At 45.0% G+C, this 70,911-nt stretch overlaps 5 protein-coding genes across 6 annotated transcripts in view; 1 reads left to right on the forward strand and 4 right to left on the reverse strand.

Annotated features, from left to right (window-relative positions):
* The first annotated feature begins 1,050 nt into the window (after window positions 1–1,050).
* Window positions 1,051–19,687, forward strand: pkma (pyruvate kinase M1/2a). Of its 2 annotated transcripts, none has more exons than XM_030764742.1 (11): window positions 1,051–1,115; window positions 9,492–9,679; window positions 10,144–10,235; window positions 11,721–11,852; window positions 12,153–12,339; window positions 12,537–12,807; window positions 12,961–13,111; window positions 13,288–13,440; window positions 15,996–16,162; window positions 17,748–17,929; window positions 18,304–19,687. In XM_030764742.1, the coding sequence occupies exons 1-11, from the start codon at window positions 1,072–1,074 to the stop codon at window positions 18,408–18,410; spliced, it is 1,674 nt and encodes a 557-aa protein (XP_030620602.1). In that variant the 5' UTR covers window positions 1,051–1,071; the 3' UTR covers window positions 18,411–19,687. The 2 variants fall into 2 exon arrangements, with proteins under 2 accessions (XP_030620602.1, XP_030620603.1); XM_030764743.1 differs by having other exon boundaries at window positions 1,072–1,115; window positions 9,507–9,679.
* A 700-nt stretch (window positions 19,688–20,387) lies between these two features.
* Window positions 20,388–25,755, reverse strand: LOC115804490 (trans-1,2-dihydrobenzene-1,2-diol dehydrogenase-like). The gene is made up of 7 exons (XM_030764962.1): window positions 25,666–25,755; window positions 24,555–24,666; window positions 24,126–24,289; window positions 23,461–23,713; window positions 21,423–21,547; window positions 21,175–21,325; window positions 20,388–20,523 (listed from the first exon to the last, which is right to left on the reverse strand). Exons 1-7 carry the CDS (start codon window positions 25,753–25,755, stop codon window positions 20,414–20,416), a joined length of 1,005 nt encoding a protein of 334 aa, XP_030620822.1. The 3' UTR covers window positions 20,388–20,413.
* Window positions 25,756–26,752: 997 nt separating this feature from the next.
* On the reverse strand, window positions 26,753–34,677 carry LOC115804489 (trans-1,2-dihydrobenzene-1,2-diol dehydrogenase). Its single transcript, XM_030764960.1, has 7 exons — window positions 34,546–34,677; window positions 33,433–33,544; window positions 33,138–33,301; window positions 32,478–32,730; window positions 28,071–28,195; window positions 27,823–27,973; window positions 26,753–26,945 (listed from the first exon to the last, which is right to left on the reverse strand). The coding sequence occupies exons 1-7, from the start codon at window positions 34,633–34,635 to the stop codon at window positions 26,836–26,838; spliced, it is 1,005 nt and encodes a 334-aa protein (XP_030620820.1). The 5' UTR covers window positions 34,636–34,677; the 3' UTR covers window positions 26,753–26,835.
* Window positions 34,678–35,281: 604 nt separating this feature from the next.
* LOC115805914 (trans-1,2-dihydrobenzene-1,2-diol dehydrogenase-like) lies at window positions 35,282–38,139 on the reverse strand. The gene is made up of 7 exons (XM_030766619.1): window positions 38,050–38,139; window positions 37,796–37,907; window positions 37,502–37,683; window positions 36,561–36,813; window positions 36,045–36,169; window positions 35,578–35,728; window positions 35,282–35,391 (listed from the first exon to the last, which is right to left on the reverse strand). The coding sequence occupies exons 1-7, from the start codon at window positions 38,137–38,139 to the stop codon at window positions 35,282–35,284; spliced, it is 1,023 nt and encodes a 340-aa protein (XP_030622479.1).
* Window positions 38,140–60,954: 22,815 nt separating this feature from the next.
* The window catches only part of hcn4 (hyperpolarization activated cyclic nucleotide-gated potassium channel 4), a 53,399-nt gene continuing 43,442 nt past the window's right edge, over window positions 60,955–70,911 (reverse strand). Inside the window, exons 7-8 of the mRNA XM_030764910.1 lie at window positions 65,737–65,901; window positions 60,955–62,615 (exon numbers count right to left, since the gene is read on the reverse strand). Of these exons, the coding sequence (XP_030620770.1) occupies window positions 60,955–62,615; window positions 65,737–65,901 (1,826 nt within the window). The remainder of the gene's footprint in view (window positions 62,616–65,736; window positions 65,902–70,911) is intronic.

Genomic DNA, 70,911 nt, shown 5'->3' on the forward strand with positions numbered 1-70,911 from the left:
TTGTATTGAAAAAAGGGTAAAATTATGATGTATGCTCTAATATCTGATCAGTTGCTCATATCTAATATCTAATGATAAAGTTTAAGTCCTAGGTATAAAACAGAAGGCTTATAATACATATTTACAGAAATGACCAGCAGGGATAGTTGTTTATGAATTGGATTTATGAAAAAACGGAATGCATCATTGTAACGTTAACCAGACATATGCTGACACATTACTGATGTTGTCAGTAATTGTCTGGGCATATTCCCTATTGTGTGTCTTTACTTTTTACTATTCATTATTCATTTTTTATATATATATTTTTTATATTTCTACGATACTGTACATTTCTGTTTATTGCACATGTACATATGTATTCCCTTATATATCTCCCTATGTTACCCCTATATTACCTTTTATTGTTCTTTCATTATTATTATTTAACTGCTACACTTTTGCAAGTTGAGCTGGCCCCGAGCCCAAGAATTTCATTGCTGATAATGATGTCCACATTGTTATAAATGACAATAAAACTTGAAACTGAAACTTTAATTACCTAATCAAGGTCTGTTATAAAACACACACATGAAAGAATGCATACTTCTATTCTATTCCTGGCTAAGTGTTGCTCATGTGAGAGCAAAAAAGGGAATTCTGGCAGACGAAACTTCCCCAGTGCTCTGAAGGTTGAAAGTGTGGTTTATCTCTGTCCGACAACACAGTACCATAAACACAGCTTCCCCCCTGTGAATTTTATCAACAGGACGCTATGGTTTGAGTATGAGCATGAAGACACAGGCTAGACACAGTCACTCCAGTGCTCTGTGTTTTCCAGTCAGTCTGGTTAGTGTATATCTGTGAGACCTCTGTTTCCCTTTCTCTCCCTTACAGAGGGATTTCTCTGAGTGAGGTGAGGGAGGGGCGGGGCTAACGCCCAGTGATGGACAGGGGCTTGGGCCACATACAGAGCGAAAGGACTGCATGTCTTGACACTCTGTTGGATCAGCGTCGGCTGGCCAGGGGAGAGAGGGCACACGGTGGCCAGGGTTCCAAAGCCGGCCAGGTGCTGCCAGCGCAGGGGAGAAGATGGGCAGTGGAAGTAGCAGCAGCACGACTGTTGTTGAGAGCAGGTAAGTCTGACGAAAGACAGGCGTGCAGAAAGAACAGAGGACGCAATCGTGATCGAAACGTGTCTCTGAGCAGAACAGGACCAGAGCTAGTTGTCTGTGGATCACACAGGGCATGTTTTCCATGAAGCTGAGACTAATTAAACCGTGTGAGAGACATAAAGAAGTTAAATTTACAAATAGAGTTTCTGACGGTTGCCCTGTGGTTCACCCCTGTGGCACGGGGCAAGGTGCCAGGGCTGGGTCCTTGGTGTGTGTGGGTTTTTTTGTTGGGCATTCAGAAAAAGGGGCTATTGTCAAATGCCAAAGTCTATGTGCAACAAAGCGTGTTAAGAGAAAAAAAAAAGCTTGGCACAATCACAGGAATAACACATTTTCCTGTTTGCCTGTGTGGAGGACAATGGAAGGTTTTTGTGTGTGTGTGTGTGTGTGTGTGTGTGTGTGTCGTTGCGTGTGCTGATTAGATTCTAAAGATGATCCTCTTGTCCAGAGCTGATCACTGTGCCCTGCATATCACATGAGATATGAGTGACAATCATAACAGCATTTTGAAGATGGTTATAATGGTAATCATACCATTTTGGAAGTGGTTACAATGGTTTCATTGTCTCTTTGTCTACTGACCAGTGTTTACCCACCACTGCAAAGAGGCAAAGGTTCACTAAATATTTGTATTAGCCTTATTGAACCATACAGGGATCCATCAGCGGTTAACTCATTACATGGGTTTTTATCACTTCTTAGACTGTTTTACACGATTTTGTGACAAAATGGTAAATGTACTCTTTGACATATTTATGCGGACCTCATGAACTTTGTGGTATAATGTAGAGTGGCACACATCAGTAAAAACTGCGGGGCGAAAAAAACCCCAAAAACCAAAAACAATAAGACTTCCTGAAACTTTTTTTTTTTTTTTTGCTGTATAACACTGTGGAGGTTCTGAGGGAAAAAAATCCATCCTTCCAGAAGATGGCAGTGAAGTACTGACATAGTCCTTACATAACAGGGTGTGCTTTGAATGAACGAAAGTTCAGCACCGCAAGATCTTAGGGTAAATCACACTTAAATTTTCCCCACTGTAATTAAGTAGTAATGTTTGAATGGTCGAGTAGGAGTGCGGCATCCTTCATATTTGTTTTATCTCCTTGTCTTCAAGACTCATACGTCAAGAAATCACGCCATTACACTGAAAGAATACGTGTTTCTTATGAATAATATAGCCCGTCGTGACAATATTTGTAGCGTAGCTTGTGAATTCATGTAGTGTCTAAGATGTTTGCATTAGTTGACTTCGGACTAGTGCACTCGACAAACAGCTTCAAAAGGCAGGCAATGAGCCATTTTTTTTTTCCATCAAAGCACTTGAGTGCCATAACTAAATATGAACACTAGATGGCGCACAAGACTTAATTTTTTTAAATTATGGGTCGGAAGACCAATAATTATACGGGTATTACGAAATAACCCTGGAAAGGCCTACAATCAAATACATGTGGACGAAGCATTCTTGACACACAATCTCTAGCCACAATCTCTGGCCGCACTTTGCATATACTGACCAAGTTACCAAACAGTATCTACAAATGCTGTTCCGTCACAATTGTTAACATCCCATCGGCTGCATCATATTTCAAAGTGCATGTCTGATGATGAAAGGCATGTGATAATTCGAGTGCTCCCATAAATACCCTGTGTAAATTTGTTTTTGATGGGTGTTACGGGGTAATCTTAGTAAGTCTTCATTGTCCGGTCGAGAAAGACCTATTGAGAGAATGATATGTGATACAGAGTGAGAAGACGACAGTTAAATGCAGATATGTCTATCAGTAATATTCCGTGAATACGATGCGTGATTCACTCGCTGTTTGGACGGGGGTTTTTGGGAACTAACAGACTCCGTGCGTACGTGCTTGCACGGGCGTATTTTCAATTAACGCTTTGTACACTTATGAAGACAGACGTAGACCATATTTGTATCAGAAGCATACATACACAATTTCAGTAACGTCAATAGAATCCCGATGCTGACTAAGGAAATATATAGGATTTCTTTTAAAATGACATTAGTCTGCCTCCTTCTCAATGTCCTAGTGTTCAATAGATTGCTCCGATGAGAGCAACAGCATGCCAGCATCCTGTACAGTCACATGTTTCAGTCATGCTTTGGTAACAGTCGTTTCCTGATTGGCTGTCCGGACCGTGTTACTCTGAAATTTGGGGAAGTAACCTTCCACCGTAAAATGCAATCATCTTCAAATATATCTCTGTTTCAAAAAGGTTTGTTCCCAGTTTATACCACTTTGATATTTTTAAACTCATTGTTTTTCTCAAAATGTGTAATGTATTCCAGAATTTAGGAAATCTCTAAATCGTGTCGCTGTTCTTCACAGTCCTTTTTTTTAATTCCATCCGCGCACGAACATTGCGTGCTCTATTTAGAAGTAGTCCCGGTAAAGTTAGGGGATCACCTTGAGGTTGTGTGAGAAGCGCATCACTTTCACAGTGACCATTCACAGAGGAAAGGTAAGACTGAAAAGGCGGGGGGCAGGGTCGGCTTTATAATGTACTAGACTTAATGACTACTATGTTGGATACAGACAAAGTAACACCTTTCATTATGTTATTTTATCTCAGACTTTGTTCATTGTGTCACGTTGCCACTCTTAACTCTGTCGAAATGGGTGTGTTTCCACAAATGCATAACTAGGACATGCTCTTGTTATGGGTGATAGTATGATTATATTCATCAAAGAGGGGATCTGTCGGTTTAGGAGGAACCAGACTGGGGAGCTGCGTTTGGGGGATTTTCATCATAGCCAGGAAGCTAGCTGTTTCTTGCTAGCGTGCTAACCACTTCCTCAGAGAGACGTATTTAACAGTGTCGAACAGTTTAGTATTGCCGTGTGTTCTTGCATCTGTTTCACCAAGGTTCCCGAAAATTACGTTAGACATTCGTTCTCAGCGGTATCTATCTGTTATCTTTGCTAGGTGTGGTTTGTATCGTAAAATGCACTCTCCCGGCTGGACACTAAATCAGTCTCCAGTCTGGGAAAACATGACGCAGAGCAGTAAACGTGACCTATAGCGCATCAGCCGCATTGCCCAGTTACATTCAGAGGAGAGAAGCCGAGATACATCGTTCAGTTACTCCACTTCCCTCTGTGTGAGTCATCAAACGTGGCTGGTATGAAAAATGAAATGGATGATGTTTTACTGCGCCGTTCCCCTTCCTTTGGAACCGTTTTTAGACAACTTGTAGCTCTTTAAGCCCTGCGCCAATGGAGCGTTTTTGGGTGACATGTAGAGAAAGGTCGGTGTTATGGTATACACACTACAGCGGTGTATGTTGTGGTTTTACCCTCTGACTGCATTGAAATCACCCTCAAATGGTCAGAGCTTTTCAGAGAACAGTAACTTATCCATGTGGCCGACTTGATGTCTGGCTGTTGAAGCAATTTTTTTTTAAATTATTATTCATTCAGCTAATCAACCTGCATCTTTGATTTAGCGCTCACCTGTAGATTTTTATTTTATTCTACCACACCTCCTTGCTTGGTTCAATTCATTTTAATTCAGAAGTCTGATACTACCAAGAGGGCCCTGGCTGTTTCATCCAGCAGTCCCCCCCCTCCCCCAGTAGGTCTAATGTGTTCAGATGTGTAGTGGTGCTGGGTATGGTTGTGCTGTCTCATGCTAGTGTGAGGGTGGAAAAGAAGCAGGCCAGTGAGAGTTGGACACTAGTATTCTGAGCCAGGCTTCACTGGGGTGGAGTCTGGGGTTTTTCCAAGAGGAGGAGCTGAGGACTGGCAGAAGTTGGCTCATGTTTCTTGCATTCTGTGGGTGGACGTTGGTTTTTGAAGGGGCGCAAAGATGTTTGCCAGATTTTCGGTGGTTCAGATTTGAGATGCACGACTTGCAGAAGAGGAAGTCAAGCAACTCCTACACCGACTTCACTTAGTGGCTTGCCCTTCGCAGTCGTGTGTGTGGTCGCCGTTTTTTTTTTTTGTTTGTTTGTTTTTTTAGCTCTTCTCAGGCAACACCACAATGTGGTAATTATAGTCTGAACAAATACAGGAGGAGTGAATGAAAGGTAAAAGACCAGAGGAAGAGTTGGCTTTATCACACACTAAACCTGTGTTCTCTCAATGACTCAGACTTTTTTACAAGAAAAGCTTAAGTGGAAAAAACGCACCTCACAGATGTTACTCATTTTCTCTGAACTAGGAAGAGCAAGAACTGACTGAGAGAGAATGAAAAAGGAAGCTGACCAATCTCTTCCAACCGTTCATTCATTCATTCATTCACTGACTGATTCCGTCCTCTCTCAGTGAGTGAAATGAATAGCTGAAGAGAGGTGGAGTCTTTGGGTGGGGTCAGGTGGAGCTCTGCAGCAGTGATGCAGCAGTGAACCTGGTGGTGTTTGTATCTGTGCCAGTCCTGGCGGTGACTGAGCTGTGGTATTGACTGCTTAAAGGACGTCACAGAGACTCACTGAAGGCATCCTGAACATTAACCTCCTGCTGACCAGAGTCTTATTTGAATGCTATTCTTATTATAGGTCCCGGGTGGGTAATATGAGATTATTATAATGGATTGGCGTGTGTGTGTGTCGTCCAGTCATTAACCAGTGACCATATCTGTTGCCTCCTGTTTGTCCTCTGTGTCTGGGAAGGCCCACTCACTGAAGATAGGATGTGTAGACGTGCATGCGTGCGTGCGTGTGTGTGTGTGTGTGTGTGTGTGTGTGTGTGTGTGTGAGTGTGTGGGGCTTGTGAAGTTTATCCTCTCTCACATGAGAATAGGATTTAGCTCTGAGTCCTACGGCAAGCACACCCTTGGACAGGTTCACTCTGCCTGCAGTCCCTGTGGGATTAGTGCGGACCTCGGTCAGGTAGAGACAGAGAGAGACGGGCATCCACGCTGGGGTTTTTGTGGAGGCCTGTCTTTTTTAGGGTCGTCCATGCCCCCTGGAGGACCAGAAAGATCCTCAGGTAGGTCTGGTTGTCGTCCTAGGTCAGCGAATCGATCTGGGGTTTTTTTTTTTCCGTGATTGAAAAATTGACAGCTGTCAGTGCACACAGATTTTCACTGCAGTACAGTATTTGTGCGTTGAAGGCATGTGCACTGTTGGATGCATGAATGTGTCGTGTCTTGTAGGATGTTTAAAGGTAATTGTGGTGTGCTCGTTGCAGGAAGGAACTGAACAGGATTAATACACATGCCCTGGGGTTAGCCATGGAGGTTAAGTGTGTCAGTGTTCAGGTGGATGGTGCAGTGTTAGTGACTCATTGGTTAGGGCTCGTGAGGATAAAATGTTTAAGTGGCAGAGCAGAACTGTTGGGAAGTAGTCTTTGAGAGATGACAGGGTGTGGAACCTCTCCTCTTGCACAATATATAACTCAGGAAGTTCCTGTGTGACCTTCATTGCTGCAATCTAATGAAGTCATGTCAATGTCAGACACAAAGGGTCTCGGGTGTCAGTCTCACCAGGCAACACTCAGGTCAACAACCTGTTTGATGCCAAACCGTTTCTCGTCATACTTTTATTTGATATATAAACACGATCATTTGATTACAGAATCCTCTTACCCTTTTTCTTGAAGCTCATCATAACACTCAGAAAATTAAAACCAGATGTCCTTGGGGTAGATGTCCTATCTGAGTGGAGTAAGTACATATAATGTGTTTTTTTTTTTTTCCCCCAACTTTTGAATTTGTTCATCTCCTCAGTAGTCTTTCAAAATATCCTAAGGAATCAAAATATCCTAAGGAATCATCAGTGGCTACTGCAGGAGCTGATGATAAATGTACCACGCTCTGCTGGAGGTCGTCCAGGGGTGGTTTTTTTTTTTTTTTTTTTGGTTTTGTTTTTTTCTTTTCTTCTTTCTTCTGGTTTCCACAGTATTAGATCTGTAGTCAACCAGGCCTTCCTGCAGGGGCTCGCCCAGTTACTACCACAGTCACACAACACCACTTCCTGTCTGATTAGACAGTAAAGTCCTTTCCTTTCACTGTTCCTTCATTCTGTAGTCTGCACTAGTTTGACACACGCGGGGAGATTCTGTAACGGTCTGCATCACATGAACGTGTGAAGAACACGCTGCTCCACGGATGCCCGTAGCCCGTTGGTTGCCATGGTGCTCTGGTTGTCTTAGCGAGGCCCCCTCACAGCGGGACGTGAGTGCTCTCACGTACGACGGCAGCCGACCGGCTCTCGGAGCCCGTGACATCATCGCTGAGTGTGAGTCTTGGCAGGAGATGCACGTGGTCTCTGAGGGGCCGCTCTTCATTTAAACGAACCAGGAGCAGTCCTCTGAGAGCTGCCATGCCCTCTCTGCTACAGCATCCTCACTGTGATTAAATAATACAGTAAACCCTGCCGTCTGAGCGGTGCAACATTTCATTGTTCTTTGTCCTTGCGTTTTTTTTCACAGTGGTTGATACCCAGTAGGGAATGTGCACCGCTCAAACACTTTTGATTTGTGTGGATTCCTGTGAGGTCACAGCAGGAAGAGATGTGATTGGTCGGTTTTGTGCGCGTGCCTCGCATGCTCGGGGCTTTGTTCGGGGGAGCTGGACGTGCTTTGCGGATGCACGCCGGGCATTATCTTCTCTATTTTAAACAGCGTCTTTGCGAAAGGAGTTTAAGTGTAGTAGTCTAGGTCACTCGCACGCAGGGCTCAGACACAGACAGCTGTGCCTTCAGCCTGCACAGCCCATCACAGGCGGTCAGGCATCCGACACCCACAGCCACTGAAATATTCAGAGGAACTCTCTGTTGTTGCAGGGAGCAACAACAATGGAAAGTTCCTGTGCAGTTTTCATAGGCGCAGAGAAGGTTTAAACCTATGTGCCGCGAGTCGGATCTTGTCCTGTTAATCTCTTGGCAGCGGTGGAACCTCTCTCCTCTTGACTGGTTCTGTCATATGGAGCTCCTTTCTCTCCACTCACATTCCAGAGTTATGTAAGGGAAATGTCACCGTGAAGATCGGCTATAGTTTTCCTGCACAGGGTTATGCAGGGCTGTACATAATGTAAAGTGGTTCTGTGTGTATGGAGTTACATCAGACATGCCCTAATGTGTTGGGGTGTTTTTTTGTTGTTTTTTTTTTGGTTTCTTTAAATGATGTGTGTCTTGGTTATCTTTTGTTGAGAGGGATAGTGGAATCACGCAGTAATGCGTTTACACAGGTTTTACTGCGAACGCTGCCATAAAGCTGACTGCAGTTTAGGGCGGGGTCCCACGCACAGTGTTCCCTCAGGTCTGTGAATAAACGTGTGTTGGGTTTTCTGCTGAAAATTTCAAAGAACACTGTCAAACCACCGGTCGTCATAGCAGCTACAGCCAAGCGGATCTGCACTCCTGGTCCACAGACTGACCTGTTGGCTGGTGAGGGGTGAGGGCAGAAGCTGGGCTGGGCAGATGGCTGTGTGGTGTCGTTGCCCTGGTAACCCTTTTGAGTGATATGTAGGGGGGGGGGAGAGAACAGAATGTGCAATCACATGCAAGCAAGAACCCCCCCCCCCCCCCCCCCTCCCGCTCTCTCTGGAGTCCTTTTGATTACATTCTTTAGCTGTTGACTCTTCTGGTACACGGTCAGATTTCGGTTTGCTTAGACCCTCTCTGAAAAGAGAAGTTTAGTTTAGAGAAATCATGGATTTTTTTTTTTGTTATTTCCCCATACTTCCTGTTATTCAGCAGAGAAAGTGCCGTATGCGCTAAGTTATGAATCTTTTCTGCCAGTTCGGTTGAAATTGTTTAGAAGACACAAGTACTGGCTACATTAAATCATATAATTTTTTTCCTTTTTTCTGTTCATTAAACCACGTGGACTTCTCACGAAGGGAGGGGGGCAGTTGTAATACTGAGTGGGTTTTTTCTGGATGAGTTCTGGTACTTCCCCCCCCGACTGTGTGTGTGTGTTTTATTTTAATACTACACTGCAGTCTGAGTTCAGATCTTAGTCTTATAACCTCCTGTGTGGTTAGGGTGCTCTCCCTGCTGTCTCTCGTCTCAGCGGTTCCCTCCATCAGTGGGACGTATGCTCAGTTACAGGGGAACCCAGGGGAACAATGTGGGCCTCCACAAGTGCCACGTTACCACGGAGACCCTAAAGAGGTGGTGTCTTATTTTGCATGTGTGAGATGGCGCCCACCTGGATTGGCCCGGAGGTTACGTCTCTGGCGCATGGGGGCTTCAGATGGCACAGGAACTTCGAAATACCGAAAAGAGAAAACAGGATGTAAAATCTTCATAGCGCAGTATTTCACTGTTTAGGGAAAGGTTAAAAAGTGAAAGATTGGGGCAGGTTTGTGGTGACTAAAGCGTGGACCTTCGTGACGTGTAACTGTCTGTCTTCTCCCCCCCCCCCACAGACCTTTACCTGACAGCACTGCTCCCGGCATCATGCCCCACTCAAAGAGTCAAGACATGGGCTCCGCCTTCATCCAGACGCAGCAGCTCAACGCCGCCATGGCCGACACCTTCCTGGAGCACATGTGCCTGCTGGACATCGACTCTGAGCCCACCATCGCACGCAACACTGGCATCATCTGCACCATCGGTACGACCTGACCTTCAGCTCACCCACCAATACTGATAAACCTCCTGTCAGTTTACCTGGAGATGTGCCCCCCCCTTCTAATCAAACATGCATTTAACTGGTACCAGTGCATTCAACATGCATTTAACTCATACCAGTGCATTCAAACATGCATTTAACCCAGACCAGTGCATTCTGTCAGTCTACAGAAAACACTGATAAACCTCCTGTCAGTTTACCTGGAGATGTGCCCCCCCCTTCTAATCAAACATACATTTAACTCGGACCAGTGCATTCAGACATACATTTAACTGGTACCAGTGCATTCAGACATACATTTAACTGGTACCAGTGCATTCTTTCAGTCTACAGAAAAAACTCTTGCTGCTCTCCTGAGTCTTCCTGTTTGTGTGTTTGTGTTTGTTTGTTTTGTGTGTGTATTGTGTGTGTGTGTGTGTGTGTGTGTGTGTGTGGTCAAACTGCAGGGCCTGCCTCTCGCTCTGTGGACATGCTGAAGGAGATGATCAAGTCCGGCATGAATATCGCCCGCCTCAACTTCTCTCATGGCTCTCACGAGGTGCGTAACACTTCAGTAAACACAAACACAAACCCACACACGCGCACGCTGTCCTGGCTCCCACGGTGCAGGTGAGAGTCTGTCAGGGATTTGTAAGTGTGAGGCTTACAGGCTTTTTGTGTAACTCAGGTTGACCCAGCGTGTGCCAGATCTGGGTAATATATTATAAAGTGGGAATAAGGGCAGAACAGTGGGTGTGGTGGAACATGGACTGTTTTCATGTCTGGATCAAAGGTTGGTTTAATGAACTGTATCACGCACACTCTGAGCCTTACTGCTCCGACACTCTCTCTCTTTTACCCTGTCGAGCAAAGATTCATTCACTCTGAATATACTACTCTTATGCAAAACACAACCAAACAAACTTATGAAGGTATTCCAGTGTTTCAGCATGTGAGACCCATGAGAGAGTATGAAACATGAGGCTGACTTAGCTCTCCTCTTTCATTTCTAAGCCTAAACCACACTGATCTACTCAACACCCCAGGCAACAGGTTCTTAGCCCTTCAAGCTGATTGTTTTCTGAATAAACACGCAATGAGGATCTTTTCGCACATTTTTGGGTAACTGTGTAAACAGAGTTGCTGTAGAGTTAGCCTGAAGGGAATTGAACCCTTTTGGTAAATGGTGTTATCTCAATGAGTGTTTATAAAGGTCACGCGGTCCTTGAACAGGAACGTAATCTGCGGTAAAGCTTTTGGCAAGAAAAAAAACGGCGTGAATCCGTCACCTTGACTCCACTGCAATGACGCTGCACGAAATTCACAGTGTGTGTCTGTCAGAGCCCACCTCAGGTTAAGACCACGCACTGAATTAATGTATTACTGGCTGATTCGTAGTCTGTCCCTTAAACCTCCAACCATGGAAAGCCATTTGAATTGTCCTGGTCCTGATCTAGCTGTGGTCTCACAGTACTCCCATGAATGTCCATGAAAGTTGCGGTATCTCTGCAATGGTAGCGTACCCTGATGGTTTTACTATGTGGTCAGTCAAAGCGTTTAAACTCACTGACTCTGATACGACCTCGTAATATGACACACTTGTTTTATTCTAGACTGTAGCCTTGACGCATGCTTTCACTCTCGCGTTTATGACCGACGCCTATGATTGAGGCGTGTGTGTGTAGGCAGGTGTTGGATAAGGCTTATCAGGACGTTACCTGACACAGTGGTGCGTTGTTAGCTGATTAAAACTCCTGCGTGACCGTGTGCACTTACTCTCACACAGTCTTGAGTTTTCCGCTAGAATCCAAACCTGCTCTTTAGCCGCTCAAACGAGTTATCCTTCAGGCCTCGACCTCAGACACACGCCGCGTTCCGTTTCATATTGTCCTCCCAAAACATAGCAAAGACCCACTCAATATACAGCTTTTAAATGAGTAATGCAGGTTTCCAAGGAGAAGACCGACTGTTCTGTAGGTGAGGGCATTGTTAGTACCTGTAATGTTGATGCGTTTCCTGTCTCCTTCCTGTGTCCGTCCTGCAGTACCATTCCGAGACCATTAAGAACATCCGTGAGGCCTGTGAGAGCTTTGAGCCTGGAAGCATCCACTACAGGCCAGTGGGCATCGCCCTGGACACAAAGGGCCCGGAAATCAGGACCGGACTCATCAAGGGCGTAAGTCGACTCACCTTTCGCAACACCTCGTGTCGCATCACCTCATGCTAATCGGGATAGGGTTAGGGTTAGGAAACGTCTGGTTTCAGACTGGAAGGTCTTCTGGTTTTCCGCCCAGAGCAATTAGAGAGAGAATTTCTGTTTCATTGTCAAGTTTCACTGTTTGTATGAAATGAAATGATATCTGCTTTTTCGCTTTGTTTCTACATGAGACGCTTGTTCCTGTACCCGATCTATAACGTTTAATGTAATTTTATACACGGTTCTTTATCGCTCAACTGTCTTGCCTGTCCCTGACAGAGCGGCACCGCCGAGGTGGAGCTGAAGAAGGGCAACATGATCAAGGTGACGCTGGATGACTCCTACATGGAGAAATGCGATGAGGACATCCTGTGGCTGGACTACAAGAACATCACCAAGGTGGTGGAGGTGGGCAGCAAGGTGTACATCGACGACGGACTCATCTCCCTCCAGGTTAAGGAGATCGGTGAGTCGAGACGTCCCGTAAGGCCCGCGTGCTTTCAAACGCGCGTTGTGTTGGCTCAAGACAGCCCCTCCTCAGCAGCGTTGACCAATCAACCACTGACGTGTGTTTGCCTCAGGCAGCGTTAACCAATCAACCACTGACGTGTGTTTGCCTCAGGCAGAGTTAACCAATCAACCACTGACGTGTGTTTGCCTCAGGCTCTGACCACCTCCTGTGTGAGATTGAGAACGGGGGCACGCTGGGCAGTAAGAAGGGCGTGAACCTGCCGGGGGCCGCCGTGGACCTGCCCGCCGTGTCGGACAAAGACGTCAAGGACCTCCAGTTCGGCGTGGACCACGGCGTGGACATGGTCTTCGCCTCCTTCATCCGCAAGGCCTCGGACGTGCACGAGGTCAGGAAGGTTCTGGGAGAGAAAGGCAAGAACATCAAGATCATCAGCAAACTGGAGAACCACGAGGGCGTGCGCAGGTATGCGTGTCGGTGGATTTCGGGTTCTTCTCTGCGTTCGGGAAACCGATCCTCTTTTTGTGGAATGGAGTTGTTTTAAAATCAGTGTTCACATGTGCGTTTGTTTATTGAAATTCATGTGCTCTCTCTCTTTCTCTCTGTCTGCTTGTTTAGGTTTGATGAGATCATGGAGGCCAGTGATGGTATTATGGTGGCTCGTGGAGACCTGGGCATCGAGATCCCCACGGAGAAAGTCTTCCTCGCCCAGAAGATGATGATTGGCCGCTGCAACAGGGCGGGCAAGCCCATCACCTGTGCCACTCAGGTAAACCAGATTCTGTCGGCAGCTCGTCTGCAGACACAGAGCTGAGATCAGACACACCTGGTGTTACCTCAGCAGTGAGGAGGAGAAGAAGAGTGCTTTCAGTCCTTCTGTGAAACGTGTGTTGGTTCTGGTCGCGTTCGGTCCTTCTGTAAGCCGTGTGTTGGTTCTGGTCGCAGATGCTGGAGAGCATGATCAAGAAGCCCAGGCCGACCCGTGCCGAGGGCAGTGACGTGGCCAACGCTGTGCTGGATGGAGCCGACTGCATCATGCTCAGCGGGGAGACGGCGAAGGGAGACTACCCCCTGGAGGCAGTGCGCACACAGCACATGGTAAGAGCGCCCCCTGCTGGTCCACACTGGAGACAAGTTCATTTCTGTAGTGAGGGGTCTTTATTTGTTTCCTGAAGAGTCTTTGCCTTAGAAACCCTGCTGCAGAGTGCAGTGATGGAGGGGGGGGGCAGTGGATTTTTTGTTGTGAGATATTTAGGCTTAAAGTAGGATTGGGAAAAGTTATATTTTTCTTCTGTAGCCACAGTTTGTTTATTTATGTGTTCCAAAATAAAAAAAGAAAGGATGAGGATAAGTATGGCTAAACGGCATAAGGAAGGTCTTCTAAATTCTGTATCTAAGAGCTGTGTAGAACCACACTCATTTGAATTTATAGCACTTTAAGTATTATCTTCAGTTTGCATGGTAAGTATTTTACAGGAATGTTCCGGCATAGTTGACTAAACATCTCTTAAACAGGGAAGGGCAGTGTACAGACAGTATATGACTCAAACGCACAGCAGGTTTTCTCAGGCAGAACCTCTAGGCTAGCACTGAGAAAGTTACACTCGGATTAATCCTTTATAATGGAGTAGTATTTACTAGTTTTATATGTATTTTTTTTCTGTTGAATATTAATTATTGTTTCTCATTTTATCTGGAACATCACTGTTTTATTCACATCTGTACCGTGATATAAGGCCAGATTTGCCTTCTTCAGACAGATCATTTCTTCCTCATCCATGTGGTGATTTTCTGTTCTGTGTTGTATTAGGGTCAGACTCAGGGAGCATGCTGCATTTAAAGCTCTTTGCCTGTTAAGACCCGCAGAATGGACTGCTTTGTGAGAGCGAATTCTCTGTCTTTGGCTGAGTTTTTAAGAGCAATCTTTGGCCAGACCTTGCATAGCTAACCCCCCCCCCCCCTCCTCTCTGGCGACAGGCTCTCCCTCTGTCCTCTGTCCTGGCGGAGTGGTACTGTGTGTCTCAGGAGTCTTACCCTGTGCATGCTGAAAACTCTTAGCTGTGTCCAGACCGGTGCAGTCTGTCCTCAGAGCCTGTCTGTGGGGAAAAAACAAACAAACTAACTAACTTCCCTTTCAAAGCATTCTGCTAAAGCACTGACTCCTCCCCCAGCCAGCACTGACTCCTCCCCCAGCCAGCACTGTGCTCCCGCCTACGTGTCTCCCCCGGGAAAACCGTTAGATTTTTCTTTCTTTCTTTTCTTTTTTCTTTTTAAATGTTTGCTTTCTTTTCCTCTAACAATGTCTTCCTTTCTTTTTTCAGTCTGTTTCTTTTTTTCGGTCTAACACTAACCCTCTTCATTCTTCACTGTCCTTTTGCAAAACATGCTCTTTAGCGGTCGACTCTGCCATATTAACCTAGAAAATCTCTAACGTGTAGGGAAAAACACTGAGCCCTCTTTACGTGGTGTAGGATGCTTCAGTGAGAACTCAAACAGCCAGCGGTTTGAGTGGAAGTGTATTGCTGTGTGTGTGTGTTTTTTTTTGCTGTGTGGTGATAGATGTAGAAACAGACAGTGTTGTTCATGTGTAGTCCGTGTCCATTCTGATGTCCACCTTTAACATGATCGCCTTGTTTTTGTTTGTTTTCTTTTGTTTTGTCACACTGACTGCTCCCTTTAAACCAACCTGCACTAATTTCCTTCTTTCCTTCCTTCCTTCCTTCCTTCCTTCCTTCCTTCCTTCCTTCCAAACCACCTCTTCTCTTTCTATATCTCTCTTTCTCCATCTCTCTCTCTCTGCCTGTCTCTTCTTTGTCTTCACACGCTGCCCTCTCTCTCTCTGTCTCTCTGTCTCTCTCGCTCTCTGTCTCTCTGTCTCTCTCACTCTGTCTCTCTCTCTCTCTCTGTCTCTCTCTCTCTCTCTCTCTCTCTCTCTCTCTCTCTCTCTCTCTCTGCCTCTCTCTCTCTCTCATTTCGGCTCTCTTTCTCTTTCTTCTCGTCCGTTCACTCTTTCCCCCTCTCTGCCTTCTGCCTCGTGCTGCCGTCTGTGACCCGTAGATCGCCCGTGAGGCGGAGGCAGCGATATTCCACCGACAGGTTTTCGAGGACCTGCGTCGCTGCACGCCATACTCCACCGACCCGGCTGAGGCCATCGCCATCGGTGCGGTCGAGGCGTCCTTTAAGAGCTTGGCCTCGGCTCTGATTGTCCTCACAGGGTCTGGCAGGTAGGACGGCCCGAGCGGCCCCAGGGTCCGGTCCGCGTGTCTCCGCGGGGCCCGCGAGAGTAGGGACAGACCAGAGACAGGGAGAGAGACAGAGAGAGAGTCAGCAACGTGGCAAATGCTTCACCACAGTCTGCCCACAGTCATCGCCATGGGGATATTCAAATTTAAACAAACCAACCAATCAAAAAAAAGAAAAAAAACTGACCTGATTATTAAGGGGTGTGGGGCGTTTATCGGTTCTGTCAGAGCTTCGGACAGAAACGTCTGCTAAACGAATAACTGTGGAAGGGGGCGGGGCTTGGCTAACCGTTTGCCGCGGCTTTGCTGGTTCTCTGCTGTCGCGTGTTCTGGTGGCGTGACTGAATGTAACCCCTGCTCCCCATCCCTCCTTCCCGTGGCTCCTTCTCCTCCCCCCGGCGCTCCCCTCAGATCGCCAGGGAGGCGGAAGCGGCCGTGTTCCACAGGCAGCTGTTTGAGGAGCTGCGTCGCTCCTCCCAGTTCACACGCGATCCCTCCGAAGCAGTGGCCGTAGGTGCCGTGGAGGCCTCCTTCAAGTGCTGCGCTAGCGCCATTGTTATTCTCACCAAGTCCGGCAGGTAAGGGCGGCCGCGGCACTCAGGTGGGAGAGAAGGACCTGGAGCAGGAGAGACACCCACAACCCCCCACCTCAACCAACCTCCCCCCCCCCCCTTCCCGCCCTGTGTACCCTCTACTACAGCAACCCATCCTGTGTGCCCCAACAGCCATGACTGCCCCCCCCCCCCCATATCCATTAAAACCGCTACCTCTGTGTCCCCTCCCCACCTACCTTATGACCTGTCTTTCTCCCCCCACCACCTCTATTTCCCCTCCCACTCCTAAAACCAACCAAACACACACACACACATATACACACACACACACACCCCTGCCCTTTGTACCCCCTCAGACCTTTCCCTGAATGTGTGGGTGAAAACTGGAATGATGAACTCCATATCATTATGCTGTGTGTGCTTCATCCAAAATCATTTACTGAATGTTTGCCTGATTTCTGTACTTTAATATAGAGTTAAACTATTCACAGGGGATGTACATGTAAAAAATGATTTGATCAGTGTTGTCCTCAGTAGAGAGATGAAGTGATCGTGTGTTTTCTGTACTGCAGTGTCCATACTCTGTGATATAACTGTAGGGTTTTGAGTGATGACTCCTGGCCATTGGTTTAGGAGGGTAAAGCTCTGTCCAATCCCTTTCTGTGCAAGGATGTTATAACAAGACTACATTTCCCATGAATACCTGCTGCCATATTACATCAAACTGTTCATTTACATCTAGTCTACTACACCAGCCTAGGCAATTCTCAGTGTACCATAATCTGAGGTATCTGGAAAGAGAGTTGATAGTGCTAACTGTGTGTGTCATGAGGAAAGCATAAGCCTGTTCTGTTGCCATAGACACAGTCCTGCTCAGCCAGCAACCAGGTCATCATCTTACAAAGTCTTCATGTAATGACTTAACGTGTCTGTTTTTTTTTTTCGACTGATCTTAAACCACCCCTGATAATGTAATGACATTAACTACCTCTGATGAGTGCGCTGGTCCATCTTTGATGTAGAACAAAAGGAAAGAGAACAGAAAAAGAAAAAACAGGGGGATATTATAGTATGGTTTTGACCAGCCATTTGGCATTTTGAGGCAGGAAAGTGTAACGCCTGGTGTATTTAATTCTGACATGCAATCATATGTGTGTCCCAGTCTACTGTGGATTCACACTTCTCACCTCACTCCAGTAATCAAGACCTGAGAAAATCAGCAGATGAGTTTAATTTACTCTAACAATCAAGACCTGAGAAATGGGCACACTCAGGTGTGTTAGATCAGGCACTGAGCAGAGAACTGGACCTACAGAAGCAGGAAACATTGGGACAGAGTGATGTCACAACTAGATAGACTCTGTTCTTAAACCGTTTTTAGTCTGGAGTGTACAGACACATGCAGAACCTAAACACAGCAGAATGATTTTCATGGAGATCAATCCTGATAGTTCTGTACTGGCTCAGGGTTGGTGCCCTGAGTTGAGATATTTCATGGTGTTGATGTTTAAAAGACTCAAATGAAATACTGGTGGCCTTGTGTTTTAGGGTATCAGACGGTGACGTGCTCTCTGTGTGTGTGCGTGCGTGTGTGTGTGTGCGTGCTTAGGTCTGCACACCTGATCTCCAGGTACAGGCCCCGTGCCCCCATCCTGGCCGTCACCCGTAACGGTCAGACGGCCCGTCAGGCACACCTGTACCGCGGCATCTTCCCCATCCTCTACAACAAACCTCCCCACGATGTCTGGGCAGAGGACGTGGACCTCAGGGTCAACTTTGCCATGGAAGTGGGTAAGGATGCATTTCAGAATTTTCCGGGAACACCGTCCTCATCTGGGGGGAGGGGGTTACTGAAAAATAAGTCTTCGTAGACGCCGCCTGGTGTATCACAGTTATCTTCTCCACAAGCCTGAGTGGAGCTGCCAGGGCTTCAGCTTACTGAAAACATCTTCTCTTTTTTGTTCAATAAAGCACATCTGTATGTGTATCTACCATTTTATGCCCAATGTTAATCCTTATATGAGCATTGTTTACCTGCCTGATGAACAAACAGTAACCACACAGGGCAATAAGGCATAAGAAATGTCTCCATAGCAACTATGTTTTGTTTTTCCCTGCCTGTCTCACGCAGCGAGTTCTGAGCGTTGTGTTTTTTGATGTTTCAGGCAAGGCCAGGAGGTTCTTCAAGACGGGCGATGTTGTCATTGTCCTGACCGGCTGGCGCCCCGGCTCTGGTTACACCAACACCATGCGTGTTGTTCTTGTCCCCTAAACCTCCCCTCTCCCCCCCTCCCCCAAGTCAGGCGAGAGTCTACCCCCCTCCCCTGTCCTGTACCCCTCCACCCCAACCCTCCGTGTCTAAAGCACTTCTTTTACTGGCATTCCCTACATCAGTACACCTGTACAGACAGCAGGGTTCACTCAGAGACCGGCTGTCACCCGCAGAAGGCTTGTGATGCCCGTCTGCCTGGCGTCTGGCATAGGAATTCCTCTGTAGACCACGAGCGTGTTCCTTCTCGGTTTGGTTCTCCTTTACTCTGCCAGTCTTTGTAGTTCCCCCATAGCTCTATTTATTCACCGTGTGTGTTACCCTCTCCGCATCACATGCCGTGTGCTGTCTGTCTGCATGCCTGCCTCACTCGGGTCCAGAGAGGGTGGAAGAGACAGAGAGAGAGAGTGTGTTTGAATTGTACCATGTGTCGGCAAAGGGAACAAATATCTTGCTTCCCAAAACAAAATGGCTCCTCTAAAACCGTTTGGCTTCTGTTCAGTTTTCCTCTGTAATCCACCGTAAAAGGGACCCAACCTGCGACTATACTTCTGTCTCTGCCTGTCGTGTGTCGCGTGTGCGTGTGTGTGTGTGTGTGTCTGCTTCCTCTGCACTGTACTGAAACGTTGCACTTCTTGTCCCTTCCTAGATGATGTTACATTCTGTGCTATACTTGACTTTAGGAAGTCATAAATATTTTGGAATCCAAGTCTACATATATATATTTTTTTTCCTATAAAGAAGAGAATGTAGATGTTGGATGTCTTTACTAGTTTTATTAAACTAGTGCTTTGTTTGTTTTTGTTTTGGTTTGGGGGTTTTTTTTCCTGGAAAAGAGTGAGATGCTGTGAAACATTTAAGTTGGTTTGCGTCTCTGGTGCCGCAAATGTTGTTGTGTGTGAATGAGCTCTTCTGTCGAAGGCTTCACGGAAGATGGAAACATTAGAGAAAGACACGATGATCATTTTTTTTTTTCTTTCCTGTGGGAACCAAGAGTGATGCAAGTGGTGAGGCAGCGTCAGATGATTCCGTTAGCCAATCAGAGCTCACCATCCCCCCCCCCCCCCCGTCAGTGTCTCTCTCATCCTCTCTCTTTTGCCTCTTCTTTAGCACTTGCTCCTTCAATCCTGTCTGTCAGTGTCTTTGTGCGAGTGCGTGTGTGTGTGTGTGTGTGTGTGTCACCACCTGCTTATTGGATTGCGATGCTAGGTTTTAAGTACAATGATTTCTTCTGAGTAATTTGATGTATAAATCTGTTGTGTTGCGTTGTCCTTCAAAGACTGGATAAATCAATAAAAGAGAAAGAACACCTGACCTCATGCTACTGTTGGTGTTGTTTTCGTAACTCAGTCAATCTGAATTCATCTCAGTTATCTACATTTTCATTGAAGTGGACGGGCATCTTAAGGAAGGTAACAGGCCCTAGGAAGATTTCCTGTTTCTTCAGTGTGAATGCCCATAAAGAAGATTAAAAAACTATTTTTGTCTGACATCAAATTTTAAAAAAAAAAAAGTGAAGAATTTAATAACTACAAGTTATTTTACCAGTCAGAAAACGACCAGTCAGAAAATGACCAATGATCCTTCTCCCACCATGCTGTCTTTAATAGCTCACAAGTCACAGGTAGTCACAGGTAGTTGTACTAAAAACTGCTATCAGTGTGCCATCAGGTTTTTATGGTGAATATGATTATAATCCCAAATATCAAACTCCACTCGCAGCACTGTATCAGGTATGAAGCAGATTAAACAAAGCCATACACTGTATGTGACTCAGACAGGCGAGGAAACGGTCATGACCGGCACTAATTTAGCCAATACAGTGAGGTTGTACTAATGTGTCATGAAACACTTGGATGAAACACAAGCGCTTAACTATAAATGATTAAAAAAGAGAGAGAGGACATTAGAAGGGGATGTGTTTGAGGACATTAGACCTTGTGTTTTATTGAGGGGATGGAAACGCGGGGGGACGGATGATCTAGCGGACTGCGATTGGGTGGAGCTCACTGCTTGTCCTGGCTGTAGACCACGCCCACCTGCCGCCTCGCCTCGTCCATAATCTCTGCCAGGAGGGCGGAGTCTGCGTGAGACATGCGTGGACTCTCCTTCAGACCTGAGGGGGGAGAAAAAAAAGAAAAGTTAGACTGATCACTGGATTAGGAGTTCTGTCTGGTAGAAGACCAGGGTCGACTGCTCAGAAATAGGCCAAGTTTTAAAGCCATTGCTTACTGACATCAGAACACACACACACTGCCTGATTTATAAGGTCATGACCCTCACTTATGACCAAACCGACAGAAACTTTTAACTTACTGTAAGAGTTCCTCACAAACGAACACAAGATGACTTCTTTACTCTATAAAGTTTAATAATAAGTAATTCAATTTAGTTTGAAGACAACTTTTATGGTTGCTATGAACTATCTGTAGCAAAAGCCTGACTCGTTCCAAATTCGTTTGGGTAAATTTTTCCTAGGCCCAACACCCCGTGCATTGTAAACTTCTCCCTGCTCTGACACGTGGTTCTACTCATTGGATCACTATTAAACCCTTTATCATCTGTGCTATGGCAGAGAGATACCAAACATGGAGAAATGGGAAACACCGGTATAAACTACCAAGCAAGTTAATGTATCCGTCACAGAGTTGAAAATTCTAAAATTGCTCCATGGTGCCATCTTGTGCTGGAAGTTTGTTTATGACATCACAATATGTCACTCTTGATTTTCACTGTAGTCCTATTGGAGGCCTTTAGTGTACTGTACCTTTCAGTAAACACTGGCGCACCTCCTCAGCCTCGTAGCGCATGCCTGTGCTGTTGATAAAATTCAGGGGGAGATAAGGTTCCGGGACGGGGTACTGTGTCTCCTTTCCGTTCACCACCAAAGACGTCGGGCACCACATATGGGCTAGAACCTATTTCAGTACCACAGAATAAAGGCCTGATTTGATCTTGTTTGTCTCCCCTGAGTATTAATACAAATGTAAATAAAGCAAACGTTTTTTAGCCAACCCGAATGGTTCCCTTCGTTCCCACGGCAACGGCATCGTTTGGAAGTTCCACACTCCGAGAGCAGGTGCACACCGCCATCCTGCCCTGAGAGAACTTCAGAGTAATCACCATGGCTTCATCCACACCTGCACAACACATAACACAGTTATTCCCTTACTACACACATCTTAACCAATCTCCCTGCTCTGTTACACAACACACAACACAGCTATTCCCTTACTACACACATCTTAACCAATCTCCCTGCTCTGTTACACAACACACAACACAGCTATTCCCTTACTACACACATCTTAACCAATCTCCCTGCTCTGTTACACAACACACAACACAGCTATTCCCTTACTGCACACATCTTAACCAATCTCCCTGCTCTGTTACACAACACACAACACAGCTATTCCCTTACTGCACACAGCTTAACCAATCTCCCTGCTCTGCTACCTGGAAACTATCACTATAACGTCCAATCTCCCTGGAAACTATCGTATTACAAATTCATTACAAACATTTTCATAGAATTCTCTGTCATAAGACACACAATAACACTGTCATAAACTGGTTGTAGAAGCATATGTGTTTTCACAAATGTATGACAAACATGCGACCTATCTGATATGATAAAATAATAATGAAGTCTTATACAAACATGCTAACATGTTAAATGTGTTAATATCATGCATCATAGAGGTTTTTTTCCATGGCTGTTGTTATGCTGTGACTATATTGTAGTGAATATAAGCTGTAGTGAACATAAGCTGTAGTGAATATGAGCTGTAGTGAATATGAGCTGTGGTGAATATGAGCTGTAGTGAATATGTGCTGTAGTGAATATGAGCTGTAGTGAATATGAGCTGTGGTAAATATGAGCTGTAGTGAATATGTGCTGTAGTGAATATGATCTGTAGTGAATATGAGCTGTAGTGAATATGAGCTGTGGTGAATATGAGCTGTAGTGAATATGTGCTGTAGTGAATATGAGCTGTGGTGAATATGAGCTGTGGTGAATATGAGCTGTAGTGAATATGAGCTGTAGTGAATATGTGCTGTAGTGAATATGAGCTGTAGTGAACATGAGCTGTAGTGAATATGAGCTGTAGTGTATCTGTGCTGTAGTGTATATGTGCTGTAGTGTGATTGTGCTGTAGTAAATATGTGCTGTAGTGAATATGAGCTGTAGTGAACATGAGCTGTAGTGAATATGAGCTGTAGTGAATATGAGCTGTAGTGAATATGTGCTGTAGTGTATATGAGCTGTAGTGAATATGAGCTGTAGTGAATATGTGCTGTAGTGTATATGTGCTGTAGTGAATATGAGCTGTAGTGTATCTGTGCTGTAGTGTATATGTGCTGTAGTGTGATTGTGCTGTAGTAAATATGTGCTGTAGTGAATATGTGCTGTAGTGTGATTGTGCTGTAGTGTGATTGTGCCGTAGTGAATATGAGCTGTAGTGAATATGAGTTGTAGTGAATATGAGCTGTAGTGAATATGAGTTGTAGTGAATATGAGCTGTAGTGAATACGTTATGGGTTCATGGTGTTACAGAAACAGGGAGGTTGTTAGTGATCAGATGGTGACTATTTAGCCTGTATGACCTAGAGCCTCAAACTGGTTAAATAATCAGTTACATCACTTTCTCAGGTTCAGGAGGGAGACAGTTCTTTGATTAAACATTCACTATGAAAAAATACCCTGCAGAAGTCTGATGTCTCCAAGACTAAATTCTGTCAATTTCTCAGTCACAAAGCAAAAGTACTCCTGCCACTATAGATTATCAGTCAACTGTTTTCCCATTAGACATTTGTATTTGCTGTTTACTATTACTACAATTCACATACACTAACAGGTAGCTATTAAAAATTCACATACACAATTTATTCATTCATCTACTGTTTTGTATGTTGGTAGGTTTTTTGTTTGTTTATTTATTTGTTTGAATAAGTGTCAGTGTAAACAAGACAGACAGAATCTTGAAAAAGAAGCATACTGGTCTGACTGCTGTGTTTTTTCTGTTTTTAAAGAACTCATCCGTGTTACCTGTGTCCAGACACACGCCTGTGGCTTGGATGTGCTCTGGCTTCTCTCCTTTGTACACCATACACGCAAACTGCACACAGTAGATGCCAATGTCCATCAAAGCACCTCCTCCCTGCTCCTTCTGGACAGAACGAGGCACGTTTGTGGGGAGCAAGCCAAAATCTGCTCTCACCATCTTGACCTCCCCAATGACTTCCTGGGTCAGCAAACGACTGATCTCCACTGAGGCTGGGAAAAAACGGGTCCACACAGCCTGCAGGAACCATGTAGTGAGAGAGAGGGAGAGAAGGAGAGAGAGAGAGAGAGAGGGAGAGAGAGGGAGAGAGGGAGAGAGAGAGAGAGAGAGAGAGAGGGAGAGATAGGGAGAGAGAGGGAGAGAGGGAGAGAGAGAGAGAGAGAGAGAGAGAGAGAAGGGGAGTTTTTTATCAACACTATCAGTAACTTGAGAACACATTCAAGGTCATTTCAATGTTGCTGTATCCAAACGCACAAAGAGTCAAAACCAAATACAGATTGCAGACAACTCTAGCTGTTAAACATGACTAATTTCAGCAGAAATTTGAAATATTATACAACAGCAGTTACAAATGGAGAACTCAGTGGATCTAAAAGAAACAGGAAAACACGTCGTCTGTTTGTTGGCTGTTGTCACACTCTGTCCAAACCTCCATCAGGAAGACGTTGTTCAGTTTGGCACACGCCACAATCTCTTTCACCTCCCGCAGGTTCATGGCCAAGGGTTTTTCACACAGCACGTTCTTCTTGGCCTTCATCAGCATCACACTCACTGGCAGGTGATAGGGGTGAATAGTGCCCACATACACCACATCTGCACACGGACAAACAGAAAACACAAGGTTTCCATCATTTTAACCCTAACCCACAGTCAGTTACAAGGGACATACAAACTCATGACCGTACACAATTCAGAGACTAGCTGTTTAAACACACTGATATGCCTTAAATTCATGGCCCATTGTCAGGTTTGTCCCATTCTACAGACCTGTGTATGTGAGTCAGAGGATGGACGCGTTGCCTTGGTGACCAGTGACTAATGATGTGCCTCGGAAATATTTGGTAGTGCAAAGACTCACCAATCTCGGGATCTTTAGCAAGATCCTCATAGTTTCCGTATGCGCGAGGGATGCCGTGTTTCTGTGCAAACTCTTGTGCGTGCTTCAAATTACGAGCCGCCACTGCAACAACCTGCAAAATGTTTTTTTCATTATTTGCAGAGGACTCCTACAATTACAAAAATCCTCAAAAACATTCCTCAGCCGGACATTAAAGGCCTTACGGGAAATAAGCGTTTGATTCCACTACACGGGTGCTTTAGGTTAATATTTAACCTGAGATATAATATTTTATTGTGTAGTGGTTTTAGTTCACATAAAGACACTATATAAGACACTCCATATTTGGAATGTATCGGTCGATCCGTAATTCCTGACTTAATATATTTTTTAAGTATTTATTTATTCCTGGCGCTACAATTCACACCACATTACAATGTACTACTAATTTATTGCACAAAAGGGAATTTTGTGTGTGGAGCTCTGTTTCGGGTACACATTTCCTCAAAGCAGAAGTCAAACTTAATCGGTGCAAATTCGCGCGTTATTTCAACAGAAACGGCAGGAATTACATTCAGACGTGACCGCGTGTACAAATGAGCACCTACAACACAGTCGTACTGCAAAAGAAATGAAGATTTGGCTCGTGTATTGTGTGGCTTGCGTTAATACATGTCTTTAATGAGACAGTTCTCGGAAGCGAAGGGGTCTAGCTCATTCGCCCGGTTTACGTCGCCTATACTGTACTGAACAAAATTTTGTAAAGGTACAGAGCAGCCTGTACAAGCTATTTTTGCGTTGTAACACGCAAGCGTGAAACGACATAACTTTAATTATGAAAAGTGTTAAGTGTTGAAACTTTGTTTCGTTTTATGCTTATGATAACACACTTGTTAACAACCCGATTTGTTGTGTAACATAATCGCACAATGTGCCTTATGTATTCTTTTCAGAAATGCACAAAGCTGCGCACAAACTCGGGCGGCTTTCTAACCGTTTATTAGATTTGTGATAGTTTGGTCGTATAAATTAGCGGTGCGAATTTAGGTTCCAGTGAATGGACTGATTCTCTTCGGCTGTTTGCCAGCTAGGTTACTGTCTACCATGCACGTCGGTTCTTTGGAAAAGTTACCTGGTGGTCTTCGGGAGGCAGGGACCTCAGAGCGACTGTGAAGTCATGACTGATCTTCCCGGCGCTACAAATTCCCCACCTGGTGACCATGATGCCATCTGACCACTGCCACGGGACTAAACGTGGAATGAGTTTAAGTGCACAGAACGAGTTTCTACCAACAGAGGGAGACAAAAGCTCGCATGTTGTCTTATCACGACCTGGCTTTAACCGATTGGTGTTAATGCTACCTGAAAACCATGGCTAAACTATGCAAAATTGCTGTCTGTTATAACATAGTTTTTCATAAACCGCAACATTCGAATGGAGATCTCTGTTCACGCTCAGAGGCGCCACCTCACGAGGACTCGTAACATTGGGCGAGCCACTTATTTGTTGTCTTGCGAGAGAACCACATCCACCTGTCTCCTTACCTCACCCATGATCTCTGTGAACAGAATTGACTCTGCTGGAAACATGTTCCTACTCCTTTTGTCCTGTGACGTCCAATCCCTGATTGACAAACTGTTTAAATTATTTTTGCTGATGACAAGACGTCACTGTCAAACTCTCTGATGGCCTCATTATTCATGATTCAGATTACTAGGACTACGCTTTCGACCTTTAAACCCAGCTTTTCTCCAACCACACGTTACAAACAAATTTTTGTTGGATTCAGTGAAGAACAGGAGACATTTTCAACAGTATGGATTTTACAGTTTGGTTTTTGTGTCAGTTGTTTTTCAGTGCACCTGGGCGTCTTTGATGGATTGTGTAGTCACATGGAACAAGTTTTAAACGCAGCATGTAATTTCATAAAAGCATACTTTAATTTGTTTCCCTCATGAAAACAATAAACAAAAGGTATGCATAATGTGCTCTGGTTAGTGTACTCTGATATTGCCTTTTGAAGTTGTACTTTCTTGTAGTTAAGTGTTATACTTCCTATCCACTGCTAGACGCTGCATGCACCATTCTGTGCTATATTTGACATTATTAAGCAAAAAATGAAAAAAAAAAAAAAAGTGGATTTAACCAATAAAACAACGTTTTGATAAAATGTTGCAAAACACATGAATGAAACAGAAGAGGACATTAGAAGGGGATGTGTTTGAGGACATTAGACCTTGTGTTTTATTGAGGGGATGAAAACATGGACGGATGATCTAGCGGACTGTGATTGGGTGGAGCTCACTGCTTGTCCTGGCTGTAGACCACGCCCACCTGCCGCCTCGCCTCGTCCATAATCTCTGCCAGGAGGGCGGAGTCTGCGTGAGACATGCGTGGACTCTCCTTCAGACCTGAGGGGGGAGAAAAAAAAGAAAAGTTAGACTGATCACTGGATTAGGAGCTCAGTCTGGTAGAAGAGCAGGGTCGACTGCTCAGAAATAGGCCAAGTTTTAAAGCCATTACATACTGACATCAGAACACACACACACTGCCTGATATCAGAGCACACACACACACTGCCTGATATCAGAGCACTCACACACTGCCTGACATCAGAACACACACACACTGCCTGATATCAGAGCACACACACACTGCCTGACATCAGAACACACACACACTGCCTGATATCAGAGCACACACACACTGCCTGATATCAGAGCACACACACACTGCCTGATATCTGAACACACACACACTGCCTGATATCAGAACACACACACACTGCTTGATATCAGAGCACACACAAACTGCCTGATATCAGAGCACACACACACTGCCTGATTTATAAGGTCATGACCCTCACTTATGACCAAACCGACAGAAACTTTTAACTTTCTGTAAGAGTTCTTCACAAAGAAGTCACAGACGAATGTGCACGATGCCTTCCTTACTGTAAGAAATATAATAAAGTTACATTTAGTTTAAAGACAGTTTTTTATGGTTGAGCCCATAAAAACTATGAATTATAAAGCCTAACCTAATCCACAATGACCTAGCACTGTTTTTCCCAGTCACACCTGATTCATCAGCTTATTAAAAAAAAGCTTTGTTTTTTCTGTGCTATAGAAGGGAGAGACCAAGTTTAAACTACAGAATTCATTACTGTTTTAAAAAGTTGAAGGTGCTCCATGGTGCCATCTTGTGGTGAAAGTTTGGTTATGACATCACAATATGTCACTCTTGATTTTCACTGTAGTCCTATTGGAGGCCTTTAGTGTACTGTACCTTTGAGTAAACACTGGCGCACCTCCTCAGCCTCGTAGCGCATGCCTGTGCTGTTGATAAAATTCAGGGGGATGTATGGCTCGGGGACGGGGTACTGTGTCTCCTTTCCGTTCACCACCAAAGACGTCGGGCACCACATATGGGCTGGAACCTATTTCAGTACCACAGAATAAAGGCTTGATTTGATCCTGTTGGTCTCTCCTGAATATGAATAAATATGACAATAAGGCAAAAGTATTTTAGCTTACTCGGATGGTTCCCTTTGTTCCCACCACGACGGCATCATTTGGAAGTTCCACAGCCAGAGAGCAGGTGCACACCGCCATCCTACCCTGAGAGAACTTCAGAGTGACGACCATGGCTTCGTCCACACCTGCACAACACATAACACAGTTATTCCCTTACAACACACAGCTTAACCAATCTCCCTGCTCTGTTACACAACACACAACACAGCTATTCCCTTACTGCACACATCTTAACCAATCTCCCTGCTCTGTTACACAACACATAACACAGCTATTCCCTTACTACACACATCTTAACCAATCTCCCTGCTCTGTTACACAACACACAACACAGCTATTCCCTTACTACACACATCTTAACCAATCTCCCTGCTCTGTTACACAACACACAACACAGCTATTCCCTTACTGCACACAGCTTAACCAATCTCCCTGCTCTGTTACACAACACATAACACAGTTATTCCCTTACAACACACAGCTTAACCAATCTCCCTGCTCTGTTACACAACACATAACACAGTTATTCCCTTACAACACACAGCTTAACCAATCTCCCTGCTCTGTTACACAACACACAACACAGCTATTCCCTTACTGCACACATCTTAACCAATCTCCCTGCTCTGTTACACAACACACAACACAGCTATTCCCTTACTACACACATCTTAACCAATCTCCCTGCTCTGTTACACAACACATAACACAGTTATTCCCTTACAACACACAGCTTAACCAATCTCCCTGCTCTGTTACACAACACATAACACAGTTATTCCCTTACAACACACAGCTTAACCAATCTCCCTGCTCTGTTACACAACACACAACACAACTATTCCCTTACTGCACACAGCTTAACCAATCTCCCTGCTCTGTTACACAACACACAACACAGCTATTCCCTTACTGCACACAGCTTAACCAATCTCCCTGCTCTGTTACACAACACACAACACAGCTATTCCCTTACTGCACACAGCTTAACCAATCTCCCTGCTCTGTTACACAACACACAACACAGCTATTCCCTTACTGCACACAGCTTAACCAATCTCCCTGCTCTGTTACACAACACACAACACAGCTATTCCCTTACTGCACACAGCTTAACCAATCTCCCTGCTCTGTTACACAACACACAACACAGCTATTCCCTTACTGCACACAGTTTAACCAATCTCCCTGCTCTGTTACACAACACATAACACAGTTATTCCCTTACAACACACAGCTTAACCAATCTCCCTGCTCTGTTACACAACACACAACACAGCTATTCCCTTACTGCACACAGTTTAACCAATCTCCCTGCTCTGTTACACAACACACAACACAGCTATTCCCTTACTGCACACAGTTTAACCAATCTCCCTGCTCTGTTACACAACACATAACATAGTTATTCCCTTACTGCACACAGTTTAACCAATCTCCTTGCTCTGTTACACAACACACAACACAGTTATTCCCTTACAACACACAGTTTAACCAATCTCCCTGCTCTGTTACCTAGAAACTATCACGTTACAAATTCATTTCAAACACTTTCCACAACATTCACACCTGCAAAACACAGAAAACAACTATTCCATTTACAATAATGTTACAAACCATTATTCAAAGACAACTCCATGGTAAAATATTTTCATAGAGACTTTTCATAACACACACATAATAACACTGTCATAAAACAGCTATAAAACCTTCTGTGTTCTCACAAAAATTTGACAAACACTTGGCGTATCTATAACAATAAAATGATATAATCTTACGCAACCAATCCAAACTTGGCACGCCATTGTGTTAAAATGTGTTAATATGATACATTACAGGAGTGTTTTTCCATGACTGTTGTCATACTGTGATTACGCCATGGTCACTATGCGCTGCAGCGTGATGGTGTTGATGAGCCTGGCCTATCAACATAATATACAAAGTACGGAGCACTGAATGTATTATGTCAGAGAGGTGTTATTCTGTGGATGTCATTATAATTCATGGAGGGGTTAAGTATCAGAACTGTAACATGTCTCAGCCGGTGTGCCAGAAGGTTCAGTGTTTGGCCCACTCCTTTTCTCACTCTCTGCTATCTCTCTCAGCCCTATGAGCTGATCACTTTTATCCCCCATTACTGCTATGCTGATGATACTCAACTCTACCAATCCTTTCCACCCACTGACACTAGCATTTCAGCATGGGTCACAGTCTGTCCACTGATGTCGGCCCATGGATGGCAAACCGTCACCTCCAGCTCAAACTCTCCAAGACGGAGCTCAGAGCCCCTGGTCATTCCTGCAAGCCCATCCAATCCAAAAGACAGGGTGATCGACACTAAGACCCTTCAACAAAGGTAAGAAACCTTGGAGTAACGGTACATGACAATACAGTGTTTTTTGACCACATCATGGTGGTCAAACAACTGTGCGGATAGGCTCTCTAGAAAATCAGAAATATCAGGACATTTCCCGGAGCACTAAACGCAGCTTGTGGTCCAGGCGTTGGTCGTTTCTTGCCTGGACACCGGCAGTGTGCACTTGGCATGTCTTCCTGCATGTTCAGTCTGTCCACTCCAGAGGATTCAAAATGAAGCAGCTGCCTCAGTTTTTAACCTGCCAAACTGTTCACATGCTACTCCAGTCTCTGTCTCCCTCCACTGGATGTCTGCGGCTGGTTCAAGGCCTTAATGCTGGCCTTCAGAGCGGCCAGTTGAACTGCACCTGTCTACATCTAAATCCAATCCAAAACCAAACTATGCACCTATACTCCATTAATCACTAAAACCATATATGGCGCTTGGAGTGGTTGTTGGGTTGAGTTTTCCATACTGAGACATGTTGGAGTGGTTGTCGGGTTGAGTTTTCCATACTGAGACATGTTGGAGTGGATGTTGGGTTGAGTTTTCCATACTGAGACATGTTGGAGTGGATGTTGGGTTGAGTTTTCCATACTGAGACACGTTGGAGTGGACGTTGGATTGAGTTTTCCATACTGAGACATGTTGGAGTGGTTGTCGGGTTGAGTTTTCCATACTGAGACATGTTGGAGTGGATGTTGGGTTGAGTTTTCCATACTGAGACATGTTGGAGTGGACGTTGGATTGAGTTTTCCATACTGAGACATGTTGGAGTGGTTGTCGGGTTGAGTTTTCCATACTGAGACATGTTGGAGTGGATGTTGGGTTGAGTTTTCCATACTGAGACATGTTGGAGTGGATGTTGGGTTGAGTTTTCCATACTGAGACATGTTGGAGTGGACGTTGGATTGAGTTTTCCATACTGAGACATGTTGGAGTGGATGTTGGGTTGAGTTTTCCATACTGAGACATGTTGGAGTGGACGTTGGATTGAGTTTTCCATACTGAGACATGTTGGAGTGGACGTTGGATTGAGTTTTCCATACTGAGACATGTTGGAGTGGATGTTGGGTTGAGTTTTCCATACTGAGACATGCTGGCTTAGGTCTGTTCTATGCTTTTTTTGTAAATCACCTCGAGCAATACCATATGCAAAAAACCAAATGCAAATATAAACATTCATTCATTCTCAAAGCAGCCTGTCCTAATTAGGGTTGCAGGGTGCTGGAGCCTATCCCAGTGCTCACTGGGCAAAAGATGGGGAAACACCCTGGACAGGTCGCAAGTCCATCGCAGGGCAGACGCACAGACAAAGACACTCACACCTAGGGGCAATTTAGTGTCTCCAATTCGCCTGACTTACATGTCTTTGGCCTGTGGGAGCAAACTGGAGCTCCCAGAGGAAACTCACGCAGACACGGGCAGACCATGCAAACTAAACACAGAAACGACCGGGATTCGAACCTGGGACCTTCTTGCTGTGAGACAACAGTGGGTATTTTTATGTTGTGTTTACTGTGCACTTATTATTGCTTGTCTGATGTTGTGTGGATACTGCTGACTGTACGACAAATTGCCCCTTGGGAATACAAAAGATATCCTTGATCCTTGATTAAATGAAAGATTCAATTATAGCACTTTCTAAGGGTCAGGAGGGAGACATAGTTATTCGGTTAAACATTCGCCAGAAAAAACAAAACAAAACAAAAACAAAGTGTCCTGCAGGAGCCTGATGTCTTGCAGACATTCTACTGATTGCTCAGTCGCAAAGCAAAATGACTCATGCCACTGTAGATTACATATTAATCACTCAACCGCATTCTCACTCAAGGAATGCACTTACCATTGATTTTTTAGATAATTGTTTGTATAACTGGTTATTGAAAAGCAGAACATTCATTCACTGGTTTGTAAGTTTGTTGTTTTGTTTGTCTGAATAGCCCTCAGTGCAAATAAGACTCTTACAGATTAAATCTGGGAGAGAGGAACATTTGTCTGACTGCTGTGTTTTCTGAGTTTAAAGCAGGCACAGAGCCAGTGAATTTTACCTGTGTCCAGACACACGCCTGTGGCTTGGATGTACTCTGGCTTCTCTCCTTTGTACACCATACACACAAACTGCACACAGTAGATGCCAATGTCCAGCAACGCTCCGCCCCCAAGCTCTTTCTCCACAGAACGAGGCACGTCTCTGAGGGGGACACCGAAATCTGCTCTCACCACCTTGACCTCCCCAATGTCCCCCTGGGTCAGCAGACGACTGATCTCCACTGAGGCTGGGAAAAAACGGGTCCACACAGCCTGCAGGAACCATGTAGTGAGAGAGAGGGAGAGAGAGAGAGAGAGAGTGTGTGTGTGTGTGGGGGGGGGTATTCAAGGTCTTTCCGATGCTGTTGTATCCAAATGCATACAGAATCAAAACAAAGCACAGATCACAGGCACTCTCAATTAGATATGCTTAACATCAATTACAATTACAAATGAAACTTCAGTCTTCAATCTTTAAAAACTCTGAAAAACTCCTAAAAGACACGTGAAAACACAATCTTCTCTCCAAACCTCCATCAGGAAGACGTTGTTCAAGACTAATTTCAGCAGAAATTTGAAATATTATACAACAGCAGTTACAAATGGAGAACTCAGTGGATCTAAAAGAAACAGGAAAACACGTTGTCTGTTTGTTGGCTGTTGTCACACTCTGTCCAAACCTCCATCAGGAAGATGTTGTTCAGTTTGGCACACGCCACAATCTCTTTCACCTCCCGCAGGTTCATGGCCAAGGGTTTTTCACACAGCACGTTCTTCTTGGCCTTCATCAGCATCACACTCACTGGCAGGTGATAGGGGTGAATAGTGCCCACGTACACCACATCTGCACACGGACAAACAGAAAACACAAGGTTTTCATCATTTTATCCCAACCCGCAGTCAATTACAAGTGTTGTACAAGTTCATGATTGTGAAATTCATGACACATAAATATTTGGTAGTGCAAAGACTCACCAATCTCGGTATCTTTGGCCAGATCCTCATAGTTTCCGTATGCGCGAGGGATGCTGTGCGTCTGAGCAAACTCTTGTGCCTGCTTCAAATTACGGGCCGCCACTGCAACAACCTGCACAACGGCTCTTGTATTATTTACCTAGGCATTACTGCTTCCTACAAACAGAAACCCTCAAAAGCATCCCCCATCGGGTCACTTAAGGTCGTACGGGACGTCAGCGCGGAGTTGCACTAAATGGTGTCACGTGACACGACATGCACGTTTAAATGACAAATAATACATTTTATTATGGATCTTTATCACTTTATTAATTCGCGTTGGTCCTGTATAGACTACTGTATATTTGCAATGTATCGACATGTATTCAATCCTTGATTCCTGTGTTATGATTTAATGGCAATACAATCTCACAACACTGTCCTCCCCATTAAAAGAATTTGGTGAGTGTAGCACCCTTCAAACAACTCGTATACTGTGCAAATTTTAACTGTGCAACTTGGCGTTAGTTTAAAACGAAACTCCACGAATTACACGCATACATGACCGAGTGTACTTAACAGGGTCTTGCACAACTGTACACAGTCGTGTTGCAAAATAAATAAAGATTGGGACCGTAACAGTAAAAGTAACAGTATGGCGTGGGTTAAGACACGAGTTCGGTTCAACAATTCTCGGAAGATATGCGCTCTCGCTGATTAGTCCAAGTTTACTTGACCACGTTTCGCTACGTTCATTGAATGTACAGAGTAGAAAACCAGCTCTGCTTTGCAACAGACGAGCGGAATGCACAAACCTTTATTCGTGAGAAGTGGTAGTGTTGATACTTTAGTTTCGCTTTATGACTGGAACAACATTCTACTCATCTCCCTGATCTGTTGCGTAACTTAATCCCACAAGATGTCTGCCTTATTCTTTTTAGAAACGCACAGAGCCGCGCACAAACTCGTACAGCTGTCTCACAGTTTATCAGATTTGCGCCCGTGTGATACTATAGTGGTATAGTTTCGCGGTGCTACGCTATTTTTAGATTCCAGTGAATGGACCGATTTCCTTCGGCTGTTTGCCAGCTAGGTCACTGTCCGCCGTGCACGTCCGTATTTTGCAAAAGTTACCTGGTGGTCTTCAGGAGGCAGAGACTTCAGACCAACTGTGAAGTCATGACTTATCTTCCCAGCACTACAAATTCCCCACCTGGTTACCATGATGGCGTGTGACCACTGTCACTGGACTGAAAGAGGAATGAGTTTAAGTGCACAGAATGAGTTTCTACCAACAGAGGGAGACAAAAGCTCGCGTGTTGTCTTAATACGGCCTGGTTTTAACTGTTTAATGTTCGCTGAAAAACCTCTGGAAATTTGTCGCTCAATTGCTGTCTGCTCCGTTAAATCCATTATTGGTTACAGTCTCAGAGCATTTAGTGATTATCTTTTCCCAGGGAACCAGTTGGGCCTATTCCTCCTCCTCTTCCTCTTCCTTATTATTATTATTATTATTATTATTATTATTATTATTATTATCATTTTTATCATTATTATTAAGCCTTCATTCTTTTATTCTAGCCTTTTGTTTGCAGTTACATGGACACAATAAAATTATTTCGCGTCCGTCTGAGAGTTGTACAAATGAAGGGGTATTTATGAAAAAAAAAAAAAAAAAACACGAACGTTTACGAAATAGTTCACAAAAAAAAAATCACCACACAGTGTATGCGTTTCTTTTTATTTAGATTATCATTTTCATGGAGATAATCCAACATTTTAAACTCTTTCATAAACATTTTAATGAAACCCTCTGTTCACGCTCAGAGGCGCCACCTCACAAGGACTCGTAACATTGGACGACAGTCACTTATTTGTTGTCTTGAGGGAAAACCACGCCCACCTGTCTTCTCGCTTCATCCATAATCTCTGTGAGCAAAGACGAGTCTGCCAGAGGCATTTTCGTGCTCTCTTTGAGACCTGTGGACAAGACGTCACTGTCAAATTCTGTGATGGCGTCATTGTTTAAAGTGTTCGACCCAGATTAGGGATAAGACCGGCCTTTAACCTTTAACCCGGCTATTCACCGAACAAAAGTTACAAGCGAATTTCATTAGACCCAGCGAAGAGCACACATTTTCAAATCGTTTTCGTCGACAGCTTTACCTTTGAGTAAGCACTGCCGCACCTCCTCTGCTTCGTACCGTAGGCCGGTGCTGTTGGTAAAATTTAGAGGCATTGAGGGTTCCGGTATAGGGTACTGGGTCTCTTTCCCATTTAGTACTAGGCTGGTGGGACACCACATGGGAGCAGGAATCTGGAATAGTGGACATTGACGGTTAAGAATCTGCTGTTCGTTTATGGGAAACAAAAATGAAGCAAAAACTATGGGAAAGAAAATGGTACAGACTTAGACTTTAGCTAAATTTGGCTCTTTTCTTCGGTTCGATCTTAGTGTCAGCTATTTTTTCAGCGCACCTGCTTGCTTTAGATGAACTGCTTTGTCAAATAAAAAGCGCTTCTGGTGCAACGTGTGATTTCAAAAAGGCGTATGTAAGAATTTTGCCATTCAGTTCCGCCTTTGTCAGAGTTATAAATAACGCGTATACATTACGTATGTCTTGCTAACTGACTCTGATGTTGCCTTTCGTTCCGCTGATCGTAGCTTCATTAAGCATGGCTACACCGATGGAAAACGCACACCAGGCCATGCGGTTTCCGGAGTACTTCAGCACCACTACCATGGACTCGTCCACTCCTAATAAAAGACCAGAGGGTGAGACAGTGATGATTTGCAACTTCTTCTTCTTCTTCTTTTTTTAGTAAATACAGACACAGCACAGATGCACTTGACCATTATTCAGCCCTGAAGTGTTTTCCCCGACCTCAAACAATCACTTTACATCTGGATTTTCAAACTTGTTACACTGAGATAAAACTTTTTACTCTGTTTGTGGAATGAGGAGCTTTCAAAACGATTTTTGCACCTTCGTTGGTCGTGCAAGAGCTTTCTTTCCGTGATGGCATTCCAGGATATTTTAAAACGGCCCCTAAAATATTTTAAATTATTCAGCCGTATTCTACATTATTTCAGCCGCCTACAGAGACTGCCGTACCAAAAACATTTCAGAAGTTGACCTGACTCGTACCTGAGTCTAGCCGGACGCCTGTGGCGTGGACCGACTCTGGCTTTTCCCCCTTAAACACCATTAAGACAAACTGCAGACAGTAGACCCCGATATCCAGGAGCGCGCCTCCACCCAGCTCCTTCTCCACAGAACGAGGAATGTGTAGTTGTGGGGAGCCGAAATAGGCCTTCACCATCTTAACCTCACCCAGTGTGCCCTCCGCCAGCAGGCGTGACACCTCCGTGTGCACTGGGAAGCACCTGGACCAGATGGCCTAGATTCAGACAGAAGAGAAATGTCACGTCATCCAACTCAGACATCCGCAAACTTTACAAAGCAACAACACTTTTTTTCCCCCCTTGCCTCTTTCTGCATATCAGCAATGTCTTGTCTGAGATTCAGATGTTCATTATAGTCGGTCAGTGTGTATGGTGTGTGTCTGTGAGTGTGGCATTATGAAAGAAATGAATAGGACACGTTTTGTTGAGTAGCATGTTGGTTATTGATTAATTTAACACTCCAACCCTGCGAACTCCTCATCTACTCAGAGACATGGAGCCTGGAGCAATCCTTTTCTTACTGAAACTTTTCATGTTCATGGCTTCGTATTCATGGTTTTTGTCATGACAATTTAGGACAGATACATTTGCTTTAATGTCAGTTGGGTCTTTTTTTTTTTTACCATGGCTTTATTCATAAGTTACACCAAAAAAATGAATAGTTGGTGGTTTATTAGATGAAAATTTATTTCAGATTTGTCAAATTGCGAGAGTACTTTTGTCCAGCAGGAGTGAAGATGGATTTTCTTGCAAGACATTTGTCCAACAAAGATATTAAGATGGGTTTAGTCGAAGAATGTTCACTGCTCACTTTTAATTTTCTTTTTCTTTTTTTTTTTGATTTTGTGTTTGTGTCAGATCACTGTTAAGTTAAGTATTTAACGCTGTATACTCAGCCTGTACCTCCATCAGAAAGACGTTGTTCTCCTTCGAGGCAGAGATGAGCTGCTGCACCTGCTTCGAGTTCATGGCAAAGGGCTTCTCACACAGCACGTTCTTCCCGGCGTTAAGGAAGAGCAGACCCACCTCCATATGCTGTGTGTGCAGGACCCCCAGGTACACGATGTCTGTGAACAGACACACACACACACACACACACACACACACACACACACACACTCAGGAAACTCAGTTGTATGCAGTGACATGATAAGACTGTTTATGTGCCCAGCTTGGCCCTGTGAAGTATTAACCCACCGATGTTTGGGTCCTGGGCCAGCTCCATGTAGCTCCCGTACACCTTTGAGATGCCATGTCTCTGGGCAAACTCCTGGGCACGCTCCAGACTTCTGGAAGCCACTGCTGCTAGCTATGATAAACATGACAAACACACTCATAGAATCTTGTGTGTGTGTGTGTGTGTGTGTGTGTGTGTGAGAGCAAAGCATGGTGTGATTTCAGATCCCAGCTGATTGCTGTCAGTGAGGATGAGAGAGTCAAGACCAGAATACCTTGTGATCTCCAGGAGGGAGCGTTTTCATGGCTACGCTGAAATCATGGCTGATCTTTCCTGCTCCGCAGATACCCCATCGAGTTGCCATGCTGGGAAGGGTGGAAACCTTGGGAATCCCCTCGGGCTTCGAGCTACGGGTGAGGAGCCTTCGCTCTGACTGGGCTGCGTTCGAGAGCGGTAAAACGCTGCGTTCCCTGCGGTGCCGGAGAACCTGCAGCCTCCGTCAGGTCAGGGGGCTTACATTTATACTCATACGGCAGGGTTGGGAGTTGTTCATTTACCCTACTGTTTGTAGCCCTAAAGAGAGAGTAAGGAATCCTAGTCTCGTGTCACGACCCTTTAGCGCCCCAGCAGTGTCTTGGTGCTGTTGAAACCGGGTGAGAGCGGTCTGAACAGGATGACTCTCATAATCTGTAGCCAGGCTGGTGAGAGGGGTTTTCCACTGTTTTACATTACCCGTGTGAGGGCAAGGGTTGAGAGTGTGCATGTGAAACTGACCTGTGCTTTGTGTGAGCGTTCCGCTGAGAGAGCACGAGGGTGTGTTTTTTTTAGATCCTTTTTTTTTTGTTGTTGTAGACCTGACTGTGTGGCGCTCTGTGTGACGCTGGTCAATAAGTAAACACAACGTGGGAATGCTTCATTCACAAGGCTCTCATCTCTCATCTCTCTCTCTCTCTCTCTCTCTCTCTCCACTGCTCAGTCCACACTGAGACGGGTAGGAAGAAAAGTAGCGAAGGTCTTTAAATTATGGTTGAGACACATTCAGACTGAATGGACATTTATGTGTTTTTCCTAATTGGTTGTGACACTGGATGACTGTCACCTTCACGGTTATAAGCCACTGCATGTTGATTAGATGGTATGTTTTTAGCCATGTTGTAATTTTTGCTTTTTGTGTGTTTACCTTATTTGCCACTAGATGGCAGTGTATTTTCAGCGCAGAATATCAGTAAGGGGGAACAAAAATCGGTTTCATTCATGGTGCTTAATGGTTTTGCAGCAATGTCAAATGAATTCATAAAATAGATTGCAGTGATTCTGTATTTATTTAACCCAATTAGAATAAAAAAACATAATTAATTGTTTTCATCTCTCTTTAAGTAAGATGTGCAATCAGCCAGTCAGACATTTCTTTTGTTTTCACTGATCCACTGAAGCTTATTTATGTTCACTTACTGGTTTTCATAATGGTTTACAGTAGCTTGCTCAGACATTCCACATGAACTACAAATCCACTGCACCTGTCTTCTCCCATTGCCATGACCCTTCAATCAACTCAGATCCACTTCATTAACTGATTCACTCTGTCATTGATGAAATTCTCAATACCTTTATACAGAGGAAGGAGGGGAGGAAATTTTTATCAATGACTGCGGGCTGGCTTCTTCCTTTGTGCTCTTCCAAAGGCATTCTGGGAGCTGTGTGCTGTTGTCATAACGACAAGGTACCAGCTGGGCAATTTGTATGCAAATGGTATGGGGCTTGGCCTAATCTTGCTGCCTGTACCAGAGGACCTGGTTACCATGGGAATGCCCAGTTCTCTCTTGTTGCGAATTTCAACATTTTTCCGCCTATTTTGTGAAGCACCCCTGCGGAGGTGCACTGGGAGGTGGAAGGGAGATGACGTCATTGGGAGAGAGAGCATGGAGCGAGTGAAGGGATGGATGAGTGTGGAGGGGTATTGCCTGTTTGAGAGATCTGATCAGCTGTTCAGTTTGTCATCTACCAGTGGGACCAGTTCAGGCTCATAGGTGCCCTCTATGTGTGGCCAGTTAGGATCAGTTAGGACCCCCCCGCCCCCCAATCCATCTCAGCCATTCCATCAAGCTGGCGTTGATGGTGACACTGGACAGAAAGGGAGAAATGCTTTCCTTATCTGGATCATAAACCTGACTTTCACTCACCCCGTCACAGATCAGGGTCAAACGAAGGAGAAGCATTCCAGGACTGAAGGCTCCAGTAGATCCTCTGGTGAAGAACATCTTCAGGGTGTGACAAGATGAATGTCCAGGAGGACAAACTAGTGCAGAGAGAGAGAGAGAGAGTTGCACCAGACCACAGTCTAAAAGAAGCGTTAAAGGGACCAAAGTGATGAAAACACATTTAAATGATTGGAGGACACATGTAACTCAAATTACATGTGACACTGAGAGACGTTTAATGCGTCTGCTACTGACAGATTGGGTAACTCGGAGTAACAGAAATATGTCTTTCGGCTGGGTCTGAGGCCCCCCCCCCGGTCAAGGCGGTGGAAGGGAACGTTTGAGAGCCCAGTCTGAGAGCCGCGGCAGACGAAAGCGAGGGGGGGGGGGGGCCCTCATTAATTCACCGTGTCCTGGACAAACACCTTCCCCTCTCGTCGCCTCTTTCTCTGAGTACTTATTGGATGAAATTTTCATGCACCGTCACTGTCTTTGTCCCTCTGTCACGGTGAACTACGGCTAGCCCCTGCGTGTCATGTGACCTGTCACCGTACCTCCTGCGCTGGCCTTGAGTGGGGTCTGGGCGTGACACGCACTGGTGACAAACAGGAGAATTTGACAGTTTTTTTTTGGTTTTTTTTTGGGTTGTTTCTCTGTCCACAGCTTTTACACTGCTGTCGCATCACAGTGACCTAGAACAATACGGTAAAATAAGTCCCTCGGATCCCAAGTCTAAATATAATGCAAATACCCAACGGTTTTATTAAGAGTTGAATACAGAGACAAAATCATCATTCACTGAATAATGGTTAGGTTGAATACGCTTTAAAAAAACTGTTCTCAATGAGGTACAAAGTCAAAGTAGTTTGAAAATAGTCTACGAATATACAAACCGAACTAGGTCTTCGGATACTTCATGCTTTCGACAATATATTGTCTTTAAAAAAAAAAAAACTATTCATCCTTAAATCCTTATATATAACATGTATATTTATTAATATATCATTAATAATTAATTATTAAAATCATCTTAGTGTTTTGCTCTCTGTAGTCCTTTATGATGTGTGTGTGTGAGAGAGAGAGAGAGGGAGAGACAGAAAGAGCAAATATATATGCGTGTTTGTATGAATGTGTGTGTGTGTGTGTGTGTATATGTGTGTGTGTGTGTGTGTGTGTATGTGTGTGTGTATATGGGAGGGAAGGTATTTTCAAGGAGCGCTAAAGTCACTCTCCCTCTTTAGTGGTGACTCAAGGTCAGAGGAGAGGAGGAGGAGGTGTTGGGTGAGGTGGGATGGGGGGGTTGCTGAGAGTTTGAGAGGGGGATGTTGGTATGATGAATGCCGGGGGAGGGGGAGTGTGGAGGGGGGGGCTGGACCATACAGCAATAACTCATGTTGTCAGTGGAACAAACTGTACTGATGTTTCAACACTACATTTTTTCCCCCATTAGAGGACGTGTCAGAGTGGGGGGGGAGGGGGGGGGGGCGGCTGGGCAGAAGCCTGCTGTAATGCGACTCTTTGAATGGATCATTGTCTGGAGACCTCAGATGGTCCTATCTAAGCCTGCAGAAAGCGCTCACCTGGCTGGGCCGATCCGACGCTCACGCCTCCGCGGCGCTGCTGACTTAGCACCGCGGCAGAGCTGGACGCGCAGATGGGACTAACGCAGCTTTTAGCACGTAAGCCCTTATGTGTCTCGCAAAAACAGCCAACGCAGCTACGGCCGACTTCTGTTTACAGAGTTCAGTTTTCACACGCGTGTACAGTTTGGACGTCCTGCTGGGCCGACTTTGAGCGGGGACTCGGCGGACATATGGTCCGAAGAGAGACGTCAGAACAGCCATCAGGTGTTGCCGTGGTCATGTGACAGGCTGGCGATGGAACTGTTTCCACTCACACATTTTAGTGATCATACTATAGACTGCTACACTACTGAATGTTACAGGACAAAGAAACATCATTATTTCGTGTGTGTGTGTGTGTGTGTGTGTGTGTGTGTGTGTGTGTGTGTTAGAGAGAGAGAGAGGGAGAGAGATTCTTCCGTGTGAGAGGGTTTCAGACATGAAGGGAAAAGAAGGAAGAAGCGAATTCACACCAAAGATTTTCACTCTATGCACACACACACACACACATACACACACACGCACACACACACACACACACACACACACACACACACACACACGCATACACACACACGCACGCACATACACACATGCACATACCCATACATGCACACACACACACACACACACACAAGAGTAGTGATTTACAAGAATTTACTTAAACCCCTGAAAACAAATCACTGCAGTGAAAGAGAAATAAAATGACTATGTGTGTATATATCATTTGTCAATTTGAAATATGTGCCTTAATAAATAAGAATCATGCTGCTGGGGTGACGTAGCCACACCCACTGTAAACAGGATGTTAATGAGTATTGGTTGTTGCAGATAGAGGGTGAGGGAAAAGGAGGGAGCTACTCTATCTTGCATGGCAACGCGTAAGTTTAGAGGACATGACTCTTCATTTCCCTCTGAAACCGACTAGACACACACACACACACACACACACACATACAGACACACAGAGACACACAGAGACACTGTGGGCAGGAGAGGAAATTGTCACTCCTTGTTGCAGTGAGGGACATATTGGCTGGAATGCTCCTGACAGTCTGGTCGGAGTTATCAGAGGGCGAGAGCCGGGGAAACATTATTCACTTCCATTGTCATTCTGCATCTGCCTCAGCAGTGGAAAGCTGTGGATTACACCCTGAGAACTGAGGAGGCCTTTTTAACGCTGATGAAACTGGGCTGTTCTGTTCTGTATAGGGTTGCTGGAAAAGACCATCTGCCCATTAGAAACAGCGGTGAGGACAGAAAGAAACAGAATCTTTTTACGTCAGGAATGAACTACTCTAAAAAAAAAAAAAAGAAAAAACATGAATTTTGGCAGTTTAACAGGCATACAGTATAGATGCATATGGAACTTGGATGCAAAGGAAGAGTGTGTCAGCATGGTTTGGACTTTGAATATATAAAGTAATCACAGCGGCAAGCCAATCAGAATGGGCAGGGAGCCAACAGACCCAAAATAGGACACACACACACACACACACACACACACACACACACACACACAGACAGACATCATGGACGCACACGTATGAACACATACATTCATGACACAGAGCTTAGGCGGTGGAGGCACTCTCCAGAGGCTGCTATCTTGGTCTCTCAGCATTAGTGAAGAGTGAGGAGAGTGTAGAGATACAGACCCCATCAGCGCTCTTCTGTCTTGGCTCCAGTATGGAGACGGGCTCCGGTCCGGGAGCAGCCGGAGTCTGGCTGACAGCCGGCAGACAGATACACTTATAAAACCTCAACAGCATTTGTTGAAATGTTACACAGACATTGAGGAGAACCCTTCACATCATTTCACTTTCACATTCTGTCGTAACTGAAACACCGGGATCAGTTTCCCAAACCTGTCTCCTTATACGGACAATTCTGAGTCTAACCTTAAGACTGATACCAGACCAGTGTGGTGGAGGTTTAACATGTGTTTAATATCTCTGAGCAGGTAAACCAGTCAGTCACATAGAGAGAGAGAAAGAGAGACAAGTCTGTATGTATCTCTCTGCACTCATGCATGTCTGTGTTTAATTGCACTCATGCATGTCTGTGTTTAATTGCACGATGTAGTCGGTGATATTTATATCTGGCATCCCCTGGCGAAAAGGTGCCAAGGGCACGCTGTGTGTGTGTGTGTGTGTGTGTGTGTGTGTGTGTGTGTGTGTGTGTGTGTGTGTGAGTGTCACGCTTGGCTTCACCCTTCGCAGTGGAGATGCCATTGGTAATCAGCTCTCCTGTACACCTGCAGATGAGAAGAAAAAACAGGAGGGAAAAAGGAAGCAGTAATTTCCCACACTGCAAAACAGAACTCCCCCTGTACACACTGACTGTTCACACAGAAACACAGCGTGTCCAATCCTACACAGGCTTTGACTGCAATGTGTAGAATTACTGTCTGCTAATGCAGAGAGGACAAAGTCCACGCTGTCTGTAACTTCTGCAAATGTCATCAAATCAGTGACTATTCCAGAATGAAGGATTCTCTTATTCTCAGTCTCATTCTCCAACTCTCTCTCTTTCCCTGTCTCTCTCTCTCTCTCTTTCCCTGTCTGTCTCTCTTTCTCTTTCTCTCACTTATGCTCTCTCTTCACGGGTCACACAAATCTCACACACTCGTGTATTTTCTATATGCTTTGCTTGTTATGTTTAATGTTTATATGTATATATATATATATATTTGTATATCATTTCTAGATGTATAAATCTACTCTGACCAGTGCATTACTGTCAGGGTGTGCTTTCTGACCCTGGCTGACACCTCTGTATGAACCTGCGGCTGGCTTCAGTCCGTGAGTCACAGGAGATACACGCACTTCAACACCTCAGAGCTCACCAGAGAATTAGTAATGCAATCGCTCATCTCGCTGGGAGCAAAGGAGGAGGAGAGAGAGAGAAGAAAGGAAGACGGGGGGGGAAAAGGGAAAAAAAAAACAACATTTCCCTCCGTCGCCAAATGAGCCACTGCAGAGGATTAGGAACTGGATTCTGTTTTGTGTGTATCTCCACAAGTCTGAGATGTGTGTGTTTGTGTTTGTGTGTGTGTGTGTGTGTGTGTGTGTGTTTTTCTCTCTCTGTGGAAATTATTTAAATCATTTGGATGACTCCCTCACTGTGGCCTGGGTGATTTGACGCTGGTTGCTCCACGCTCGGATTGGACATAGTCAGTTAGTCACGCTGTCTCACACAAAACAGCCGTGGTTTCTGACAGAGCGGGCTCATTCAGAGAGATAGCATTTCTAATACACCAAGAGAATATGATCAAAATGCACTGATGAGATTTCATGAAAGAACCTCATTTGCGATGCAAACATACTTAAACGTATACGCACCTTTGTACTTTAGACTTAAGACCAGGAGGAAAAATGTAAATCTCAAATCACAAATTCATCTTTCACTCACATGTTTCCCACATCTCTGTGTATTTGTGATAGAGACAAAGCATTGAGAAAAGTTTTTTGTTCTCTTCAAAGGAAGAGTGTGTCAACATACGTTGGTCTTTGAATATGTAATCGCAATGTGTCAAGCCAATCAGAATTGGCAGAGGGCCAACAGACCCAAAACAGGACACACACACACACACACACACACTTAGACACTTTTTCAGGAGAATGGAAGAAAGGGACATGCATTAATGATCTGAATTCCTGTGTGGTTGATTCATAACAGTCGTGAAATATTCAGAGTTTAACTGTTCCTCTTTAATCCCAAAGGCAGGACCAGGATTAGAATAACCCGAACTGAATGCACAACTCTCTCTCTCTCCCTCTCTCTCTCTCTCTCTCTCTCTCTCTCTCTCTCCCTCTCTCTCTCTCTCTCCCTCTCTCTCTCTCCCTCTCTCTCTCTCTCTTTCATCTTTACCACTATTCCATCTGCTCTGTTTCTCCTTCCGTCTCTATTTTAACCTCTATCACACTGCTGTATTTGCTCAAGAGCATCCTTTTCTAATAATACTGCTACTGCCCTGTGACCTCTCTTTGTCTTTCTCCCTCTACAACTCTCTCTCTCTCTCTGTCTGTCTCTCTCTCCCTCTACAACTCTCTCTCTGTCTCTCTCTCTGTCTGTCTCTCTCTCCCTCTACAACTCTCTCTCTGTCTCTCTCTCTCTCTCTCGCTCGCTTTCTTTCTTTCTCTCTCCCTCCCTCTTTCTGCTTCAGCTCTCTCTGTGTCTCCATTGTAATAATTCTCCTGTAAACAGAACAAATGAACCACATGGGCTTTACATAATAATCCATTGAAATATTTGAGACAACTGCATCAAATAATCCTTAGACATTACCACACTGATCATGTGTATTCCCCTAAGATTAAAGCTATAAAATATTACTGTAAGTTGACCGACATACAAGAGATTTCCATTGTCAGAACTAGACATCATCAAGTACCTTCAGTGCAGAAAAAAGGATAGTGGTGAAAATGTAATCCAGTTTTTCCCTGCGGAAAAAAAAAGTCTTTTACTAAAGACTTCATGTCATGTAGTGAATCTGTGTTCTTGTACAAAAGGCTCAGACTTGGTTCCTCACTGGCCCAGTGCTGAGGGAAATGCACATTTTAATAACTCTTAAATCAAACTGAGAGTAGAGAGTATCTGGAGAAAGTTCCCTTTGCTCTCTGTGTGTGGCTGTTGTGTCAAAAAAAAGGCTGCTAATGGCCGAGCCTTTGGCTTGCTCCTCTCCTTCACCTCCCCAACACCTCCCTTCTCCTCCCCCCCTACCAGCCTCACAGGAGATCTCCTCTGGAGCCTGTTCAAGTCCAAGTCCTTTTGTTTTTCTTCTCTCCTCTCTCTCTCTCTCTCTCTGTCTCTGTCTCTGTCTAGTTCGGAGTTCTATTTTTGACTGTTCTGGATGCTGGCTGCCTGTACTGGCCAAATCTAAATACAGCTGTCTGTGCAGTGTCACATCTGTGACCACACACTGTGCAACGGACAAACAAACAACAACACAAAACCCTGTTTCCACCCTGTTTTTCTCCTTTCAAATGACAGCAGTGTGACTGTCTGCGCTGACTCTCAGCTGCCTGAAAGAGCGAGAATTTGGTAACGTTAGCATGTGTCTATGGATTTTTTTTTTTTCGTTTTTGTCATCTTAGTTCATTTTTAGATGGATGGATTTCTTAATTATGTAATACGTCGTCTCCACCGTGCTCTGCTTCAGCTGTTCAGCGTTCGATATCGCCGGTGTACTGGTAAAGGTTCTGATCCGGCCAATTATTCAGTTGTAAAGACCAAGCCTTGCTACGCTGAGTGCTTCTTAAAACCTAGTACTTCTACCAAGTCCTGTTATCCTGTTTACCTGTGTGCACTGCTCAGGTCATGCCTCCTGCACCCTGTGTCTTATTCCTGTGTGTGTGTTTTACCTCCGCTGTGCCCTGGTCAACCCTGCATCAGTGAAACTATCAGGTGTTGCACATGCATCCAGCCTCCGCTCCAATTCAAAACAAACAAACAAACAAACAAACAAACATTCTCTGTGTTATTGTTGGGCCTAGTGTCTAACCCTTTTCCTCTAAATAGCCATCCTTTTTTAGTTTGTTTTAGTGGAGGCTCATTGGTTCAGAATAAATTGACATGTCTGACTCTGGAGACTTGAATCAATATGAAAGTCAATGGACGCATTCTTTCCCTAATAAGTCCTTTGAAAGGAAAATAGTCTCTTGTGTTTTCAGGTATTGAATAATTTTTATTCCCCGTGATGGCAGGATTGTTAATGTAATGAATGAAATTAAGCATCATTTTTACACACACACAGACACACACACACACAGACACACACTTGTGCGCACACACACACACACACACAGCAAATGTAAGAAGTCTGCCTTGGTAACTATAATTGTTTCAGCTTGCAGCAACTCTTCAAATAAATTGCTGAACTGATGTCCTGCTGGAATGGAGGCTCCGCGGTACAGGTCTGCGAGCTCTCCGGGTGCATGGTGAGGTAAGCTCACTCCTACAGCTTCTCTACCTTATACAGGGCAAATTTAATTGGATGCATCTCTGTGTGTAACATAAATTTGACATGACTAATGTTCTGAATCGGGACGCCAAATCAGTTCAGCGCTGCTGAGTGCGTATCCTGAATTTCATTCTGCTCAACGAGAATTTCCAGAGCAAGTGGTATCAGGATTCAGCCCACAGATTCAGAGTCAGTATATGGGAATACGCAGACTTAACGTCTGTCTTGCATAATGTGGTGCCAGTGCTGAGAGGAACGGGGCCAGTCACAGTACTGTGTCCTAAAGCTTAACATTCATTAGCGTTTTATGAAGAGAATCAGGATACCACATGACCAAAGTATACACATATAAAATCTATGTAAAGTAATGAGACAGTTGTGACACACAGCCAAGGGTCACTGATACACATCACTATAAAGCAATGGTGCAGTACTATCCTGGCTAATAACGTATCTGCCCATAGCACAGATACAGACACAGACACAGAGCTGGGATATTACTGATCCAGGATCAGTGGAACCTGTATTAAACCAGTATAAAACAGTGCTCTTCAGGCTTCGTGAGTGATGCTCTGGGTCAATGTTTATGTCTGTGTGTGCTGTCTGGGACAGTGGTATCCAGGTTCCCTGAGTATATTTACAGGGGAAATGTACAGTTTATCAAGGCATGCTAAAGTATTATAGTGTCCCTGAGTTATGCCCACACGCGTAGCTCTGATACACACACACACACACACACACACACACACATACATTCCTTAGAATGGAAAAGACCTTGAAACAAACTGTTCTGCTGTTATCTGAACTGTTTTTAAATGATACTCTATTAATATGCTATTAAAACACCTGAAAACAGATTGTCTGATGCACTCAGAAATGAAGATGAAGAGTTCATGTTCTGAAGTGTGATGTATTCACCGGTATACAGGCGATCTGTTGATAGTGAATATGTAGTCCGTAAAGATCGTCCCTTTGTGACCTGACACACTTTTTCCCGATGTCTTACAGACTAGACGATCTCTTCCAAAAAACATGAGTGTAAAAGAGCACCAAAAACACAGGGCCATGGGGAAAAGGCGTCTGGCCAAACTTCCGAATAAAAAAAGAACTAATGATTGTCACATCATTTTCACCGTTACACAGACACAAAAATAAATGGGTTAAAATGGCGTGATGCTATTTCTTGTTTTCAACTTCATGACAGACTTTGTGGTAGTTGGTGTGAATGCTCACATAAGCCCATGTCACATAAACTTCTGCTCAGTGCAGAATGGCTCCTTTCCTGTGTTCACTCTCTCACTCATTATCTAAGCCGCTTATCCTAATTAGGGTCGCGGGGGGTGCTGGAGCCTATCCCAGCGCTCATAGGGCAAAACACCCTGGACAGGTGGCCAGTCTATCGCAGGGCAGATTCTTTCTTATGCTGTAATTAAATAATCAAAGATTTAATATGACTGAATATAGAAATCTGTACCAGCAAACATTCAGCATCAGTTTTACAACACACACTCAACCAATAACATTACCATCAACACCCTCAACCAATAACATTACCATCAACACCCTCAGCCAATAACATTACCATCACCACCCTCAACCAATATCATTACCATCACCACACTCAACCAATAACATTACCATCACAACACTCAACCAATAACATTTCCATCAACACCCTCAACCAATAACATTACCATCACCACCCTCAACCAATAATATTACCATCACCACCCTCAACCAATAACATTACCATCACCACCCTCAACCAATAACATTACCACAACACCCTCAACCAAAAACATTACCATCACCACCCTCAATCAATAACATTACCATCACCACCCTCAACCAATAACATTACCACAACACCCTCAACCAATAACATTACCATCACCACCCTCAACCAATAACATTACCATCAACACCCTCAGCCAATAAAATTACCATCACCACCCTCAACCAATATCATTACCATCACCACACTCAACCAATAACATTACCATCACAACACTCAACCAATAACATTACCATCAACACCCTCAACCAATAACATTACCATCACCACCCTCAACCAATAATATTACCATCACCACCCTCAACCAATAATATTACCATCAACACCCACAGCCAATAACATTACCATCACCACCCTCAACCAATAACATTACCACAACACCCTCAACCAATAACATTACCATCACCACCCTCAATCAATAACATTACCATCACCACCCTCAACCAATAACATTACCATCACCACCCTCAACCAATAACATTACCATCAACACCCTCAGCCAATAAAATTACCATCAACACCCTCAACCAATAACATTACCATCACCACCCTCAACCAATAATATTACCATCAACACCCACAGCCAATAACATTACCATCACCACCCTCAACCAATAACATTACCACAACACCCTCAACCAAAAACATTACCATCACCACCCTCAATCAATAACATTACCATCACCACCCTCAACCAATAACATTACCACAACACCCTCAACCAATAACATTACCATCACCACCCTCAACCAATAACATTACCATCAACACCCTCAGCCAATAAAATTACCATCAACACCCTCAACCAATAACATTACCATCACCACCCTCAACCAATAATATTACCATCAACACCCACAGCCAATAACATTACCATCACCACCCTCAACCAATAACATTACCACAACACCCTCAACCAATAACATTACCATCAACAAATATCAAATATTCACTGGTCAAAACCTGTCAAACCACAGCAAATATTCACTGGTCAGAACCTGTCAAACCACAGCAAATATTCACTGGTCAAAACCTGTCAAACCACAGCAAATATTCACTGGTCAAAACCTGTCAAACCACAGCAAATATTCACTGGTCAAAACCTGTCAAACCACAGCAAATATTCACTGGTCAAAACCTGTCAAACCACAGCAAATATTCACTGTCAAAACCTGTCAAACCACAGAAAAGTCACTGGTCAAAACCTGTCAAACCACAGAAAAGTCACTGGTCAAAACTTATCAAACCACAGAAAAGTCACTGGTCAAAACCTGTCAAACCACAGCAAATATTCACTGGTCAAAACCTGTCAAACCACAGCAAATATTCACTGGTCAAAACCTGTCAAACTACAGCAAAGTCACTGGTCAAAACCTGTCAAACCACAGCAAATATTCACTGGTCAAAACCTGTCAACCCACAGCAAATATTCACTGGTCAAAACCTGTCAACCCACAGCAAATATTCACTGGGCAAAACCTGTCAAACCACAGCAAATATTCACTGGTCAAAACCTGTCAAACCACAGCAAATATTCACTGGTCAAAACCTGTCAAACTACAGCAAAGTCACTGGTCAAAACCTGTCAAACCACAGCAAATATTCACTGGTCAAAACCTGTCAAACCACAGCAAATATTCACTGGTCAGAACCTGTCAAACCACAGCAAATATTCACTGGTCAAAACCTGTCAACCCACAGCAAATATTCACTGGTCAAAACCTGTCAAACCACAGCAAATATTCACTGGGCAAAACCTGTCAACCACAGCAAATATTCACTGGGCAAAACCTGTCAAACCACAGCAAATATTCACTGGTCAGAACCTGTCAAACCACAGCAAATATTCACTGGTCAAAACCTGTCAAACCACAGCAAATATTCACTGGGCAAAACCTGTCAAACCACAGCAAATATTCACTAGTCAAAACCTGTCAAACCACAGCAAATATTCACTGGTCAGAACCTGTCAAACCACAGCAAATATTCACTGGTCAAAACCTGTCAAACCACAGCAAATATTCACTAGTCAAAACCTGTCAAACCACAGCAAATATTCACTGGTCAGAACCTGTCAAACCACAGCAAATATTCACTGGTCAAAACCTGTCAAACCACAGAAAAGTCACTGGTCAAAACCTGTCAAACCACAGCAAATATTCACTGGGCAAAACCTGTCAAACCACAGCAAATATTCACTGGTCAAAACCTGTCAAACTACAGCAAAGTCACTGGTCAAAACCTGTCAAACCACAGCAAATATTCACTGGTCAAAACCTGTCAAACCACAGAAAAGTCACTGGTCAAAACCTGTCAAACCACAGCAAATATTCACTGGTCAAAACCTGTCAAACCACAGCAAATATTCACTGGTCAAAACCTGTCAAACCACAGCAAATATTCACTGGTCAAAACCTGTCAAACCACAGCAAATATTCACTGGTCAAAACCTGTCAAACCACAGCAAATATTCACTAGTCAAAACCTGTCAAACCACAGCAAATATTCACTGGTCAAAACCTGTCAAACCACAGCAAATATTCACTGGTCAAAACCTGTCAAACCACAGCAAATATTCACTGGTCAAAACCTGTCAACCCACAGCAAATATTCACTGGTCAAAACCTTTCAAACTACAGCAAAGTCACTGGTCAAAACCTGTCAAACCACAGAAAAGTCATTGGTCAAAACCTGTCAAACCACAGCAAATATTCACTGGTCAAAACCTTTCAAACTACAGCAAAGTCACTGGTCAGAACCTGTCAAACCACAGAAAAGTCATTGGTCAAAACCTGTCAAACCACAGCAAATATTCACTGGTCAAAACCTTTCAAACTACAGCAAAGTCACTGGTCAGAACCTGTCAAACCACAGCAAATATTCACTGGTCAAAACCTGTCAAACCACAGAAAAGTCACTGGTCAGAACCTGTCAAACCACATCACCACCATCACCTTCAGAGGAAACAAACCCATGAATTACAGGGCAGTTTCACAGGCTTTCAATCTGAAATAATTAGTTACATGTGAGTTCATTACCTTTAGTTCTGCCACCAAAGTCTTGTTCGTGTTCACTTTCTATAGAGGAACGGGATCTGTGAGCTGTATTTCTCTTTCCTCCCTGTTTCGTTTCAATAATGTCATCAGACCCATGTTTGTGTTGGCTAGGGGTTATAACAACGATTGCCAAAAAAAAAGCCCTTTCTGTCATGTGCATTCAGAGGCCAGAAATTTTTACAATTTTGGCCTGTAGAGAGCATTTGAGAGCATATCAATGGATTTCATAAACAGGCTTCGATGTTGGGATTTTATACTGGAGAAAAAAAATCTCCAGTAAGGACAGGCTGCAGATACTGTATGTGCACCGTATGTGCACCTGTCTATGGGGTTGGCGAAAAAGAAAACAAGAAAAAAAAGAACAGATTATCCTGCTATCCTTTCATTGAAATACACATACTACACACACACACACACACACACACACACACACACAAATATAAGTTTAGTATGAAGTTTAAAGTTTCATCTTTCTGCAGAACTAAAATCCTCGCTCTAATCCTCGCATCCACATAACTGCCAACAACCACAGCGTTTTAATTCGCACAAGAGAATCTGTGCTGGGTTTTCTTTTTCTTTATTTATCATTATCATTATGTTTTCTTTCTTTGCGCTCTGTGGCTGAATATTGCTGTCATATGGAGTGTTTCAGTGGCATCTGGAAAATGAAGTGTGTGTACTTGACTGTGTGTGTGTGTGGGGGGGGAGGCGATTTTGGGGGTGGGGGGGGCAGGGTAGAGAGACATATGAAGCTCCTCCCAAAGGCTCAGAGGGCAATGAGTGGGATTAATTACTGTTCAGTTTGACACCCCCCCTCAGCCGGAGATACAGAAGAGCTTAGTCCATGAGCCAGGCCTGTCACTCACAAGCCCTGAGAACAAAGGCAGCCCAGGGCTGTCAAGCATCTCTTTCACGCCCTCCTAAGAAACGGTAAAGAACAGACCTGACCCATAAAACATATTCTCAGGACTTGACTCGTTGGTACCTTGGATTCTGGTTTCTCTGGTTCCTGAAACAGTAAAGGTAACACCAGGTCCAGCCAGACAATCAGACAGGAAATGTTTCTGTCTCCTCCTGCCCTTCAACAGCTGTGGCCAGTAAAAGAGTCTAGTTCCCTTTCCCTCTCTCACTCTCTCTCACTTTCTCTCCTTCTCTCTCTCTCCCTTTCCCTCTCTCACTCTCTCTCAACATCTCCCTTTCCATCTCTCAGTCTCTCTCATTCTCTCCTTCTCTCCCCCCCTTTCCATCTCTCTCTCTCTCTCTCTCTCTCTCTCTCACTTTCTCTCCTTCTCTCTCTCTCCCCCTCTCTCTCACTTTCTCTCCTTCTCTCTCACTCTCTCCCTTTCCCTCTCTCACTTTCTCTCCTTCTCTCTCTGTCCCCTTTTCCATCTCTCACTCTCTCTTACTTTCTCTCATTCTCTCTCTCTCTCTGTGCGTGTGTGTGGATTTGACCTTGCAGAGGTGTACAGTAACTCGTTACGGCTGTGACGTTGCCCTTTGGTGAAAAATGTATCACACTGGAAGGCAAATGCGCGGCCAGCCGCAGTACCTGGGCCTTAGCAGGCTGGGGCTGTGAGCAGTGAGTCCTGGGTAATTACAATAGACAGTCTAAAACAAAGGCCTTCACTTTCAATGAGTTCCTGCACAGGAAGGGAAGGTTAGCCCAAGGGGGAATTCTAATTAAGCAGATGGCTGAGTGCTCACAGGGGCAGAGTCAAATACTTCCCCTTTTTTCTTTTCCTTTTTTTTTCTTCTTTTTTTACAGTCTGCCATTCAGGAGTCTCATCTGCCTCCTCACCGCCCTGCCTCTTCCTCTTAGGTCCTCTCCCCCCCCCCCCCCCCCCCTCTCTTTTTCCCCCTCTCTCTCGCTTCCTCTCTCTCTCTCTTCCCCTCTCTCTCTTCCCCTCTCTCTCTCTCCCTGTCTCTCTCTCTTCCCCCCTCTCTCGCTTCCTCTCTCTCTCTCTCTCTCCCTGTCTCTCTCTCTTCCCCTCTCTCTCGCTTCCTTTCTCTCTCTCTCCCTGTCTCTCTCTCTCCCTCTCTCTCTCTCCCTGTCTCTCTCTCTTCCCCTCTCTCTCGCTTCCTCTCTCTCTCTCTCTCTCTTCCCCTCTCTCTCTCTCCCTCTCTCTATCTCTCCCTGTCTCTCTCGCTTCCTCTCTCTCTCTCTCTCCCTGTCTCTCTATCTCTTCCCCTCTCTCTCTCTCTCTCTCTTTGTGTGTGTCTATGTGTATGTGCATGTGGAGGAGGGTAGTAAAAAAAACAAAGGAAAAAAGAGGTGTTAGGATAAGGAAATTAGAGTAAAAGTGTGAGGACAGGTATGTTCCTGAAGGTGATATGGACTTTTGTGTATGTGTATGTGTGTGTGTGTGTGTGTGTGTGTGTGTGTGAAGCAGAAGGAGTGTGAAGATTTAAAAAGGTATCCTCCTGCAGGTGACAGGTATCCTGGCGTGTGTGTGTGTGTATGTGTGTGTGTACGTTTGTGTATGTGTGTGTGTGTGTGTGTGATAGTAGGCGTGTAGGATTGTGAAGAGTGGAGCTTTTTCATCTGGAGGTGAAATGCATCCTGTGTGTGTGAATCAGGATCCTCTCAACATGAAAAATAACAAAAAGACAAAACAAAACGAAACAAAAAAAAGTAAAACAACATGCGTAATTCATAATATTTTATTTCATACGTTTTAATAATGTCCAGTTTGTGTGCTTATCGTCAGCTCCGTTTTTGCATCTCTCCAGTCAGTGAAGTGTTGTGCAGCCGCGGATGGCTAACGGCTAACGGCTAACGGCCACACACGCCGCAGTCTCAGAAAACGCCCGAGGTCGTCCTCCCCTGCTCTGTATCGGACTTATTGCTATGTCTCCGGGTTCTCATGTCAAACAAACAAACCAACAAACAAACAAAACTCACAAACAAACAAAGTAAAAATGAGCAGATATCAACTGACTGATGGCAAAGCAGTCAAAAGCCTCTGTCCTCTGCCATACAGACGCTTCAGCGTGAGAGTCGTGGATCTGACACGGCCGTCTCTGCACAGAAAAAAAAACAAAAACAAAAAAAAAACCCCTCTCGTCTCAGAGACAGTGATACAGAGGCATGTCCATCACACGGTTAACGATATTCCCGCCGTCAGCCTGCTCTTATGGCATGAGATTTTTTTCCGATGCTAACGCTAACAGTACTGTTCAGCCCAAATCAGGGGCATGATTCTCTGCACAGAAACAGATTTGTGAATATTGCTTCTCAAATCCGTCGTCAGCACATCAAAAAAGCTTCTAAAATGAATACACAAAAATAAATAGATCTTATGGAAATATATATATATATATATATATATATATATATATATATATATATATATATATACACACACACACACACACACGTATTATAAAGCTGTTTACATAAAAATACATTAACAGTGAACATATGACTGTAAGGGTAATTCAGTCTGTGAGAAACAGAGCTGGGCGAAACAGCAGCATTGGAGCCTTCTCTGGAGCTCCCACAGAACCCAGCCAAGCCTTTACAGACATCGACAGGAGTCACTTTCAAAATGTTCTCTCCTCTTTTCTTTTCTTTTTTTAATGGATACTGAGTCCTCCTTCTCTCTCAGGGTCAGGTGTGTTTGCGTGTTTGACCCAGGTGTGTTTTTGACCCTCTGACTAAACAGTTCAGTCCCCAAACTTCAGGCATCTGCACAGACACAGAACAATATCAGATCTTATGACCAAAGGGGATGTTTTCATCTATCAATAAAGAAACAGATTTTCTTTTTTTTCAGCCATATCAAAATGTTTTTATCATTATTATTATTATTATTATTATTATTATTATTGTTTGCAGACCACAGCAGTATATTTCACTCTCTGTCATCTCTCTCCGGTCGTCCTGTGTCAGTGGACTGTGAACCTGACACACGCGTGTTTTGGGTTGGACCTGACACAAGTGTGTTTTGGGTTGGACCTGACACACACGCGTGTTTTGGGTTGGACCTGACACACGCGTGTTTTGGGTTGGACCTGACACACGCGTGTTCTGGGTTGGACCTGACACATGTGTGTTTTGGGTTGGACCGTGGTCTTACTCTCACGTCTCCGGCTGATTTTGGGATTAGCATTACACGGATGTCAGCGGGCAGTAAACAGCTGTAATTAGGGTCAGAGGCGTCACATCCCAGAACATTAGGAACTTGGCCCCTCTGTTCCTTTTTTTCCTCAGCAAGGGCTTTCTTGTGCCCCTCCTAAACATGACTGCGTGCGTTTATACAAGGGAGCGATTCCGCCAGTCAGGGGCTTAAAAGCATATTTCGGGCTATGAATAAATGATGCCTGACTGGCTGTCAGTCATTTCACAGGCTCCGCCCCCTTTCTCAGCAGCAGCGCTGAGAGCCAGTAGCTGTGAAATCTAATCCTCAATCAGGACCCGCTGATTTCATTACTGCGTGCACCACTGCTTCACTGGCCCCGCGTTCACGGCTGACGAACGCCACACAAAAGCAGAAGAGCCAGACCAAGATTAGGAGCCGAAATTGGGAACGTCCCAAATGGAATCGAACGCGCTGTGTTACAGAAACCGCCACAAATCGGTAAAGGTGCGCGTGTCCGCCAGGTGGATCCGCTCCAGGACCGCTTTCCCCCGTGGGTCTCACGCTGTCTCTCCTCAGCAAAACCCACTCACCCACAACCTGCCGCACGCCTGCCCGGTGCCACTCACCCCCGAGGCAGGGAAAATGCCGGAAGGCAGTCAATATACACAGTATGGATAAAATGTGACCTTCTTCAGAGTGGCTTATTCAGAATGTCACGCTACAAAAAAATTCAACTCCCATTTTTTTAGTCTCTCTCTCTCTCTCTCTCTCTCTCTCTCTCTCTCTCTCTCTTTCTCTCTCTTTCTCTCTCTCTCTCTCTCTCTCTCTGTCTCTCTCTCTCTCTCAGCACTGATGCTTGTAACACCATCTCGCATCTGACTCTGGAAATCAAGTCGTCACTGTTGCCAGTTCCATCAATAATTCCATAAACACATGCTCATTGTTCACAATGTTTTTTCTCAGCTGTCACAAAGCCTGAACACATTGTCTCACAACTGTCACTGCATTTACATACACACACAACATATTTCAATGCAGCGCACTGCTGCCTGTCATAGACAACGGGACTGGGAGCAAATATATCTAAATGGATAACTCCATGACCTCTAGGAAGCACAGGTACTCCAGTGAGACATATTTAGTTTTGACCAAATGACGATGCCCCTGCCTGACAGCTGCTCCACTGCATTTGCTGACAAACCACACACCACATCTTACAGAACGGTCAAGTCCTCAAATCAGGTAACTCAGAGTGGCGGATCAATGAGCCTCCACACATCTCTCTGTCTGTCTTTCCCAAGGAGTCTTTGGCCCTTTCTCGAGACCTCTCCAAATAAGACCCAATCCGAGCCATTGACTCCACGATCCATAGCCCATGCTCTTTCAGTAGCGCAGCTAAAAAGCTTCTGGCAGCCACCAAGGTCGAAAGCAGCGTCCAATACCTCAATCGATACTTGCCCTTCGGAACCTTCCGGTTGCGCTCACAAACAATCGCAGACCTCTGACAAGTTGACTTCAACACCCTCCCCCCCACATGACAAACTTCCTGTCAGGTTGGGAACCCTGCAGGGGGCCTGTCTACCTGTCTGTTTCCCTTCATCACTCTCTCAATACATCAGTGTCTCTTGGCATTAGTGCCTCTATCGTGTTGCTTCAACCCGTTGCGACAACTCCAGCTTCCCCGCTCTCAAAAGTTGTGGCGTTTTGCAACTTCTAAACTTGTCTGGGTTCAGTCTGACAACCCGGGAGGGAATTATAAGAGTGTGCTATAGCTGGTGTGTGTGTGTGTGTGTGTGTTGTTATTACTTGCTTGAGAACGATGAGGGAAATATACTATGAGACAGTCATGTGATCAGACGTACGATGAACTGATGCAGTACATCTGTGTTTAACTTCCACTGTCGTGCCTTCTCTCAGCGCTCACACACACTCCCTCTGTCTCTCAGCCCTGTCAGACAGCTGTGTGTGTGTGTGTGTGTGTGTGTGTGTGAGATAAGGAGCTCAGGCAGGTGAGACACACACAAACACACACGCCGAAAGGGAATAAATATTTAAAAGGTCTTTAGTAAGCTGTCGACATGGACGACCCGCCGTTCGGTAAAAACAAAAGGGGAGAAGAGGAGGCAATTATAGCGAAGGAAAAAACAATTCAATGTGTGTTAAGATAAACAAAGCACTCTATTCATGTCAGAAACCCACATGTGAAATCAGTGTGTGGCTGAAGTGAACACGTCTGTGTAAGGGGCACGGATAAGAAAACTGTTATCTCTGAATATACCCAAAGACCGTGATCCTCCTCATTAAACCATCCTCCACTGTATTTCCTTTAAACAGAGCTGATTCAATTCTAATATTCAATTTCAAAAAACAGATCAAGTGCTGACTGGCTCTTCACAGCTCAGAGAGAATACCATTACAAAGTATACCTTCTCGCATGTTACCGTTTGTCTGTTTAGTTGTGCAATTCCAATGCTAAAAATAAATAAATAAATAGATAGATAGATAAACGTGCACAGCAGAGATTTACAGTAGTTTATAGCTGTGAATCTCTGAGTTTTCCTGTGTGGTGCTGATGAAAGGGGATTGTGGCCATTGTGCAGCTCTGTTTACAAGCAGACGCCGGTGTGCAGAGGTCAGGGGTCAGGAGAAAGGTGAGATGGACTGTCTCGTTAAATTAGGGGACTGTGCAGCAGAGGAGGACTCAGCTGTCCAGCCGAAGAGTATGTTCTTCTCCCAACCATCAGTCGTGTCTGTGTGTGTTTGTTTGTGTGTCTGTAGGTGTATGTATATGTGGGAGTGTAGGCATGAGGTGTGTGCATGTGGGGGTGTGTGTGTGGGTGTATGTGGGTGTGTGTGTGTTTGTATATGTATGTGTGAGAGTGTAGGCATGAGGTGTGTGTGTCTGTGTGTGTGTGTGTGTGTGTGTGAACATGTTTGCTGGGTTTATCCCTGTCATGTCTCAGTCTGAAGGTTACAGTTTCTTGTGCTGCTACTTCTCCTCAAAAAAAAAAAAAGAAAAAAAGAAAGAAAGAAAACTGTGTTAAAACAGTCTGTGCTCTTACATTCATGGTAATTCACCATCACCATCACATCGCATTACATTTAACTCTGCACTGTCATCAGAGGACCTGACTGAAAGCATGGGGTAAAGCAGCACAACAGAAACGGTAGATGAAGTGTCACTGCCTGAGATGGGCTGTGGGATGAATGCTAATCTCTCCTGAGTTCTCTCTGCCCACTCTGACTGCCCAATACCACCTCATGGCTTTACCTCTATCTCACTGTTAAAACTCTTCATTCGACCGCAGTGAGAGATTATGTTTGTGTGCGTGTGTATGTGTGTTTGTGTGTGTATGTGCGTAAGGGTAAGCATACAAGATTGCTGCTTGCATTGAGTCACTTCAGCGAAGCTACACACTTTGGGGTGCACATGCGCACACACACACACACACACACACACACATACACATACACACACACACAGAAGGGTTATGCAGAAACTGGATAGGTTACATGGCTGAAAATGTCTCTTGCGTCTAAAAACTGGTGGATGAATTTGGAAGACAAAAAGTGAATTTGCTAAACAAACTTTTTTTTTTGTTCCCGACGCTTCACCGTTAAGTCACTGAATCTGAGGCCTACTTTGTGTCCTTCACTTTTACAAAAATACCGCAGTTAAAAGAACAAAACAGATCAAAACAAAACAAAACAAAAAAAAGCACATTTAGGCCAAGAGGAGGCAGGCTCATAACTCAAGAGTGGTTTCTTTTTGGTTTGCTAAATTCTTATCTCCACCTTGAAAGGTTTTTGCAAAACATATACAGTAAATGAATAAATACAATTTAATAGATACATATAAGGATCAACAATATGTGATCCTGCATGGGGTGGGTAGATAAAAGATTTGGATTCTTCAGAGGCTTTCGAAGAGTTCTCTTAACTCTCTCTCTCTCTCTCTCTCTCTCTCACACACACACACACACACACACAAAAGAGTTTTTGTATGCAGGCTTCAGTGTGTACATGCCTGCAAAGAAGTCATTTTCATTTCAGCCAGTGAACGAAGTCCCTCTCCATACATTTGGCATAGTTCAAAATAAACAATTAAATGAATTTTTCTAGAGCATTTTGTTATACCATTTCACACCCTCCTATTGATTGATTAACATACGTCTAAATATATATTTTCACATATATGAGTAAAAAAGAGAGAGAATGACAAAGCAAAACAAACAAACAAACAAAAAAAGAGTAATCTAATCTCTATCTTACCTGGTTAAACCTTATCTTTTAAATCACAGTAATATTTAGATATTTAAAATAATTAAGATTAAAACACAGTGTAGTCTAGAGAGGAAAACTAAACATAAAATGAAACCATTGCACAGAAAGATTGTTATTTTTCAGTAAGAGTCCCGGGATGGGGGGCGGGGGCTGGGCATGGGAGGGTGTGATCAAACCTCACAAATTGGACGGGAGTTTGGAACAGAGGGGTTCTAGTTCTGACGGATGGGCATCAGAGTCTCTCCGTGTTGGGAGCGCGGTGGACGTCCCTGTGGTGTGAGTCTGGTGTAGTGACCCCTGCGATAATTTTACGGGGGTAGGCATATGCCCGAGCACCGAGCTGCAGGGCTTGGGCGTCGCTGTCGGAGACGAGAACGGAGAGAAGCATAAGCCTAACTCCACGGAGGAACGCGGCGACGTTTGGCCCATGGCTTGGGCCACCTCCCCAGCCAGCACCGGGTGAGAGCCAGACAGAAGTTTTATATCTTCGGAGAACCGGCTCAGCGGAGACTCGGTCCCGGCTGCGGGGAGGCCGTGCGACTGGCCAGGGAAGGAGGTTTGGGGCATTAGAAGAGAACTGTGGGAGCCAGTGACGCTGGAAGGGTCGCTGTAGTGGAAAGTCCTTCCTATGACGGGGCTTTGGACAGCTGGACTGGACGCTAGAGGAGTGTAGCAGGGAGAAGCGTTGCCCGAACCGTACTGGGCCAGGGAAGCCAATGCGGACCTTTCCAGGGACAACTGCGGGAGGAAACCAGACTGCAGATTGGCCGAGCCGGGGTGACTGTGCGCTGATGGAGAACTCTCAACTGGCTGAGATACCTGGCTCCGGCTAGAGGACGGGGAGCCAGGTGGAGGTGTGTGGAAGAGGTTCAGCCCGCTGGAAGTCCGAACCCCGCCCGCTAACTGCTGCACCGAGCCCATCTGGGAGGGCCGCAGAGGTGGCTGCCCCTGGAGCGGCTGGGTGGAGCCATGGACGGCCGAGCTCGCAGGCAAAGAGCTGGTGTTGGAGGAGGAAGAGGCACCCATGATCCCGCATGATGATGCTCCACCTACTGCACCACCAACTCCGCCCAACGAAGACCCACCTGTCGGCCCACCTGACGAACCTCCTACTGCACTCGCTCCGGCTCCCATCACTCCCCCAACGGCTCCACTAGCTGCTCCAACCGTCACTCCCTGCTGAAGCAGGCCTGAGAGCGGAGGAGTGCTTGGTGGGATGGGCTGTTTCTGCTGAGGCTGAGGGTGGAGCTGCGCCGTGCTGGAAGACAGCGAGCCCGACGAGGAAAGCGGTCCGAAGGGAAACTGAGCGGAGCCGGAGCTCGGTCCGGGCTGGGTGCCGCCGGAGGCCTGCTGGCCACCGAAACCAGCGCCGCCCGTCATATGGAGAGCCCTAAAGGAGGCGAGTACGGGAGTGTCCGTGCCCGACTGCGGCTTCGGAGGCGTACTGGAGGGGGAGTCTGCTGCGGACTCCGGGCCGGCGGAGGCGTGCCGGACCGAGTTAAACCTCTTCAGTCGACCGGAAGGCTCCTTCATGGAGCCTAGAACGGAGACGGGGGGGCGGAACAGGGTGGCGGGGAGATGCGGGTGGTGCGTGAGGGCGATGGCGACGGAGGTGGTGGCAGCGGCGGCTTGCAGGGGCGCTTGGATGAGAGGGGCCCAGATCACGGGCGGAGGCGAGGGCGGAGCAGGCGGCGGGCTGTTCTGCATGAACTTGGCGCAGTGAGCCATGTCTCTGTCGTGCTGCACGATCTGCTGGATTATCTCGTTCTCCTGGTAGTTCAGGACACCCGAGCTGAGGTCGTGTTGGACTTTGTGCTGAAGGATGGAGTTCTTCTTCCCTAATGGATCAAACAGAGACCAAGAAAAAAAAAAAAAAAGAAAAAAAAAGAAAAGAAAAGAAAAGAAGAATTAGTGGATGGATCTGCACTGTCACACTGCACTGCACCCTACCAGTAATAAGAGCTACTTTACCACTGTGGTTTCCTGACAGCTAAAAACAAAGGACGGTGTTTGTTTGCCCTGCGGCTACATGTTGAATATTAAAGAGCCTCTGATCAGGTGACTTCCCAGACACCTCTTTGATTACCCCCCCCCCCCCCCCCCCCCCCCTTGTATTCTGCATGTTCCAATCCACACCACGGGAATGGCAAGGACGGCTCTTAAAACGACCAAAGGCTGAGATCTGTGGGGGGGGGGGGCAAATGGAAATAGCTCAGAGAGGTGGGATGGGGGGTGTCTGATAGCCCGGCAGGCAAGCCGCCCGGATTTGACTAGATCTTACTGTGGAGCTCCAGATAAGAGGGAGAGAAACGGAGAACAAACAACGGCTGAAACTCAACACTGTTGCTGATACCAGGAGGAGACAGCGAGGTTAGACAAACGCATGTGGCTTGTGGATATCTCTCTTACTGGAAAGGAAATCCATTGGGAGGGAAGGCATCCTATCAAATCAGAGGGTGAAAAAATAGCTTACGATGGTGAATCAATCAATTTTTTGATTTGATTTAATCAATATTCTGATCAATGTTTGTACCAGCCCTACTAAGGAATAACATACTCTACCAGCATAAGTGGCAGGTCAAAAATGTCCTAGCTGTGTCAGTTTGAAAATGTTTGAAACTGAAGTTTGCCCTCAAAGGACCGGTACATTCATCTCTTTCTTTCATCCTCTTTGGGAATATGACTCATATTGTCAGTCCAGGACCTGAAACGAACTGCGCTGCTGAATTGTCAAAGTAGATGTACCAGAGGATCAAAACAACATTATGTTTATAATGTTTACCAAAATACACAGAGCAGACCAACTGCCGAAACAAAACATAAAATTACGCAATTATACAGAACACTGTTTGTTCGCAATGTAAGACGTAAACAACTGTCTCTAGCATCCTCACAGTATGTTTACATCAGATATGGGTTTTTTTCAACATTGTCATAAAATGAAACAAGAAATTGACACAACAGCTTAAGAAAATGTAAAAAAAAAAAAAAAAAACATGATGAACGACAATGTGTTAGTAATGAAGCACGAACATATTTCTTTTTTTTTAACATTATACTTTGCCCAGGCATCTGAATTGGTTCTTCAGCCCCTCTATGAGAGAAGAGGTCCTAGATGATCCTGTGTGTGTCTGATATGAGAAGTGGTGATGAAAGAGAGCAGTGCTGTGAGCCTCTGACTGACCTGTACTAACCCCACACATGATCAGATAGCCCAGGCTCCATTAAAGCACTAATTAATTAGTGGAGCCACGGTCGGTGAATGAATCCATTATGTGAGAGATACCCAGAGATAGGTTAACGATATTATTTATACATTCAAAGCAATGAGGGCCAATGAGGGCCAGTGATGGGGGAGGGGTGCACTCTGTAGCTCATCATCTCCAGACACTCAAAGACCACACGCCCCACGAACCCTCTCTGTCCCCGAGAACAGAAACCTTCACAGAGTAGATTTTTCCCTGAAGCAGCTCACCTTGTTCCTTGGGTCTCTCTCCCTCTCTCAGACCTGTCTCAGATGACTCAGACAGGGTTGGATTGTTTTCTCCGCTCTTGCTAGCATGCTTGAGTAGATTATACTATTAACTGTAAAGTTGAGTGTTGAGTAATATTTATTGTAGGGCTGAGTTGTGTAATTGTTATCCTGGAGTGGAGTAGTGAGTGATGATTGTTGAGGGGTTGAGTGGTAAGTAATGTTTATTCTGGGGCTGAGTTGTGTTACGTTTTCTGTAGGGTTGAGTTGTGTAATGTTTACTGTGGGGTTGAGTTGTGTGATGTTTATTGTGGAGTTGAGTGAAAAGTAATAATTATTGCAGAGTTGAGTAATCATTACTGTGAGGTTTAGTCAGTGTTCATGGATAGTGTTTACCGTGGGGTTGAGTGGCGGTTAGCGTTTACTGAGAGGTTGAGTAATGGATAGTGTTTACAGTGGGGTTGAGTGGCGGTTAGGGTTTACTGAGTGGTTGAGTAATGGATAGTGTTTACAGTGGGGTTGAGTGGCGGTTAGCGTTTACTGAGAGGTTGAGTAATGGATAGTGTTTACAGTGGGGTTGAGTGGCGGTTAGCGTTTACTGAGTGGTTGAGTAATGGATAGTGTTTACAGTGGGGTTGAGTGGCGGTTAGCGTTTACTGAGAGGTTGAGTAATGGATAGTGTTTACAGTGGGGTTGAGTGGCGGTTAGCGTTTACTGAGAGGTTGAGTAATGGATAGTGTTTACAGTGGGGCTGAGTGGCGGTTAGCGTTTACTGAGAGGTTGAGTAATGGATAGTGTTTACAGTGGGGTTGAGTGGTCTGCTGAATGAAAAAGGGGGATGAGTCCTTTACCAGTTAAGGATGTAAGGATGTAAGCTGTAAATTGTACTAGTCTCTGCTATTAAATTTTAGAGCCTACCATTAACTGACTGAAAACGTTTATTTTCATTTATATTTCATCCTCTAAAATATCCAAAGAAATAATTCATTATTAGCTCTTACTTTCCAAAGATAAGATTAGCTGTCTTGCTGTCTGACATTGACTCTAAACAGCCCAGGGTTTATTTGGCTGCACAAACCACTAAAAAAGTGTGTGTGTGTGTGTGTGTGTGTGAGAGAGAGAGAGAGAGAGAGAGAGAGAAAAGAGATCCTGCTCTGCCTTGCCCTTTTATAACAGATGTGTATTTCACTAGGGGTGGGGTTGGGGATATCTGAGGTAAAGTCTCACTTTGGTGGTTTCACTCGCCCAAAGCAGGTCACGTCCAACCACTGTCCTCACTTTTTCATCTCTGCTCCTCTCACATGCTCTCCTGTCCTTGTCATCCCCTCCTTCACCTCCTCTGACTCATCACTTTCCCATGTTACTTTCTGGGGCTCTCTGGTATAAATGTGACATTTCCCCTGCTGCCACGGCCCCTCTGTCTGGGGATTCAGCTGCCCCAGCACGAATTCTCCATCTAACCTGGGACCAGTTTTCGTAACTCTTACCTATGCGGTCGAGGCGGTCCACAGCCACGGTTTCAAAAGCCCTTCTCATCATGGGGTACTCCTCCAGGACCTCGTTAAAGTTGTCCACGGAGAGCGAGTAGAGGCGACAGTACGTGTCCGCTCGCACGCTAGCCGTCCGTCTCCCGCGGGTCAGCAAACAGATCTCTGCAGAAAGCCGAAAGAGAGAGAGAGAGAGAGAGAACAGGACATTGGACTCCTCCGTAGACTCCTCTTTCAGCGGCGCGCCTGTCCAGTTCATCACACAGACAGAGGCGTGATCGGGCAGTTCACTTATTACAACTTATTACAAAGGTCAAAACACTTATCTCAAATGAAGTGCCACCGTCAGCTTGGATGTTAATCCTTTACCACGTCATACAGTTATGTATGAATTCAGATGTAGGATCGATTTTGCGAAAACGTAGTTTACCGAAGAGTTATGGAATTATAATGTGGTAACAGTAAAGTACCAAAATCTTTCCCAGCACAGCAAAATAAGTTTACGAAATATAATATTTCCAGAAACACTTTTTTTTTCAACAAGATTAGAGTTTCCTGGTTTCTCTAAAGAATTCCACTTTACATGACACATGTCCTGTCCTCTGCATATGTTCAAAAAAAGCAAAAAAAAAAAAAAAAACCAAGAAGAAGAGAAAATGTGAACTTTCTAACAAACAAACCACTGTTTTTCTTTCCATTTTTTTTTTTAGTGTTTTTCGCATTAAAAACATGAATTTTCTGTAATCCACAGCTGAAGCACTTAATGCCATTTTAAAGCTTAGGGGGCCGGCAGGAGCTCATCTGTCATGGCAGATCAGGAGAATTATGTTCCATTTACAGCCGGGCCACAGAGCCGGGGAAGTTCTGGAGCGGCGTGTTGGCGGCGGCCTCACGGGTCCTCTCCACCGGCCTCCGAGGGCTTTGGAAGTGCTTCTGTCGACTCACTGTGTACCTGCATGTAGCTATCACTGCCTATTCCCACACACACACACACACTCTCTCTCTCTCTCTCTCTGTGTTTTCCAGGCCAAGACAATCACACACAAACACACAGCACTCTCAAGCTTCGAACAACAGCCAGAGTTGTCTGACAAAACTCGCATGTGTGTTTTTGTGAGTGTGTGTGTTCTGTATGTATGACTCAGGCTGACTGTGTGTGTGTGTGTGTGTGTGTGTGATCTCTCTGGGGTGGGAAGCATCTCTCTCTGTGTGTTTGTGCTGCTGGCTCAGCCCCCCTCGTGTCTCCTCTGTATTTCGGGGGGGACTGGAGCTAGAGCTGGAGTGGGGGTGGGGGTGGGGGTGGGGGTCACATCCCTGCACCCTTGCTGTGGGTAATCCCTTCTGGAGAGGACTGCTCTGGCTGTTTTAAATCCTCTTGGCCTGTGTGACTGTGTGGGCTGAAGCCAGAGCTGCAGAGATGAGACTCTGAGCTGCACCGAGCCTGTCGGCCTTAACCGCTCGCTCTTCGAGCTCGAGTGACGTGAAAACCCCGACGCGCAGCACCGGTGTTCCCGATCTCACGCCACCGCGGTGCCCCGCCTGCTCCTGAGCGCACCCAACTTCGCTCACAACAACACACAATTAACGCTCCACGCCGAAACACACGGCTCTGGATCAGGAGCTAAATATAAAACACTGAGTTAAGGTCTGTGAGCAGAGCGCTCAGGAACAACACACATTTTATTTTTTACATTTGACATCCCATTGTACTCCCTGCGAAATCGCTGTAAACTGCTAAATGTGGAAGGTATTCACAAGGCACCCATTTTTTTTAATGCCGTGGATCTTAATTAGACATTCCAACGTCTGGGAAAGGTCCCAGAATGTTGGTTAGTATTGTTTAACAGGTGAATATTCAAGAGACAAAATTCAGTCTGTTTTTTTTTTCTCCTACAAGGTTCCCCGAAAGGCTGCAGTGCTTGCGTAATGCTGTAGGAATGTTAAGTGCAAAATATTTGTATGTATTATTTGAAAGAATGTTTCAGAAATATTCATGTTAACACTGACGAGCCCCCCCCCCCCCCCCCCACCACCACCACCACCACCACCACTGCTCGTTAGCTGTCAGCATTTACCATCATCGATTGCTGCGTTTTGCACTAAAGTTGAGATTACATAATTTAATTATACATTTAAAGTGTGGCCAGTTGTTAAGCAGGGACAAACTGGATGTACTTTAAACAAAATGAATTATTGATGACTTTCCGTTAATTTTGTCTGAATACGTTCCCTGAAGCAGGAGAGGGGTGTTGATGCTAAATGTATTCAGTCGCGTCTGCCAAAGTCACCGTGACCTCCTCTCTCGCCTGCTTAGCGGCAAAAACTTCTCTTAGTGCTACATAAAGATTACGTATGAATAGTCTGATCTGTATTTCTAGCTCACTCAAGGCAGTGACTCATGAGAATAGTTCAGAAAAAAAGAAAAAGCATGAAATCACTAAAGAGGCTTACATTTTCGGATCCTGAAAGCATTCCGAGGTTGTTCACTGCCATCTTATCTCTCATTGCTCTGTGTTTTTTCATAGGTTTTTTTTTTTTTTTTTCTTCTTTTCTTTTCTTTTTGGGAATTACGCTGAAAAACCGTGACTGTGGCGTGTGTCATCTGTACGGGTTATGCTTAAATGACAGGACACTAAATCAAGGCCAATGGGGAGTCGGACGACATCGTTTCTACTGCGGGTTTGACACTGGGTTAAACAGACCCGGTAGACGCGGGGTTTTCGGTATCGGCGGGACTGCGGATCAGTTGACGTTGCGTCGGGCCGAATGCTGTTTGGCATTCGGTTATGTTGTGCACCCCCGTGGGGAGGTGTCTGTGGTGCGTTGTCGCTCCCTCGCCCACCTCACCTGTGCTCTGAGCTCCTCTGTCAGATCTCATCTCCGTCGCCGCCCGGAACCTTCCGCGGTCTGAACCGACACGCACACTAACCTTTTTAAGCATCCGCGCGATGAAGCCTGATTCTCCCTGACACGCCGCCCCGGCTTCTCCCACATATTTACATTGGGAAAACTCGCTGCTGGAGCAAGAGCTGGAGCACAACCGCTGTATGAAAAATGTTCACTGGTAATTTGATATTTCAACGTCCAATCAGAACGCTCCTATAATACTGTCATAAGCTACACGACGGACTTGACTTTTGGAAACGGAAAAGAAGCATTTCAGTATCTGATCTATTGCTGAAAATGAGCATAACTGAACCTTTTAGTCAAGGTTTCTGTTTACAACACAACAGTATAGTCTTAAACTAGCTGGATGTGTTTACATTAAATGGTTGGGCTGCCACCATTGGTCTGGTGTGTTTGGTACTGTTCATGTTCATTTTTTTTTTTTTTTTCACAGACACACAGCACGGCCTTGGTGCAGTACAGATGAGGCTCCGCGAATTTCTAAGAGATGCAGAGACAACAAAGTCACTTTTCCAAAACTGGAGTTCTTATGAAAAAAAAGGTTCTTGTCTCAGGCAGGGGCCTCCTCAGATAACCCGTGTTATTCAGGGAAAAAAATGAAGATGAAAACTGTAAAAGGGACTGGGAGACTTCCTCGGACACATACCCTCGAGTTGGCTTGCCCAGCGCAGCCGCTTGGCAGCTGTGTGTTAACCTTAGCCCAAAACACACTCAGACCCTCGGCCTGCAGGAAGGGAAGGTTCCCAGCTCTGAGTTTAATAGGCTGGAGATGAACATCACTGTGTTTAGAGTCTGACAGCCTTGGGCAGCTCAGTCAACAGAGCGAAGACACCAGATGACAGGACAGATTTGAGGGGACGCATTCAATCTTTCCTTTTTTTTTTGTCTCTCTCTCTTTCTCTCTCTCGCTCGTTGTCACTTTCTTGTGTAATTCAGTATGGAGAAAACCAAAATGTCTCAGAAGTGTCTTCAAAGCCCAAATTCCTCACAAACGTTTGTGCCTTGCACCAAAGGAATGGCCCGGAATGTGACGGGAGAAGAGCTGCTAAAAAAAGGCACCGAACGGTGACCTGTGAGCACACCATAATGCACCAAATCTCCCTGCTGGAACCCCGGACTGCGTTCAGACTACAGCCTCTGAGCACAATGTTGAGGGACAGAGAGGAGAGTAAGGTCACTGGCAAAAACACGCCCTCCATAAAGTTGTCTGTCTGTCTCCTCTCCCTTTTCAAGAAACCAGCTTACACACACACACACACACACACACACACAGAGACACTCACACACGCTCACACTCACACACATACACACACAGACACTCACACACATACACACAGACACTCACACACAAACATACACCATCTCTATGATCTGCAGACACACGTACTCATGTAAATAATTGATGTCTGACATGATGAAGAGTGCTTGTATCCTTCACACGTCGCCAGGGGACAGCATCACATGTATCCATGGTAACACGTGCACGCCCACATGTGTCTGTGTGGGCGTCGGCACCCCCACGTCCACGCCCACGGACCCTGGGGCCGCGTCGAACGATGAAGCCGCGAGGCGTCCTCTGTGTGTTAAGCTGTCTTCCTCACCTCCCTGTCAGTGCGATGACGGGGATTACTCAGTGCACTACGCCTGGTTAGTGTCTCCTATTCCCCTGCGCTGGCCTTGCATAAATTGATTTCATGAGTGGCTACCTCACGTTTAGGAAATAAACTCCCCGTAGCTGGGGGTTAGGCTCCTCCCAGCTCTCCCAGTGCTGCACTGGTGCCAGGAATAGCTGCCGGATAACCAGAGAGCCACTGCAAAGCCCTGCGCAGTTTAATGCATTTGGGAACTGATTGTAGATCCACGGCTTAAGTACAACGTGAGTGAAGGCGGTCGGATTCCAAAAGCCGAAAAGCATCTCGCTTCTAATGTCTGGGCTCAGTCTGTTTGCTCCAAAAACCAAAATTTAAATGAGGCAAAAAAACAACAACAACAACAACAACAAAAACCATGATGTGAGAGAGGCCTGAGCGGAGAGCGGCGGAGAGAGGAGGAGGAAGATGAAGAAGAAGAAGAGGAAGGGGGAGGTGAGAATGGCCAGCGCTGTTGTGAAACGCTGATTAATCTTGCCATGGTCAGAGACAGATTGCCTGCCATCTCTCTGTTATTTCCAAAGAGGCTCCCGTAGGGAGAGGGCAGGGGGATCAGTCCAGGCAGGGACGGCGTAATTAAAGCTCGACTGTTGGGTCATGTGGCGTTAAATGCCTCGTT

This window comes from Chanos chanos, chromosome 2 (genome assembly GCF_902362185.1).
Source record: "Chanos chanos chromosome 2, fChaCha1.1, whole genome shotgun sequence".
In the NCBI taxonomy this organism is placed as follows: Eukaryota; Metazoa; Chordata; class Actinopteri; order Gonorynchiformes; family Chanidae; genus Chanos; species Chanos chanos.

Coding starts and splice junctions, on each gene's coding strand:
- LOC115805914 (XM_030766619.1), bottom strand. CDS start 38,139: ATGGCAACTCGATGGGGTATCTGCGGAGCAGGAAAGATCAGCCATGAT. Junction 35,729..36,044: donor GAACGAAAGGCAACATCAGA/GTCAGTTAGCAA, acceptor CCACTATTCCAG/ATTCCTGCTCCCATGTGGTG. Junction 35,392..35,577: donor GCGGCAGTGCTTACTCAAAG/GTAAAGCTGTCG, acceptor TCTTGTCCACAG/GTCTCAAAGAGAGCACGAAA.
- pkma (XM_030764742.1), top strand. CDS start 1,072: ATGGGCAGTGGAAGTAGCAGCAGCACGACTGTTGTTGAGAGCAG. Junction 13,441..15,995: donor CAGTGCGCACACAGCACATG/GTAAGAGCGCCC, acceptor CGCTCCCCTCAG/ATCGCCAGGGAGGCGGAAGC. Junction 17,930..18,303: donor CAACTTTGCCATGGAAGTGG/GTAAGGATGCAT, acceptor TTGATGTTTCAG/GCAAGGCCAGGAGGTTCTTC.
- LOC115804490 (XM_030764962.1), bottom strand. CDS start 25,755: ATGGTCACCAGGTGGGGAATTTGTAGCGCCGGGAAGATCAGTCATGAC. Junction 24,667..25,665: donor TGCCTCCCGAAGACCACCAG/GTAACTTTTCCA, acceptor AACATTTTGCAG/GTTGTTGCAGTGGCGGCTCG. Junction 20,524..21,174: donor GCGCCAGTGTTTACTGAAAG/GTACAGTACACT, acceptor CTCCCCCCTCAG/GTCTGAAGGAGAGTCCACGC.
- LOC115804489 (XM_030764960.1), bottom strand. CDS start 34,635: ATGGTAACCAGGTGGGGAATTTGTAGTGCTGGGAAGATAAGTCATGAC. Junction 32,731..33,137: donor ACAACATCTTCCTGATGGAG/GTTTGGACAGAG, acceptor TGGTTCCTGCAG/GCTGTGTGGACCCGTTTTTT. Junction 28,196..32,477: donor AGGCGTGTGTCTGGACACAG/GTAAAATTCACT, acceptor TGTGTTGTGCAG/GTGTGGACGAAGCCATGGTC.